The sequence below is a fragment of the Littorina saxatilis genome, linkage group LG3 (genome assembly GCF_037325665.1).
Source record: "Littorina saxatilis isolate snail1 linkage group LG3, US_GU_Lsax_2.0, whole genome shotgun sequence".
Classification (NCBI taxonomy): domain Eukaryota; kingdom Metazoa; phylum Mollusca; class Gastropoda; order Littorinimorpha; family Littorinidae; genus Littorina; species Littorina saxatilis.
The window spans coordinates 21072651-21129685 of NC_090247.1; the positions used below are offsets into that span (position 1 = coordinate 21072651).

The following is a 57035-nucleotide window of genomic DNA, read 5'->3' on the forward strand; positions in this document are numbered from 1 at the left end:
GTTAGTTTTAATCTTAAAACACTTTTATCTCTTTCTATTCTTTTATTTTTCACTCTTCGACTTTGTCTCAAATACACACTAATTCATATACACACAGATTGAGCAGACACGCACATAAATACTCAACAATAATACATATTCAATAACAATAACATTTTTATTTTATAATAGTGGTAGTGAAGTCCAACCGTTATATATACATACAACTAATTATTTTTGAACTCTTTCTGTTCGTGTTTTGTAACAGACATCACTGATTCTGAGAAGCAACTATAGTACTTTCTTCAGTGTGATCTACGTGAGAGAATGCACAGTTTGTAAAACCTAAGTACCTTTGCTGCTTCAAAAGAAAACCAGTTGCGGCAAAAAAGTTTGGTTGACTTGAAGACCATAAGCTGTTTGAAACGGAGCTCGGATCATATTTGTGCCCGTCTAGACAGACCTCGGAACAGAAAACATTGGGAAAAATGTTCTAAAGTAGATTGAACGCTGCAGTTAGTTTCCGAAGACATCTTCTGAGAAGATAGATTTACTTCAAAATAACCGAACCCAAAGTGCAAGATAACAAAGCGGATGTATCCTACACACACGTGAGACAAGATCTGTACGAAAAGACAGCAAAGAATAACAACTCCACAAGTGCGTGGATGGAGTGAAACCACATTCCATCACCAACAATTTTGGAACGCAAAACTGTTACAGAAACAGCTTCAACGACAGTTTGTGCACATCAAGAAGGTATGTGATACTATCTGTTCCCGCTCAAACAGACGTTGCACCCAGCGACTCTAGAACTGCAAGACATCCAGAGATACCATCTCAGCAACGTTTGTAAAGCATCAACTGTCTGACAGATACCATTACCTGCAGCTTTAGGATTACCAGGCATTGAGTCAACGACCCTCTCTGAGCAACTACAAGTCAACAAAAACTTTCAGAACAAACAAGAACAAGAACAAGACCAACAACAAGAGTAAAAACAACAACAACACCAACACCAATCATGAGTTCCACACCAAACGACGAAACAGGCCATGACTCCTCCACAACGACAGCGACATTTCTAGGCCTTCACATGAGCTCCGTGCTGATGCTAGCAACTATCCTGGCCATCAGGCTCTACACCTCGTGCGACAGATGCACCTCAGTCGTGAGTATCCGCCGGGTCCTCGGGGATTCCCGTTTCTCGGCTACCTCTACGTTCTGGGATCGCCGGACAAGCAGAAACTCTTCGCGGAGCTTCGTGACCAACACGGCGACATCTTTTCGTTCAACCTGGGCTGCCGCCTGGTGGTGGTGGTGAACGGCTTCGAGGCCATGAAGCAGGTGTTTGTTCAGCAAGGCAACTCCTTTCTCGACAAACCTCAGGTCTTCACCTTCACCCACGTCGGGCAAGGCAAAGGTAGGCAGTTCCCTTGAGTTTCATGTTTGTCTGTTGAAACCCGTCCATTGTACACATTGTCTATAGACCTCAGTGGCGTAATGTACATACGTCTTGACTAGAGCTCGCCAGACATGTCACCAGTCCTGTGCTTGCCCCAAGAAAGGTTGGGTAGGGGAAGGGGGTGCAGTAGGGGAGGTGAATATAATGCGTTTTCTTTTGTAGGAGTTGGTTCCATATTGTTTGGACTGTTTGCTTCCGTGAAATAAAGGATCGATCAGGTACCTCCCACACAGGGGGTGCGGTAGGGGAGGTGAATATAATGCGTTTTCTTTTGTAGGAGTTGGTTCCATACGCCACACAAACATCAAATTGCAACCAATTTACGAGCGTTGGCGATATTCTAAATCACCCAGAACCAGGCACCTTGTTGGAACTCCCGCAAAATCAGACCACTTATTTTGTTTGTTTGTTTTGCTTAACGCCCAGCCGACCACGAAGGGCCATATCAGGGCGGTGCTGCTTTGACATATAACGTGCGCCACACACAAGACAGAAGTCGCAGCACAGGCTTCATGTCTCACCCAGTCACATTATTCTGACACCGGACCAACCAGTCCTAGCACTAACCCCATAATGCCAGACGCCAGGCGGAGCAGCCACTAGATTGCCAATTTTAAAGTCTTAGGTAGGACCCGGCCGGGGTTCAAACCCACGACCTCCCGATCACGGGGCGGACGCCTTACCACTAGGCCAACCGTGCCGGTTTAGACCACTTATTAGATGATCTTCTTCTTCTGCGTTCGTGGGCTGAAACTCCCACGTACACTCGTATTTTGGCACGAGTGGATTTTTACGTGTATTCATGACTGCGAGAGTGGATCGTGGTGTGGTTAGTTAGTTAGAAGTAACTAACCGTTCATAATCACCTTAGTGTGATAGTGAAACGTGACAGACACCCTAACCACTGCACTATGTTACCCGTGTATTAAATGATATGATGAAAATATGTGTTATGAGTTGTTCAGTCGTGATAGTTTGAAAGCTCGCCACCTTCGCTGTATGACTTGAACACGTTTATTTCGGTCAGTAACTGATGGAACTGTCGGTTTTGAGCCATTCTGTTTCAAGCATTTCACCTAAATTAAACAAGAATGTCACAGTTTGTGTCTATGGTGCAAGGTAGGCGACCGTCTCATTGTAGCCAAGTTACGACAGTTGCTCGATTGACGCATTTCACGTCTTCGATATTCTGTCTGAGCTCATTTCCCAATGAGCTGCCTTAAAAACAGGAATGTCCTGCAATTGTAGTATGCGTTGGAGGTTTCTTTTGGATGGGTAAGGACCCTTAAGAAGCGATATCGTCGTATAATGATGTCAAGTGAGAGACCCTGCAAATTGACATTGAAAGTGGGAACTTCGGAAGCAAAGTTGCCAGCTACTCGGTATGCAAGAGCTAAATTGAAAGCCGAAGTAGTGGCTTCGAGAGTTCTGAGGTCAAGGTCGAGGAAATTGGGGGAATCCCAATTAGTGCGCATGCGTTTGTAAACGGTAGGCTTGGTGACCAGAGGAAACAAATCTCATCGCGAGTTCGTAAATGGGTTAACGTTGATCGCGCTGTAACTTTTACTATAGTTGTTGCTTCTGACTGGTTGAACGAACGGGTCGGTTCAAAGCTGTGATGATTGTCTTTGTTATGGAGTGGTATAGCCCGGTTTTTAGACAATCATAAATGTCTCTACACAACTCTATAAGTTTAATGTTTGTTTACAGGCTTGAATGTAACCTGAATAGTTGTCCGCTACAGTAGCTTACAAGCACAAGCGCACACGCATTCACACACGCAAAACAACCTGGTGTTAAATGGATCTTGACACTGCCAAGACTAATTATTATTATTTACAAAGCTTTATACATCACAAAATCATTTCCGGGCCTCGACCAGTACTCTAGGCCGACAACACAGCAAGAAACTCTACAGTCCAAGACGCAGACACCTTTTGGCTCAAACAAAGCAGCTTAACAGGCAAGACGAATAGGTATTCTACTGTACGTTACCCTACTGCCATCTTTCGGCCCTCAAGATGTTGGTATGGCTGTAAGTTTTTCAGACGACTGACAAGGGTGCATCCTCACGACGACCAAACGTTGCTTGACGTAGCCCTTGAATGTTATCCTTCCAGATCGTCTCGGCGGCTGACGGTAGAACTCTGCCAGCTCTCCATGGCCATGGACATGTACACCAAGCTGCAGCCACCAGTTCAGTTCAGCCTCCGCCGATGAAAACCCTCCAGTTGGAACACTCAAAAGAGTGTAAACCCAACATTTAGTACAGTCGCCGGCCTGGCATGAATATGAAAATAGAAGATATCATGTAAACTGGTAGAGAAAGTGTAGTGTTCACGCTCCCACAGACTTGCACACGCAGGTATTCCACCTTGCACAGCCTAGTCAATGCAGAGGCTTCCATTCTCTTTATTCTCCGCATTCAAGCAACCCGGATGTTCCATCATCGTGTCTTATTACCATAACGTACAGATACTACAGAAAGTTCGTCAGTCTTCATCCTTCTTCAGTCAGATACCTAAAACAGGAGTAGAAGATATCATGTAAACTGGTAGGGAAAGTTCGTCAGTCTTCATCCTTCTTCAGTCAGATACCTAAAACAGGAGCCCGTCTGCTAGAGTGTTACGAAAAACATGAGTCGAGCTTGGCTCCTTGACGGCGACTTCTTCTTCTTCTTCTTGGCGTTCGCAGAGGTTACACAATCAGTCCAGCACTGGTGATAAATGTTGTCGTTTTCTCCAACTCCTGTCGACTGCCGTATAGTTTGGTCTGCAAGGGAGTTGGTGACGGCCACACGTCTTTTCGTTCCTCATCTAGTAAGGGACATCGCTGTAAGATGTGTTCCGCTGTTTGGTCCTCTTGACCGCAGGCACAGGTTGGTGATGGCGCCAGCTTGAACTTTCGGTTCATGTGAGCATTGAGCCTGTTGTGGCCAGTACGCAGCCTGATGAGGTTGACTTGCTGCTCTCTGGACATTGTGTGGTAGTCATCTCTGTTTGTCCTTGGCCTCATCAATGCCTTGATGATTGTCTTCTGCTCACTAAAGCTGACACTGTTTTCAGGTTGGTCTTCCACGGCTCCTTCTTTTGCCAGCTCATCTGCCCTTTCATTTCCTGGTATCCCACAGTGTGCTGGTATCCACTGGAGGACAACTATTCTGGTTTGTCTGACCATCTGTAATGCTTTGGCCAGCTGTGGGAGTTTGTCGTTCTCTAGGGCCTGAAGGACTGAAAGGGCGTCCGAGAGGAAGACAACTTGGTAGCAAGGGTCTGCGGAGTCCTGAACGAAGGAGGCGGCCTGCATGAGAGCTTCTGCTTCTGCTTTATAGTTTGTGCAGTGTTTGCCGGTGGCAACGCTGGATGTAGCTGTATGTCCCCCAGGGAACTGGATGAGAATGCCTGCACCTCCATTGAGCACGGCGTTAGTTGCTGATCCATCGGTGTATACATGGATCCACGCCTCTTTTGTGTACTGTTCGTCGATCAGGGCTAAGGTGAGTGCCTGTCGAGCTGTGTCATTCTGATCTTCTCCTGACGGCGACTGATTCTACAAAGTCGTTCTTGCTATGACATTTCCAGTGAGCTGTCGTCTGCATCACTTGCACGTGAAAAACCTTGTCAATTACACAAAGGTTCAACTGCGGTCAACGTGACGGTATGCAGCCTATAGCCCTTTTCAATGTCTGACCATCGCTATAGTCTATTCTATTTACAACAATACACATTACCAAAAATACGAGTAAACCGCTTCGTAACATCCTTGAAATTAAATTACTGTCTATGATAATGATTTTGTTGACCAGAATGTTGGGGAGAATAAAACAATTTTTGTTTATGTGGTAGCGAAGTCGGTTATGTTAAACCTCTTCTTTTTTTAATGATTGTGTATCGGTAAAACTGTTTTGGACCAAATAGGTTGGTTAGAGCGAACGTTTGGGTTAGGCCTACTGGTAAATTTGAAAAGGCAGAAATCAATCAGTGTTTGGGGAATCAAGATATAAGGTGTAGTAAAAAGAAGATACGTTCAGTGACTTTCATATTAATTGGGAAAATGTGTGTCCGAATTTTTACAAAAGATAAATTGTTGTACTTGAGTATTTATAAATTATGTCTGTCCTCGTTAATTGTGAACAGGATGTATGTTCATATAAAGTTGAAAGTCAAGATTGGATTTGTTTAGCCTACGCGCGTGTGTGCATGTGTGTTAGCCATAGACATAGACATAGAAAACTGTATTATCTCAATTACGAGAAACTCGGGTGTGGTGAATCATAATAAACAACATAAAACGTAAGAACATAAATAAAATATCGAGGCACAAATACTCAGCTCACAATAGTGTGTGGTAGGGGGGATGGGGCCACACACACACACACACACACACACACACACACACACACACACACACACACACCTCCCCCCTACACACACATGTGCGCGCGTACACGCAAACAAACGAATGAATAAACAGACGCACAACTACACACGCACGCACGCACGCACACACAGATTGTTGTTGAATTAAAAAGTAATTTAATGGAAATATAACCTGAAATGTAAAAGAAAAAAGGTGTAACAGTTGATTGAAAATGAAATAAAACACCAGTTAATACACACACAAAAAAGGAGACATGATGACGGAAGGAACAATAAGAAAGTGAATGAGCCAAGTAAACATTTATATCAATAACTGAGAGAGAGAGAAAGAAATGAAGAAATAGCATGGAAAAAGTGTGTGTGTGAGTGTATAGGCCGGATGTGATTAAGTACGTGTGTTGGTTTATGTGTGAGCATGGATGTGAGTATAGCTATGAGCGTGTAGGTATGAGAGTGTCAGTAATCAAAAGAAGAAACTGTAAACGCCATACAAATGTCAATCTGCGAGTGAACGACTATTTTCCATTAACGGTGCAGTACACTTTAGACAGAGAGTGAGAGGTGAGAGGAGGGGAATAGAGAGAGGGGGCGGGGCATGGAGGGAGGGAGAGAGAGGGTGAGCAAGAGGAGACTGAGGGAGAGAGAGAGGGGGAGATATGGATGGGGTGGGGGGAGAGAGAGAGAGAGGGGGAGGGAAGGAATAGAGAGGGAGGGCGCGAAGAGGAAGAGTGAGAGAGACATAGGGGGAGAGAGAGAAAGTGTGTGAGAGAGAGAGAGAGAGAGAGAGAGAGAGAGAGAGAGAAAGAAGGAGAAGTAATTGTAAAAGGAAAAAAGAATGTCCAGTAAAAAAACAATGTCCATTTTGCGTGTAACTGAAAAAACATATTGTAGGCCTATAACAAATTCCAAACAAGCACGCAGACGGAAGAGAAAGAAAGTTATCAAGAAAGAGAGAGAGTGCGAGTGAAAGGGTTATAAGTTTACAGTAGGCGACATCACAATAAAAATAAAAACCTTTCCGAATAGTACCCGCTGATGGGACCAAAATAAAGTCTGATCTCCTTAAAAAAGAAAACGATAAAAAGAAAGAAAAACAAAAGAAAAAAAAAAGCTGGTTTGTGTGTGTCTGTCTGTGGCCGGGTATGATGACAAAACGGCTTCACTGACTGAGACGGGAATTGCAGGGTATGTTCTTTGCCACTCGAGTCGTGTCGAGACACGTTACGCCCAATATACGTACCCACTGAGACTGTTGTTAGGCCCTATTTTGTACTCAGAGGGCGAAATAGGCTCCAAGCCAGCTAGGCCTACCGTGCACCCCCCTCAGGATCCAGCTTCATTAGGCTAGAGATATTCATTTGGGTCTACTGAACACGTTTTAACAAGTTCGCCACGAAAAAACTCATTCCCACTACTAATTATGCCCCTTTGTTTAAGGGTACCCCCTCTAACGCTAAATGTATCTGTGCAATCACAACAATGCACAGCTGCAATGAATGAACAGAGAACCACTTTTTTGAAATCAAAACAGTTAAGTTGATAATTAATCTTGTAAAAAATACCAATTACAGTGTTCAATGTTTGATAAGTTGGCTGTAGTGATGCTTGATAGGCGCGAACCGTCATTTTCACAGTGCGCAAAGCTTGTCAACTTTGATAAGAAAAAGGTTTCAACAAATTTGGGTTTTCTGCTTCATTTTTTAGAAACTACAATGCCTTTGGATCATTTCAATCCCCATTTGGAATTCCTGAGAGGATTTGTTGCGACACCAGATGAGATATTTCTCCCCTACCCCCTGAACGTGAAATGTTAGGAAAATGTCAAAAAACATTTTTCATCAAATATTCATGATAACTTCTCACTGTTTTCCAATCAAATAACAAAAGTAATCACATTGACGACCAAAATAGTTCCTTTGTCCATGTTTTAACAGAACTACAACATTATTATTCTCTTCTCAAGACTGAAATAAAACAAAGTGTTCAGATATAGACATCTAATCTAACTGTCCCTTACATATAATTGCTCTTGCTTCATTGTTTCCATAGATTAACATAAGAAAGACAATCTAAGAACTAATGTTTCTTCATGTAAGTGCAGAATGTTTGTTCATAAATGCAAATGTCTTATGAATCAATTTCAGCTTTATAGAAATAACATGAAAAAGTCATTGCAAAGAACTTTTTCTTTCAAACACACACACACACACACACACACACACACACACACACACACACACACACACACACACACACACACACACACACACACATAAACAAACACCCACACCCACACACACACACACACTGACATACATACACATACACACACACAAACACACACACACACACACACACACACACACACACACACACACACACACACACACTCACTCTTAGACTGTTTTGCTGAAGTTTTCTGACCTCCTTTTGATGGTAAACTTTTTAACTTTTTAATTTTTGCAATTTTATCATTGTGTGTCTGTGCGTCCCAAGGACAGATTGTAAGAAAAGGCGTAGCCTTAAATCTTAATCCTTGAAATAAAGTTCTATTCAATTCAATTCAATTCTCTCTCTCTCTCTCTCTCTCTCTCTCTCTCTCTCTCTCTCTCTCTCTCTCTCTCTCTCTCTCTCTCTCTCTCTCTCTCTCTCTCTGCACCTGTGACATAATAATAACAATAACAGCACTTTTTTGTCCATTAAAATATTACATAAAAATGGAAAATGTTCCTGATGGACGCCACGCTGTTAGTCGAATGATAAAGCTGGCAGCTCGTAACTGACAACAATGTGCACGCAGCGAGAGACAAAACCATCTAAGTGTTTTGCGTGCTTTTGCACTTTGCTTGCTGATGTATCTGGGGACAATGGTAAACGAGAGAAGAATGGAGGTTGATGGGTAATGGTTGATAATTAGCTTTTTGGACACAGCTGGCTATATAATCACAGACCAATTAACAACAACTTAAAATGTAGTGGTGTGTGACTGAACAAACGTTTCATATTTGTTTCCATTTGCACGGATCGATGTATTTACACATGTTGTCAACAAAATGACATAAGCATCCTTTAAAAAGAAAGAAAGCGTACAGCGGGAAAGTAAATTGGTGGACGAAATTAAACATTTAGAGACAACTTTTAGTGAAAATATTTTGTTTATTTTGCAATTCAACAAAAGAAAATTGACGGAATGATTATAAGAACCCGTACAAAATGGATTTCGGACGGTGAATATTTTTGTAATTTAAAACAAATTAGACATGTAATAATAAAGCACTTGACTTACTTGACTTGACTTATTCCTGTAGACTCCCTGTGGAGCATAGGGCCGCAAATAATAAAGGAAGTACAATCATATTTTGATGATTTATATACATTCGATGAGAAAGGTGTTTTATTTGATGATCAGATGCCAGTGATCGGCAAGGAATCGGCGGAGATTCGTTGCTCTGATGTGCATATTTGCGAAAGATAAGGGTATCATAGTGAGAGCACACTGCATAACATAGACACAGAGACTGTAAAGTACAAGTCTGTGATACACATCAGACAAAGTTGATCGTCGTAATGCGGGCCGGTCAATAGCGAGCGAATTGCTAGAGAAAAAAGCTTTGGTCACTAAAAGGAGCTCTTACTATGCCACACCGCTTAAACCCCTAACAAAGTTACTGATTTTCGGACAAATTCTATGAAGCAGCAGAACCAGAACTTCAACTCTCAACACCCAATAAGAAAGATAAATTAAATTATGCTCTCATAAGAAGACAAGAGTCACCTTCTTTACATGGATACAAAGCAAGAGTTACCTCCCTTGGGTTCTGGAACATTCCGGTAGTTTCGCCGGAGTGCAGTTGTTTTCGTTCATTCATTCTTCTGATAAGGGAAATTAAGGAACTCTAATGTCATATATACAGAGGCGGATTAGGGGGGGGGGGTTTACAGGGGTTCTGGAACTTTAAAAGAAATAATGAGTGGCTGCTGACACTAGTTGATCATGTTTAAAATCAAGGACAAGCCATAAATTGTTCATAAAATAGCTGATCAAAAGACCATCAAATAAAGAGGCCCAGAGAGCGACGTGTTCTTCATTCTCTTGCATTATGCTGGCCGGATAGGAGTAATCACATTGCTCACATTTCTGCCCTGCCACAAAAGCCTCAAACAACATGCAAGAAGGGCCAACTAGACAGCCACATGGAAGCGCGCTCACCTGCCACTTCCAGAGATTCCCAACCCCGCTGATGGTCACTCATGAAAGGATGCTGAACAATGGAATCCGTGAGCCTCTTTGGACTGAAGAAAATGAAGAGTTGGTTCTCTCACCGACAATTATTGATAGCCTGAGAAGGAGGAAGAGGCACCACTGTTCTTTGAAATTCGGTGCAATGACTTGTTAATGTTATTTCTATGAAGCTGAAATTGATTCATAAGACATTTGCATTTATAAGCAAACATTCTGCACTTACATGAAGAAACAGTAGTTCTTAGATTGTCTTTCTTATGTTAATTTATCTTTAATATGGAAACTATGAAGCAAGAGCATTATATGTAGGGGACAGTTAGAATAGAATCCTTGAGCCTCTGTGGACTGAAGAAAATAAAGAGTTGGTTCTCTCACTGACAGTTATTGATAGCCTGCTCAATGAGGCCAACGAGGAAGGAGAGAAGGGGGAGAAGGCAACACTGTTCCTTAATGGACTGGACGATTCACTTGAATCTGAATCTGACTGTGAATCGGACTAACTTGTCAGGACTGTGAACTTGACTTTCTTGCTCCAAAAACAGTCTGAGATCATGATTGTGTGTGTGTGTGTGTGTGTGTGTGTGTGTGTGTGTGTGTGTGTGTGTGTGTGTGTGTGTGTGTGTGTGTGTGTGTGTGTGTGTGTGTTTGAAAGAAAAAGTTCTTTGGAATTACTTTTTCATGATCTTAGATTGTCTTTCTTATGTTAATCTACCTTGTATATATATGGAAACAATGAAGCAAGAGCAATTATATGTAAGGGACAGGTAGATTAGATGTCTATATCTGAACACTTTGTTTTATTTTAGTCTTGAGAAGAGAATAATAATGTTGTAGTTCTGTTAAAAGATGGACAAAGGAACTATTTTGGTCGTCAATGTGATTACTTTTGGTATTTGATTGGAAAACAGTAAGAAGTTATAATGGATATTTGATGAAAAATGTTTTTGACATTTTCCTAAAATTTCACGTTTAGGGGGTAGGGGAGAAATATCTCATCTGGTGTCGCAACAAATCCTCTCAGGAATTCCAAATGGGGATTGAAATGATCCAAAGGCATTGTAGTTTCTAAAAAATGAAGCAGAAAACCCAAATTTGTTGAAACCTTTTTCTTATCAAAGTTGGCAAGCTTTGCGCACTGTGAAAATGACAGTTCGCGCCTATCAAGCATCACTACAGTCAACCTATCAAACATTGAACACTGTAATTGGTATTTTTTACAAGATTAATTATCAACTTAACTGTTTTGATTTCAAAAAAGTGGTTCTCTGTTCATTCATTGCAGCTGTGCATTGTTGTGATTGCACAGATACATTTAGCGTTAGAGGGGGTACCCTTAAACAAAGGGGCATAATTAGTAGTGGGAATGAGTTTTTTCGTGGCGAACTTGTTAAAACGTGTTCAGTAGACCCCAATGAATATCTCTAGCCTAATGAAGCTGAATCCTGAGGGGGGTGCACGGTAGTCCTAGCTGGCTTGGAGCCTAAAAGCGGCGGTGTGAATGTATGCTGCCTAAAATTGTATTATAGAAAAGAATCAGAAGCGTACTAAAAAAAGATTAGTTTAGTTATGGTTGTGAATGTTTTCTGCACTAAGCAGTCGCAGTTTTTTGTTTGAATTTTAGGCGTTTTGTTTAAGCAGAATCACTCAAGAAAACTTGATTTCAACGAAAATGTGACTACGTTGGAGAGAAAAAAAATGGTAAAAACACTAAAGATACGCAGTCCATTAGTATGCTATCCACAAAAACGGATTTTTTAGACTCTCTTTAACTTTAGGGAAAACGTGCATTATAATGACTAGATGTATCGCGAAGAAGTACGAGAACAAAATAAAAGGGTACCCTTGTACTCATTGTTTACGCGCCCCAGACTTATCCATTTCTGACAGTCACGGGCCCCAGTCTTCCCTTGTACGTGCACCAGGCATTGAAACTTTTCTCTAACCTCCATTTTCATGTATTTTTTACCTAGTTTTACGTGACAGTAGTTGGAGGTTTTTGCATTTCAGTCAAGTAACGCAGGCTTGTTCTTTCATCAAGTTGTTACAGTTAAACACATAAATTTCAGATGCACACTACGGTCACTCTGATCATGAGCTCTTTGACGATGTTATTAACCACGCTGTTAATACCCATAGTGACAACGAACTTACAATACGCGTACGGGTTCTCACACTAAATTCACAAACTGGGAAAAGATCGTACGTACAGAAAGATTTTAAAGTGTTCCCATCAATTCTTCAAAAGCATGTTAAAACTTTGATTGCGAAAGAAACCACGGCAGGTTTCACGGTATTGATTTCAGCCATTTCCCATTCTCTCACACTTCCAGTCAAAAATAAAACTGTGAAATACTGTGAACATGGATGTTATTGTAATTAATTAGGATCAGTACAACACAAAACAAAGAAAAAAATTATACGCAGAGTCTTATTTTCCATAGAAAATCAAGCGAAACGAAAGTTGCCCCCAAGACGTAACAATCTATCAAACAAACTTGATGCAAGCCTGACTCCAGAAAGAAGACAGAAAACCACTAATACTAAATGATTTAAATAAAGTTTAAACATATAACAGATTTTTACAACAAAGTTCCTTGCCTGAGGCTGTCTATATGTTTGCGTGATGCTGTCCTTGATCAGAACGCCATTTTCACCTAAACCGGCCAGCGAAATGTTTTTTTTTTCTTCACATTTCAAGGTCTCCATACACTAACAAAAGTCACATGTTTTGAAAGTGTATTTATGTGTGTACAAGATAAAAACAGATAAGTACTTCTTTATCAATTTTTTAATGGCAGAAATAAACTTATACTATCAATAACCCCTAATTTAGAAAACGGCAAGTAGAGCCAAGATACCTGTTTCATTAACAAGGAACACTTTTTTTGGTCATAAAAAGACACTCACTCATTTTGATATAAAATAATAATTAATTGCATACATATATGAATACAAAATGTTAAAGACACAGTAAGCCTCCCGTAAACCATCACAGATACGGTCAGGCTTTTACACACAGTACAAACACCCTTTCATTTAAACACTCACCGATTGAGAACATCCTAGGTGCCCTCCGTAAAGAGCGAACAATTTTCAAAGAATTTATTTTTGCGTGGTTTATCTTACCCCCTCCCTCAACTCGAACCACCATCATTCACCCTTACCTCGAGCTTCTGCTGACATCTCTTATCTCGCACACACGCGTAGACCGCAGCGCCTGCGGCAAACTATTAACATTCACCCTCCCTTCGTTCTTACCACCACCATCCGCCCTACCCACTCGTCCTAAGACTAGGTAGTGAAGTGAAGCATTCCTGTTTGAGCGAAAGCAGCAAGGAAAGCCGAAGACCAACACTGCAACAGCTCATTTGTTTGACAGAACAAAAGAAAAAGGTTTGTTTGTTTGTTTGTTTGTTTGCTTAACGTCCAGCCGACCACGAAGGGCCATATCAGGGCGGAAAGAAAAAGGTAAAACTTTGTATGATGTTGTGTTGGTGTCCATGCACAGGCGGAAGGTATCGTTCACTGGACCACTACTTTCGTAGTCTTTCTATGAAAGTAGTGGTCCAGTGAACGATACCTTCCGCCTGTGGTCCATGTCTGCCGTGTTCCATATGTTGCATGTTCGAAGGTATTCTGTGCGGCGGACATTCCCATTTTTTGTTTGTCAAACTCAAAGGCCTCGCGTGACTGACAAACAAATCCAACGAACCATGCTTGTTGGAACATGGAGCAATGTTGAGTAATCACCGGTCAGCCTTCAGCTTGACAAGGTTTTGTGGCCTATTATTTTGCTTACTTCATGGACTTTCCTGACCGAAGACACCGATTCAGGAGTTATAAAACCGTCCTGCCGAGTTTGGTCTAGTTTCACAATGTTTTTGCCAATATTGGGTGTAATGTAATGATTCAGTATGGTGACATAACAGGCAATTGCAAGAAAACCTGATTTTCATTATTCTATTTTGTAACTACACTGATAGACCTGCCTTCAGTGCATGCAAATATTAGACATTGGTTACTTTTTGTATAATTATTCAGGCCCAAATGGGACACTTCTGGGGGGCAACCTTTTGACAGTCTCAAATCACAGTTTTAATAAATGCTGACGTGTGGCTGAATGAGTTCACACAGCAGTCAGTGGCTGAGGCCATAAAGTGCAGCTTTACTCATTGTCTTCCAGGTACGGTTATATCCGCTCAGACTGTAAGCTTCAGTCGCTTCCTGTAACGTCGATAACACCTACATTCCAGCGTGTTGATACAGTTACTACAATTCTGAGTGACCTGCTGCAGCACAGCTGCATGGTCTCAGCTATAAAAAAAAAACTTGGTCAAGATAGGTGGGGTACAAAGTGTTAAAAAGAGGGCTATGGCTAGGTCACTGTTTTTGTGGCTCAGTGTTTTTTTATGCCTAGACATCTTTGAAGTCTTGTGGTATGACAAACCATGTGACGGGCGCAGTGGCGTGGTGGTAAGACGTCGGCCTCCTAATCGGGAGGTCGTCGGTTCGAATCCCGGTCGCTGCCGCCTGGTGGGTTAAGAGTGGAGATTTTTCCGATCTCCTAGTCCTAGGTCAACTTATGTGCAGACCTGCTAGTGACTTAACACCCTTCATGTGTACACGCAAGCACAAGACCAAGTGCGCACGGAAAAGATCCTGTAATCCATGTCGGAGTTCGGTGGGTTATGGAAACACGAAAATACCCAGCATGCCTACTCAACGAAAGCGGGGTGAACTGACTATGCTCTGAGTATAGTGTGGGGAACCCTAAATGGGCAAACAAGCTCACACGTAACCAGAAAATTCTGGAAAGCTGAAGAAGACGAACCATGTGACAACTATGTCATACGATGATTCTTGTCTTGAGGTTTCACTGCTTACGAAAAGTTAACTTTGAAGTTTGATGTACAAAAGTAGTAATTTAGTTTTCTTCTGAAAGCAAACTTAAACCAGGTACATCGCTACTTGGGTTCAGGACTGCAGGTACATACCACACTGAAGAGCCTGATCTTTAAGTCCAAGTATGTTTGTGGCCAAAACACTGCTACGTATTTCACATTTGATTTATCCCTGAAACCGGATAGCCCTTACCGCGTTTAGCCAGTAAAGTAGCTATCGATGCTTGTACTGATTATTGATATGAGCAGCGTTTTTGTTAAAGGCACAGTCAGCATCCCGTAAACCATCACAGATACGGTCAGGCTTTTACACACAGTACAAACACCCTTTCATTTAAACACTCACCGATTGAGAACATCCTAGGTGCCCTCCGTAAAGAGCGAACAATTTTCAAAGAATTTATTTTTGCGTGGTTTATCTTACCCCTGAGCCATCGTGAACCTGTGTGATCCAGTTTCCCTTTTTCACAATGTAGTCGTCAGTTAGTCATTTGAATGCGACTCGATGTGAGCTTATCTACAATAGCACGTTTTTATGCACGAAACAAACGGCTGTGGTTCACAAGAACTCTAGCGATGGCTTTTGACTGTTGAGAGGAACGGCGATATGCATAAACCGTCGTCTGCTACGACCCTTGCGTGACCCTGCTTCCGGGCTTTTCTTTTTTCAAACTTTCACAACTTCGAATTGTACTGATCTTGTCTTGATGAAAAAAGAATTCTTTTATGATTAAAGAATGTTTGTGTAACAAGCTGTCAATTTATTATTTAGATTTTAAAAGTTAGGTCCAGCGCAAAAACGCACCACGGTCCAAAAACATTCTGATAATCATCGATCCACGGCTATGGCCAGTTTACATCGATAGAATGAGACCCGAAGGGAAGTAACTCATTTTTGACCTGAGTTCAGGATGGGCCCAAAAAGTGTTCGAGACAATCTTCAAAATTAATTCTTTAAAAATTGCTCGCTCTTTACGTAGGGCACCTAGGATGTTCCCGTTTGGTGAGCGTTCAAATGGAAGGGTGTTTGTACTGTGTGTAAAAGCCTGACAGTATCTGTGATGGTTTACGGGAGGCTTACTGTCCGGGCGTGATTTCTGGTATTGAATATTCATAACAGCCGTCCAGCACCAAAACGAGGCGCCATTGTTGTAGAGGAGCAAGTCCACGAAAATAAATTCTTTGGAAATTTCTCACGCTCGACAGAAAGCAGCCAGGATGTTTCCGTTCGGTGAGCGTTCAAATGGAAGTATGCTTGTGCTGTATGTAGACGCTCGGGGAGCTCTGTGATGGTTTACGGGAGGCTTACTGTGCCTTTAAAACATGAGTATTTCAAACGAATCTGAATTGTTGAAGTCGATTGTTCTCCATACAATAAATATACAATTTAATTGAAAGTAAAACTAAAGAAAAAGCAGTGCAGGCAAAATGTTCCCACTGAAAACCGACTGAGAGAGACTGAGAGAGAGAAGTGAGAGAGAGAGAGAGAGAGAGAGAGAGAGAGAGAGGGGGAGAGAGAGAGAGAGAGAGAGAGAGGGGAGAGAGAGAGGGGAGAGAGAGAGAGAGAGAGAGGGTGAAAGAGAGAGAGAGGAGAGAGACTGAGGAGAGAGAGAGGGAGAGAAAGAGAGAGGGAGAGAGAGAAATAGAGGGTGAGGGAGAGAGAGGGGAAGAGAAAGAGAGAGAAAAAGAGAGAGAGAGAGAGAGAGAGAGAGAGACATGTCTTACTACAAAATCAACAGGTTAGTATTTTCAATAATAATAAAATTTTAAAAAGCAAAATTAAGCAGCATACAGACACACGCATCATTATTCTACAACTTTGCTTTTTTATTAACATGATTATAAGGTTTAAACAAGGTGGTATTGAGTTTGTAGCTCTCAAAAAACAAAGACCGGACAGAGCGATAGCTATGGAAAGCCGTTTGGCTCATAACCTATACGCGCGTAATAAATAATTCATACGCGCGTAATAAATAATTCATACGCGCGTAAGAAATGATTCATACGCGCGTACTAAATAATTAATACGCGCGTAATGATTGATTCATACACGTGTAATAAATAATTCATACACGTGTAAGAAATGATTAAATACACGTGTAATAAATATTTCATGCGCGTGTAAGAAATGATTAAATACACGTGTAATAAATGAGACTGAAATGATTAAATACACGTGTAGGAAAAGATTTAAATACACGTGTATTTTAATCATTTGATACACCTGTAATAAATTAAAACTTGAATCGGAAAATATACGACTTGCAAAGCAACAACTCTCGTCTATTCTACTTCCGGTTCGCGCGCGATTGATCTCTCAAAATGGCGACGCCGCTAGAGGGGATTTTTTTGGATCAGACCCGCCGAAAGGTGAACCATTGCATCAATTTGTTGCAAACCTTCTAAAGTGACATTGACGTTTGCCGCTTCCGCCATCTTGAGCTGTAAGCGTGCAAAGCGAGGCGATGAAGACGCATAGAGTGTTTTTCATGTGGATTCCCAGTCCGAGTTTTTAAGTCGCTTAACCACGTGACTCCTGCATTTTTAACGCTTGTATGAAATATTTATTACACGCGTATTTATTCATTTCTTACACGTGTATGAAAAATGTATTACACGTGTATTTAATCATGTCTTACACGTGCAAGAAATGATTAAATACACGTGTAAAACATTGTTCATACACGTGTAAGAAATGATTAAATACGCGCGTAATAAATAATTCATACGCGCGTAAGAAATAATTCATACGCGCGTAAGAAATGATTCATACGCGCATACAAAATAATTAATACGCGCGTAATGATTGATTCATACACGTGTAATAAATAATTCATACACGTGTAAGAAATGATTAAATACACGTGTAATAAATAATTACACGTGTATTTAAACATTTCTTACACGCGCATGAAATGTTAATTACACGTGTATTTAATCATTTCTTACACGAGTATGAAATATTTATTACACGTGTATTTAATCATTATGCTATTCCATAGCATAAGAAAAAAGATAAATTACACGTGCAATAAGAAATAAATACACGTGTATTAATCATTTATTACGCGTGTGTTTATGTTTTATTACACGTGTCATGGTTATGAGCCAAACGGCTTTCCATAGATAGCAGGGTGTGCCAGCGAAAGAATGGGCACACCGCGATGGCCGGCGCGCGAGTCTCGGGCGCTTGGTGGCTCTTTTCTATATCTCTGTGGTACGCACAAGCGGAAGCAGACGACGCTGATGAATATTCATAGCTTCTTCCACGCGTCGCCGGTAGTGAAGTGAAGCATTCCTGTTTGAGCGAAAGCAGCAAGGAAAGCCGAAGACCAACAGCTCATTTGTTTGACAGAACAAAAGAAAAAGGTTTGTTTGTTTGTTTGTTTGTTTGTTCCCAGCCGACCACGAAGGGCCATATCAGGGCGGAAAGAAAAAGGTAAAACTTTGTATGATGTTGTGTTGGTGTCCATGTCTGCCGTGTTCCATGTTGCATGTTCCAAGGTATTCTGTGCGGCGGACATTCTCACTTTTTGTTTGTCAAAGGCCTCGCGTAACTGACAAACAAATCCAACGAACCATGCTTGTTGGAACATGGAGCAATGTTGAGTAATCACCGGTCGGCCTTCAGGTTGACAAGGTTTTGTGACCTATTATTTTGCTTACTTCATGGACTTTCCTGACCGAAGACACCGATTCAGGAGTTATAAAACCGTCCTGCCGAGTTTGGTCTAGTTTCACAATGTTTTTGCCAATTTTGGGTGTGGTAATTCGTCGAACGCTGAAGAAGAAGAAGAAGAAGGGTGTGGTAAATTCAGTAATTGCCATTATGACAAGAAAACTTCTGATCAATATCTCAACCCTTCGTGGTTGAAAACGACGTTAAACACCAAATAAAGAAAGAAAGATCAATATCTCGCACCCTCTTCACCTCCAGTCTCTCTCTCTAGACAGGTACGGACCTGTGCCTTAAACGCCCCAATCAACGATTCAGAATCACGCCAGTGCTTGATGCCTGGTTTTGGGTAAAGTTTTGTATACAGCACAATTACGGGCCTATGAGTGGCCTGGTGGATAAGACATCGGCCTCCTATAATCAGAAGGTCGTGAGTTCAAATCGCAGCCGCCTGGTGGGTTAAGAGGAGATTTTTCCGATCTCCCAGGTCAATTTATGTGCAGGCCTGCTGGTGCCTTATATCCCCCATCTTGTGTACACGCAAGCACAAGACCAAGTGCGCTCGAAAAAGATCCTGTTATCAATGTAAGATTTCAGTGGGTTATAGAAACACAAAAATACCCAGCATGCTTTCCCCGAAAGCGGTGTATGGCTGCCTGAATGGCGGGTTAAAAATGGCCATACACGTAAAAATCCACTCGTGCTAAAACACGAGGGAACGTGGGAGTTTTAGCCCATGAACGAAGAAGAGAATTTAAAGCATGTAGGACGGATGCTTTGTGAGATCTGTGATGCCAAGTGGAGTACACGATGTATATATTGTAACCTCTGACAAATCGAGATACCTAGCTGCATTTAGTGGAGGATATAAGGCCCCCCCCCAAAAAAAAGTGTATTGCCCATGACGAAGAAAATAAAATTAGGGTCGGTAGCTAGGTCAGTTACTTTTGTTTTTGTTGATTGACGTTAGTTAATGCTTTAATTAAAGTGTACTAGTACTGATGTGATCACACCGAAAGGCACGTATGTATCATAAGACTAGAGCAAAATATATAACTTATTATCAAATGTCCTCGCATTTCGTCTGTAAAGTGTAATGATTCAGTATGGTGACATAACAGGCAATTGCAAGAAAACCTGATCAACTATTTTCTCTATTCTATTTTGTAACTACACTGATAGACCTGCCTTCAGTGCATGCAAATAATTATTAGACATTGATTACTTTTTGTATATTCAGGCCCAAATGGGACACTTCTAGGGGGCAACCTTTTGACAGTCTCAAATCACAGTTTTAATAAATGCTGACGTGTGGCTGAATGGGTTCACACAGCAGTCAGTGGCTGAGGCCATAAAGTGCAGCTTTACTCATTGTCTTCCAGGTACGGTTATATCCGCTCAGACTGTTAACTTCAGTCGCTTCCTGTAACGTCGATAACACCTACATTCCAGCGTGTTGATACAGTTACTACAATTCTGAGTGACCTGCTGCAGCACAGCTGCATGGTCTCAGCTATAAAAAAAACTTGGTCAACATAGGTGGGGTACAAAGTGTTAAAAAGAGGGCTATGGCTGGGTCACTGCATTTGTGGCTCAGTGTGTTTTTTTATGCCTAGACATCTTTGAAGTCTTGTGATGTGACAAACCATGTGACGGGCGCAGTGGCGTGGTGGTAAGACGTCGGCCTCCTAATCGGGAGGTCGTGAGTTCGAATCCCGGTCGCTGCCGCCTGGTGGGTTAAGAGTGGAGATTTTTCCGATCTCCTAGTCCTATGTCAACTTTTGTGCAGACCTGCTAGTGACTTAATCCCCTTCATGTGTACACGCAAGCACAAGACCAAGTGCGCACGGAAAAGATCCTGTAATCCATGTCGGAGTTCGGTGGGTTATGGAAACACGAAAATACCCAGCATGCCTACTCAACGAAAGCGGAGTGAACTGACTATGCTCTGAGTATAGTGTGGGGAACCCTAAATGGGCAAACGAGCTCACACGTAACCAGAAAATTCTGGAAAGCTGAAGAAGACGAACCATGTGACAACTATGTCATACGATGATTCTTGTCTTGAGGTTTCACTGCTTACGAAAAGTTAACTTTGAAGTTTGATGTACAAAAGTTGTAATTTAGTTTTCTTCTGAAAACAAACTTAAACCAGGTACATCGCTACTTGGGTTCAGGACTGCAGGTATACCACTCTGAAGAGCCTGATCTTTAAGTCCAAGTATGTTTGTGGCCAAAACACTGCTACGTATTTCACATTTGATTTATCCCTGAAACCGGATAGCCCAAACCGCGTTTAGCCAGTGTAGTAGCTATCTATGCTTGTATTGATTATTGATATGAGCAGCGTTTTTGTTAAAGGCACAGTAAGCCTCCCGTAAACCATCACAGATACGGTCAGGCTTTTTACACACAGTACAAACACACTTTCATTTAAACACTCACTGATTGAGAACATCCTAGGTGCCCTCCGTAAAGAGCGAACAATTTTCAAAGATAAAAAACAAAGGATTACTGTACTCACCAATACAAAGACGACACAAGACGATTACGAATTTTCGCTTCTGGAAGCTTCATCAGGAAAAGAACACAAAAGACAACAAAAAGCAGACGCAACACGGAACGAACAGGGTTTGAAAGAAAATGGAGGGGAAACACGCAAAAAGGGGAAGGAACTCTAGGAACGGAAATGAATGAAAGGGGAGAGAAGTGGTTGGATGATGTCAAGGGCACAGGCATACAGACTAAAAGTAATACACACTCATAAGGGGGAGGGGGGGGAGGGGGGAGGGAAAAAGGGGAGAAAAAAAAGAAGAAAAAAAGGAGGAAAAACACAGCACGCACGCAAACATACACACACACACACACACACACACAAAACCAAACACATAAACATACACAGAAAGAAACACACACAACACACACACAGATACAAATACACACACACACGTACCGTAAATCCACAGTATGTTTGGGGAATACAAGTACATCACATTTTTGCATTCAAACCGTCAGGTGTGGATGTGCCCAGGGATAAAATGAAATTCGACTCTACTTGTTTTCTGTCTGTGGAGGTGTTGTTTAGATTTTAATTTTCAAAGAATTTATTTTTGCGTGGTTTATCTTACCCCTGAGCCTTTGTGAACCCGTGTGATCCAGTTTCCCTTTTTCACAATGTAGTCGTCAGTTAGTCATTTGAATGCGACTCGATGTAAGCTTATCTACAATAGCACGTTTTTATGCACGAAACAAACGGCTGTGGTTCACAAGAACTCCAGCGATGGCTTTTGACTGTTGAGAGGAACGGCGATATGCATAAACCGTCGTCTGCTACGACCCTTGCGTGAGCCTGCTTCTGGGCTTTTCTTTTTTCAAACTTTCACAACTTCGAATTGTACTGATCTTGTCTTGATGAAAAAAGAATTATTTTGTAAGAATGTTTGTGTAACAAGCTGTCAATTTATTATTTAGATTTTAAAAGTTAGGTCTAGCGCAAAAACGCACCACGGTCCAAAAACATTCTGATAATCATCGATCCACGGCTATGGCCAGTTTACATCGATAGAATGAGACCCGAAGGGAAGTAACTCATTTTTGACCCGAGTTCAGGATGGGTCCAAAAAAGCGTTCGAGATTAATTCTTTAAAAATTGCTCGCTCTTTACGTAGGGCACCTAGGATGTTCCCGTTTGGTGAGCCTTAAAATGGAAGGGTGTTTGTACTGTGTGTAAAAGCCTGACAGTATCTGTGATGGTTTACGGGAGGCTTACTGTCCGGGCGTGATTTCCGGTATTGAATATTCATAACAGCCGTCCAGCATCAAAACGAGGCGCCATTGTTGTAGAGGAGCAAGTCCACGAAAATAAATTCTTTGGAAATTTCTCACGCTCGACAGAAAGCAGCCAGGATGTTCCCGTTCTGTGAGCGTTCAAATGGAAGTATGCTTGTACTGTATGTAGGCTTACTGTGCCTTTAAGTTTGCACAGATGTTTTACACATTAAAATGTTGTTGTACGTGTACAGTATTATAGACATACTTTTTGTAATCCTTTTGCAGTTGCATTTGTTGTACAGTATGATAGACACACAATTTGTAATCCTTTTGCAGTTGTAACTAATATAAGTGCAAGAACTGACTGCTGATCAGGGATGTAGAAACACACTCCCCCTCAAATTGTAGCTTTCCCCTCAAGGAGGGGGTTACAACATGTGGCTGAGGTACTCGGAACACACGTTTGTAATGGGAATTAAGAACTATGGTCCGGGGCACAAAACCTGTAAAGTGGGTTTGACCGCCACATGGCTTAAAGCCTTATGTGATGACTGTTTACTGTGTGGCTTAGCCTTATGTAATGACTGTTTACTGTGCCGTAGCTTTCTAGCTGAGAAGGACAATGATTTCACATGGAAGCCTTTGTTGGCACTGAATGTTGACTTTTCTTGTAAATTTGTTCCGCTTGTTGGTACTAAAGCTGCATGTCCCCCATTCCTGTACACATGTGGAATTTCCCTTCCTATTTCTTTATTGCTGCATCGATCTGCCTATACTGGAGTTTACCCCCCGCGGGTTAGGGGGAAGAATTTACCCGATGCTCCCCAGCATGTCGTAAGAGGCGACTAACGGATTCTGTTTCTCCTTTTACCCTTGTTAAGTGTTTCTTGTATAGAATATAGTCCATTTTTGTAAAGATTTTAGTCAAGCAGTATGTAAGAAATGTTAAGTCCTTTGTACTGGAAACTTGCATTCTCCCAGTAAGGTAATACATTGTACTACGTTGCAAGCCCCTGGAGCACATTTTTTATTAGTGCTTTTGTGATCAAGAAACAATTGACAAGTGGCTCTATCCCATCTCCCCCCCTTTCCCCATCGTGATATAACCTTCGTGGTTGAAAACGACGTTAAACACCAAATAAAGAAAGTGTAGCTCTTAAAGGGGGGTTCCCCTGTATTACTGTGTGTCCAGTCTCTCCTGGGTGCTGGCTCAAGAAATAATCCTGTGACTGCATGACTTAAGTCCATGAATGTCTTAACCTTTGTGGTCAACCAATATAAATGATGGGGGTTAGTTTCTGAAAATAAAGACATCTACAAATGGACAGTCGTTCACTGATAGTCATCAGTGATACTTGGGACTTGGTCACGTTTCACTATATCACATAAGGTGATTATGAAACGGTTAGTTACTTCTAACCAACTAACCACACCACGATCCACTCTCGCAGTCATACAATTAAATAGAAACAACAAAAGTATAAGTTTCAGACGCCTGTTTATGTAATAACTCGCCACCTCCCTCGAGACTTCACTCAAAATATGTTCTTTTACGTTCAAAACGTAAAACCAATGGTCACTGACAAAATGCCAGTTAGAATATAGAAAATTATAGTAACACGCTGATCCCGTGTAAAGTTAGGAAAAATGACTGATCTGCCTAAAGTGCTGGTTAATGCAGGTGTCACACACCCCACGTTGTCACCACTCGAATATAACCATAAATATAAAAGATGACAACGGTGGTCAACGGGGTGCAAAGACATGGTGCACTTAGCTTTGTTTTGCCACTGGGTGGACGGCCTGTAATTAGTTCATAGTCTCCACAACTGCTCCGTAGAATGTAGTGCCGGCTGGCGTTGTTACGAAGCAGGGAAAAGTGGAGACATCAGGCGCCTCACCCAGTCACTGGTTAGCCGGTTAGCTGGTTATATCAGATGATCCCGGTTACAGCGTCTGCAGTTAACAGTGTCCCGCAGATAGGCAGCAAAACAGCCAGCAACGGTAGAAGATGAAGAAAGGCTGCAACAAAAAGCCTCGGTGCACTAAACATGTCAAGCTACCCAACAACCTCCACCTTTAAACATGTCATCTTTACATATCTCATCGAGCACGTGGGCCTGCACAAACGAACTTTTACAACAACAAATCAGCCATTTTCCGTCCTTCTCTCCATATCTGCAAAAACCATATACAGATTAGTATTTTAGCGTCACAAAGAGCAAATTATGCGCTAACCTGGAAAGAACAACAGAGAGTATTTCATTCCACAAACACAGACTCGTCAACAGCGTTAAATAATGATTTATTACCTCAAAAAGCCTATGAATGTAGCACTCTCATGGAAGCAAAACCCGCTTCCTCCTTTGAATGGCCTCTGTTTGTCAACAGCGACACACCATTCAACCTCTTGCTGACTCCTTTCTGCGGTGAAATTACCTTCCCGCACAGCGAAGAGAATTTGACGACCCGTCTGTCAGCCAGCATGTGTCCAAGAAGAAGGTGGTCTGTCCTATGGAGTTCCTATCAAGCCTCACTAGCAAGTAGCATAGCACGTTGATACCCAGTAAAGTATTTAAGCGTGTTGAAAAACCATCAAACTTGTAGGAGAATTCTGACACCGACCCTTCTTCCTCGCTGCTGAATTTCGAGTGTCCAGTTAACATGTCTCAGACAGACAACCTTGACAAAATCACGTGACTCACCCTGTCACATACCCCAGTTCAGTTTTCGACAATTCTGCCTCGACAGCAGAAATCACCCCCGTGAAATCCGTGCGACACAATATCCGTGTTTGTTCTGCGCTGTCAGCAAAACCCACCCGTTGTCAGAAAGCACAGGCGCTTTCTATCGCAATTGACCAAGAGAAGGCACCCCACCGAGTGACACTTGATCCATGTCACCTAATCGTGACAGACTTATACAATGGTTTGTCAAAGCATGCTGTAGACTGAGTGTTCTAGAAAACCAGCTAGGAGTGTGAAGTTGATCCACAGCCATTTAGCAACATGCATGTACCCCAGTGTTGTTCTCAGGCCCTTGTCTTCCGTCACTAGCGCATACTTTTCGGATCGGACGCATTGGTTTGACCCCTGGCCCATTGACCGTCCGATAGTTTTGACATGTAGGACTTCTGATGAATAAGGTGGGGTGTTTTTTCGTAGCCAGCACATTTGAGGCCTGAAAGTGGCAAGTATTTTACTCGCCATGGCGAGTAGTAGAAACATGTAACTGGCGAGTAGAAATGTTCATCTAGTCTCCAAATGCAAGTAAAGTTGCTGAAACAAATTGTTGAATTGGCTGGTAAACTTTGCTCTCTGGCTAGTATATTTTCAGAATCACGAGCCAAAGGCGAGTACAACATTTGTTGGACTTTCAGGGCTGCATTTGGACCTATATGTAGTTTGAATCCAGGTCCAACTAATCTATTGTCCTCCAAGCCTGGGAGCAACACTAACATCGTTTCTCTGACATGAGCTTGCCTGTTGCAGATATCACCATGACAACTGAGAAGAAAGTGATACTAGTGACAGGAGGAACAGGATTGGTGGGTCGTGCCATCGAGGCCGTTGTGCAGAAAGAGGAGAAACGTCCCGACGAGGAGTGGTACTTTGCTTCTTCCAAAGACGCTGATCTCTCGTAAGTCATGTTTGTTGCTGTTGTATTTAACATTTGCAATGTCAGTGAGTGAGCCAGGGTATATGGAAGAGGAACTATATGGAAGAGGAAAGAGCAGTAACAAGCAAGCATAGTAAATACCAATGTTCTAGCAGGGCTGGTTATGCTGTAACAGCATCAAGGGCTATTGTGGCTTGAACTGGTACGGTTTTAAATGCAAAACTGGTTATTTCGCATGGCTATATTGCGTAGCTTTTGAGAAGGAGAGCTGACTAGGTATTAGCGAGATTTAAGAAACAGCACGTTTCGTTTTGCAGCTCGTTTCGTTTGGTGAATGAGTCACCCCGCGAAACGGAACGTGTAACGAGACGGCATAGGCCGCAGACAAGATTTAGATGTATTCACGTTTCGTTTCGGAATGAAAGGCCGGGCATGGCAGGATATGATCCGCTGACTGGGCATGGCATAATTTCAACTCCACGAGTCAATAAAGGATTGACATACTCGCATTGCACGCACAAGAGCTTCACATTTTTCAATTCATGCACCTGATCACATACGAAGCCAGAATAAAAATTCGATGCGATGACCTACTTCTGCTTCGCCATTTGCTTTCTCACCATGAAGTTGGATAAATGTACCAGGATCAGCACCCTTCAAAATATTTCAGTTCACAACAGTTGTCTACCTCCAATGAACACATTCTCAGCGCTGAAAGACTGTGAAAGGGTTGATGAATCTAGCAATGCATAAAATGGCCAACAAATAAAACTGTTAGTGTGCAAAAATACTCACAAAAGTTGACGAAATATTGTTCGTTTTTTGGGGGTGGAAAACGTGACTGCGTTTTGACGTTCCACGTTCCGTTTCAGTTGACCTTCACCTTTCCAGCGAGAGACCCCCGAAATAATGACGTTTACCACAACTTCAAAACGAAACGTCCCAACGTTTCGTTTCTTAAATCTCCGTATTCAGAACCATTCGTTGTTTCTAGTTTTTCATTGTTCTTTTCTTGCCACACATTACAGAGGGCAGCCAGGGTTCATAACCCTAAATTGAGACCAATCGGTGACAGAGCTCTTTTTTGGGTGAATAAAATATTGGTTTTAGTTAACCAGTCTTTCTTATTTTGTTCTCCCACACAGCGATCGCGCTGCGACAGAGAAGCTGTTCGACAAGGTGAAGCCTACCCATGTCATCCACCTGGCTGCTCTGGTCGGGGGTCTCTACCACAACATCAAGTACAACCTTGACTTCTACGTAAGTGAAGCATTCAGTATTGGCCCCGACATTTTCTGCTAGCATTGTGTATAATAGGGTTAAAATTTACTGCGCTCAATGGAAGCTGCTGACCGGCCCATAATGCACTTTGCTCGCCTCAAGCAGTTGCCTCGCCCCCTCCGATTTTACTCTCTCCAACTTCACCCCCAATTTTCTCACGTTTTGCCATGAGTGGCATTTCGCCTGCTTATCATAATTCATCCGTCACCAGCACACTCACTCTAATATACACACACTTGCAGGCACAAGTCACAATGGGATTTGTTCAACTTGGTCTGCACAATAAACGTAAATGTTCCATCACAAATATACAGGGGCGAGTTGTCACTGCCTGCTGTGGCGATATAATGATATGATATGATATGATATGATATGTTGACAGACTGGTACTTAGGCTGTTGAGCCTTTGTCTGATCTTTTGATCAGTTACTATCCTAGCTTAACTTTGAGCTAGGTAACCTACACGATCTTTTGACCGTGGCCTATTCTATCAACTTTTTCTTGGCTGGTGGAAATTTGTAGTGAGAGGCATACTGACATTTGGGCCATACATATAGTCTTTCAGTGCATTGTCCAAGCGATTTTTGAAACTGTTCATTGTCGGCGCTTCTACCACATTCTTGTCCAAGGAGTTCCATGTGTCTATGATTCTGTTCGTGAAGAAAGATTGTCGGAGAGCTGTTCTGCATTGTTTTTTCTTGAGCTTGAACTGATGTCCACGGGTATTACACAGGCTGTTCAGCTCCAGTGGGTTCTTGCAATCGTAGTATCCATGCACGAATTTGTATGCTTCAATCATGTCTCCCCGGATACGCCTATAGCACATGCTTGGAACTTTCAAGACTCTCAAACGCTCTTCGTAACTCAAGGTCTTCAACCCTGGGATACACTTCGTGGCTCTTCTTAACACACTTTCAATCAGATTTTTATCTTTCTCGAGTCGAGGACTCCACACCACATTTGCAAATTCCAGATGAGGCCGTACAAGTGCAACAAAGAGAAGTCTTAGCGTTTCTGCGTCCAAATGCTCATAAGACCGTCTAATGAGACCCAGGATTCTATTTGCTTTGTTGACTTGTGTTTCCACGTGCTTTGAGAATTTCAATTCACTGTCTACATTGACTCCAAGGTCCTTTTCTGCACTTGAGCTTTCCAGATCAACTCTGTCCACGCTGCCAGGTTTTCTCATATTATACACAAGTTTCTGATTTTTTGTACCCAACTGTAATGTCTTACACTTATCTGCATTAAAGCGCATCTGCCACCTGTCTGCCCAGTCGACCAAACTGTCCAAATCCCTCTGGAGTTCTTTGCTATCTTCACAAGTTCTGATTTGTCGGTACACTTTCGTATCATCAGCATACATGCTGCACAGACTGTTCACAACTTCAGGGAGGTCGTTAATGTATATAACAAACAAAACCGGGCCCAGCACACTGCCCTGGGGCACTCCACTTGTCACGTCTTTCCAGTCTGACATAGACCCATTGACCTTCACCCTTTGCTTTCTATCACTTAGAAAATCACCGATCCAATTTTTGACCAGTCCATGGATACCATATGCTTCTAATTTTTTCAGTAACCGCACATGCGGAACACAATCGAATGCCTTAGCAAAATCAAGGTACACAGCGTCAACCGGTACTCCATCATTTTAGCTATTTGTCCAGTCGTCAATGACGCTAATTAAGTTTGTCACGCATGATCGTTTTGCCACAAAACCATGCTGGCAATCTGATAACAAGTTGTTGGCTGCCAAATGAGAGAAAACACTGGTTCTTATCAACTTTTCTAACAGTTTGCATGGGATGCTTGTTAAACTCACTGGGCGAACACAATGCGGAACACAATCGAATGCCCTGACAGATTGAAAACAAGCAGAGCATGAAGTCAGCTACTACAAAGCAGAGGCCAAATATGGGAGGGGGGCATTTAAGAACTGTGCTCGGGTGGGGACTTAACATCGGTCATGGTTCAGTACTGTTTCCCTAGAGACCCCTCAACCATAACTTGAGATGGGAATGCCACCAACCGGTCAGTAGCAGCCACCTCCCTCTTCCTCAATTAACCTCACCCTCACCCCTCCCCTTATCAGTGTAAGAGCTACCCACCCCCCCCCCCCCCTCACCCCTTGGCCTTTTTCTGACCCCTCCTTCCTTTTATTGTTGTTCCTCAAGAGCCTCCAATAATAACATGTTGTAACCGCCAAAGCAGTATCTTAGCAATGTAATATTGACTGAAAACATTCACAGATTTGTCTTTGTACCAATTACACCGGTTTGAAGACAGTTCGCTGTTAAATAATGCTGAGAAACAGGGACAAACAAGAAAGCAATGAAAAACTTATGTAGTAAGCTTTTATACTTTGTATTGTTGTCCACTACAAAGGCTTTTTAGTTCAAATTGTAGGTCTTTTGTGTCAGGACGGTAGCTTTTGATCCGGCCTAGTTCATTTTGTTGAGTTTAGACTAGAACATTTGTTTGATAGTTTAAGGAACACCCCTGGAATTTAACAGTTAAGGTACCCCTTGGAATTTTAACCGTTAAGGTACACCCCTGGAGTTTTAACAGTTAAGGCATTCCAGGGAATTTTAATAGTTAAGGTTCACCCCTGGAGTTTTAACAGTTAAGGTTCACCCCTGGAATTTTAACAGTTAAGGTACACACCTGGAGTTTTAACAGTTAAGGTTCACCCCTGGAATTTTAACAGTTAAGGTTCACCCCTGGAATTTTAACAGTTAAGGTTCACCCCTGGAGTTTTAACAGTTAAGGTTCACCCCTGGAATTTTAACAGTTAAGGTTCACCCCTGGAATTTTAACAGTTAAGGTACACACCTGGAGTTTTAACAGTTAAGGTTCACCCCTGGAATTTTAACAGTTAAGGTTCACCCCTGGAATTTTAACAGTTAAGGTACACACCTGGAGTTTTAACAGTTAAGGTTCACCCCTGGAATTTTAACAGTTAAGGTTTACCCCTGGAATTTTAACAGTTAAGGTTCACCCCTGGAATTTTAACAGTTAAGGTACACACCTGGAGTTTTAACCGTTAAGGTTCACCCCTGGAATTTTAATAGTTAAGGTTCACCCCTGGAGTTTTAACAGTTAAGGTTCACCCCTGGAGTTTTAACAGTTAAGGTTCACCCCTGGAGTTTTAACAGTTAAGGTTCACCCCTGGAACTTTAGTTGGGCTGCAGCCAGAGAGTTGAGAAGCAGACAAGAGCAGCAGCTTCACATGTATCTTTAGACATACGGTTAACCAGACAATTCCATGTAAAGTGCTTCGTTCCTACCCAAATATGGTCATTTGCTGTTGTTGATCTTCTTCTTCTTCGTTCATGGGCTTAGACTCCCACGTTCACTCATGTTTTTAGCACGAGTGGATTTTTACGTGTATGACCGTTTTTTTACCCCGCCATTCAGGCAGCCATACGCCGATTTCGGGGGAGGCATGCTGGGTATTTTTATGTTTCTATAACCCACCGAACTCTGACATGGATTACAGGATCTTTTCCGTGCGCACTTGGTCTTGTGCTTGCGTGTACACACGAAGGGGGTTAAGTCACAAGCAGGTCTGCACATAAATTGACCTGGGAGATCGGAAAAATCTCCACTCTTAACCCACCAGGCGGCAGCGACCGGGATTCGAACTCACGACCTCCCGATTAGGAGGCCGACGTCTTACCACCACGCCACTGCGCCCGTCGCTGTTGTTGATAATCTCTAGCTTTCATGTGTCTCCGGTTACTATGTTTCAATATTGACTCAAACATGAGATTTTTGTGTGTGCAGAGAATCAACGCGTTGATCAACGACAACGTGCTGAACCTGAGTCATGTGAAAGGTGTGAAGAAGGTGGTGTCCTGTCTCTCCACCTGTATCTTCCCCGACAAAACCACCTACCCCATCGACGAGACCATGGTGGGTACAGAAGAACCACACTTTTAAGACCTACACAAATCTGAGAAAATTGGGTCTTAAAAAGGAGGGTGTTGTAGAAAAGGGGGGTGCAGAGGTTATAAATGGAAACAGGGAAGGAAGTCTTAAATATGGTCTGGGTGGCCGAGTGGTAACGCACTTGCGCTCGGAAGCGAGAGGTTGCGAGTTCGACCCTGGGTCAGGGCGTTAGCAATTTTCTCCCCCCTTTCCTAACCTAGGTGGTGGGTTCAAGTGCTAGTCTTTCGGATGAGACGAAAAACCGAGGTCCCTTCGTGTACACTACATTGGGGTGTGCACGTTAAAGATCCCACGATTGACAAAAGGGTCTTTCCTGGCAAAATTGAATAGGCATAGATAAAAATGTCCTCCAAAATACCCGTGTGACTTAGAATAATAGGCCGTGAAAAGTAGGATATGCGCCGAAATGGCTGCGATCTGCTGGCCGATGTGAATGCGTGATGTATTGTGTAAAAAAAAAATTCCATCTCACACGGCATCAATAAATCCCTGCGCCTTAAATATGTGCGCGATATAAACTGCATAAAATAAAAAATTAAAATAAATCCCTGCGCTTAGAACTGTACCCACGGAATACGCGCGATATAAGCCTCATATTGATTGATTGATTGATTGATAAATTGGGGGGGGGGGGGGGGATTGCGGGGTGGGTGGAGTGTTCGACTGTACACTCTCTGCCTTTCAAACATGTCAGTCTGATGTATAACTGTCTTTGAAAAAAGACCCCCCAAAAAGGTGCAGTGGTACCTGTGATGTGATGTCCTTGTGATGAGAGGACACCTACTATGAAAGGACACCATTAATTTTGTTGTCCTTTTGTCAGTTCAAAATATACCTGTCATGACAGGTCACCTGCAATGTGGGGACACTTTTACTCTGTCCAAAGGGTTTCATCACAGGTACTGCTGTGCGTAAATTATGTGCAATTGCTGCAGGAAAAGAATAACTTAATTGAATTCTTATTTACCTACTTGTGTAGAAATGATGGGTCATTATCACCCAGACGTTCAGGGTTCATTCAGCCCTCAAGCAGTGATGACATTCTTTAATGTTGTGTTTTGTCTGTCTGTCTGTCTGCTGTCTTCTTGCTCACCTGAATGAGAGTGTCTCTAACTGTCTGCCAGTCTGTCTGTGTATGTCTGTACTAGTCTTTCTGAGAATGACTAAACAAAATGTTAAAATAAATAAATAATTAAAGGTTTGTCAATAATCAAACATTCTAATAACCTAGAATTCTTGTTTTTTGATTCTGAATTGGAAAATAGCAGTCTATCAGTTTTTGGATGTCAGTCATTGCGTGTGCTTTCTTTTCATGAGTCATTTTTCTCATTTTCTTCATCCTTTTATTCTCCTAATACAATTGTGCAATGTTGACGCCCAGGTGTACAACGGTCCGCCCCATTCCAGCAACTTTGGCTACTCCTTCAGCAAGCGCATTATTGATGTTCAGAACAGGTAACACATTCATTCTATTCATTTATTCTATTATCCCAATGCTGGGAAATTCGGGTCGTTTCCTCCCAGTGGAAAGCTAGGAGTAACAAGAGTAGCACTACCCAGGTGTGTGTGTGTTTAGGTGTAATCAGCCATCGGAACTTATGGCACAACTAGCAGTCAGGCCCGGCTTCGCCCGGGTGTTTCTGCTCTCCCCTCTCTCAGATACCTCTCGAATCTTATTCCAATTTGGATAAGAACAAGTCGCGTAAGGCGAAAATACAACATTTAGTCAAGTAGCTGTCGAACTCACAGAATGAAACTGAACGCAATGCAACGCAGCAAGACCGTATACTCGTAGCATCGTCAGTCCACCGCGCACGGCAAAGGCAGTGAAATTGACAAGAAGAGCGGGGTAGTACTTGCGCTGAGAAGGATAGCACGCTTTTCTGTACCTCTCTTCGTTTTAACTTTCTGAGCGTGTTTTTAATCCAAACATATCATATCTATATGTTTTTGGAATCAGGAACCGACAAGGAATAAGATGAAGGTGTTTTTAAATTGATTTGGACAATTTAATTTTGATAATAATTTTTATATTTGTAATTTTCAGAGCTTGTTTTTAATCCAAATATAACATATTTATATATTTTTGGAATCAAAAAATGATCAAGAATAAGATGTACGTAAATTTGGATCGTTTTATAGAAAAAAAATTTTTTTTACAATTTTCAGATTTTTACTGACCAAACTCACTCATTAGTTTTTAAGCCACCAAGCTGAAATGCAATACCAAACCCCGGCCTTCGTCGAAGATTACTTGACCAAAATTTCAACCAATTTGGTTGAAAAATGAGAGCGTGACAGTGCCGCCTCAACTTTCACGAAAAGCCGGATATGACGTCATTAAAGACATTTATCAAAAAAATGAAAAAAACGTGTGGGGATTTCATACCCAGGAACTGTCATGTCAAATTTCATAAAGATCGGTCCAGTAGTTTAGTCTGAATCGCTCTACACACACACACACACAGACAGACAGAGAGACACACACACACACACACACACACACACACACACACACACACAAACACACACACACACACACACACACACATACACCACGACCCTCGTCTCGATTCCCCCCTCTACGTTAAAATATTTAGTCAAAACTTGACTAAATATAACAAGTCGCGTAAGGCGAAAATACAACATTTAGTCAAGTAGCTGTCGAACTCACAGAATGAAACTGAACGCAATGCAACGCAGCAAGACCGTATACTCGTAGCATCGTCAGTCCACCGCTCATGGCAAAGGCAGTGAAATTGACAAGAAGAGCGGGGTAGTAGTTGCGCTGAGAAGGATAGCACGCTTTTCTGTACCTCTCTTTGTTTTAACTTTCTGAGCGTGTTTTTAATCCAAACATATCATATCTATATGTTTTTGGAATCAGGAACCGACAAGGAATAAGATGAAAGTGTTTTTAAATTGATTTCGAACATTTAATTTTAATCATAATTTTTATATTTTTAATTTTCAGAGCTTGTTTTTAATCCAAATATAACATATTTATATGTTTTTGGAATCAGAAAATGATGGAGAATAAGATGAACGTAAATTTGGATCGTTTTATAAAAAAAATATTTTTTTTACAATTTTCAGATTTTTGATGACCAAAGTCATTTATTAATTTTTAAGCCACCAAGCTGAAATGCAATACCGACGTCCGGGCTTCGTCGGAGATTACTTGACCAAAATTGCAACCAATTTGGTTGAAAAATGAGAGCGTGACAGTGCCGCCTCAACTTTCACGAAAAGCCGGATATGATGTCATCAAAGACATTTATCGAAAAAATGAAAAAAACGTCCGGGGATATCATACCCAGGAACTCTCATGTCAAATTTCATAAAGATCGGTCCAGTAGTTTAGTCTGAATCGCTCTACACACACACACACAGACAGACAGACACACACACACACACATACACCACGACCCTCGTCTCGATTCCCCCCTCTACGTTAAAACATTTAGTCAAAACTTGACTAAATGTAAAAATGACAGTGTGAGCTCATACATTTGGATGTATTGGCAAGGCAAGTTTCTATTTGGTTCAACGTGTTCTTCGTGATTTGTTTACCCCTTCTCACACCCACTGTAGTTACCGTCTGATCAAAGCACGCATACCTCATGAGTGAGCGCGTCATACCTTTTTGAACAGGGGAGAGAAATCTGTAAATTCTCGTGATCTTTCACTGAGGCGATCGTTTCGTAAACATTATTCGCGATGATCTGGACGGCAGGGAGGGGGAGCAGGGGGCAGGGTTAGTGTGTGTGTGGGGGGGGGGGGGGCGGCGGGATGATAGCGGGCGGGGGGTAACCCTTGAGAATGACACGGTATACTGGTTTGATGAGAGTTACCTCCCTTCCGTGGGTGACAAACCATGACTTACCTCCCTTGCACTATATAGACTGTATTGATAGATGGGGAGGGTAATTATCCGAGGAAGGAAACAATGTCTGGAGAAACTAAAACCCAGGTGCACATTTGTGGGTCCAGGGCAGTGTGCATGCAAAATATCTTGTGCTTATCTTTTGCCATCTCTGAGGTATGGCGACCACAGACAGACAGACACACACACACACACACACACACACACAGACAGACAGACACTCTCTTTTATTTATATGTATAGATGTATAGATGACCGACGCCTTTGGTGTGCCACTGTGTTTAGGTGTAATCAGCCATCGGAACGTATGGCACAATGACCGACGCCTTTGGTGTGCCACTGTGTTTAGGTGTAATCAGCCATCGGAACGTATGGCACAATGACCGACGCCTTTGGTGTGCCACTGTGTTTAGGTGTAATCAGCCATCGGAACTTATGGCACAATGACCGACGCCTTTGGTGTGCCACTGTGTTTAGGTGTAATCAGCCATCGGAACTTATGGCACAATGACCGACGCCTTTGGTGTGCCACTGTGTTTAGGTGTAATCAGCCATCAGAACTTATGGCACAATGACCGACGCCTTTGGTGTGCCACTGTGTTTAGGTGTAATCAGCCATCGGAACGTATGGCACAATGACCGACGCCTTTGGTGTGCCACTGTGTTTAGGTGTAATCAGACATCGGAACTTATGGCACAATGACCGACGCCTTTGGTGTGCCACTGTGTTTAAAATGAAAGGTCTTGAAAGCGGGGTTCCACTGTACTCATTAACTCATCTTGTTTTGTTTTATTTAGCTTTTTTAAAAAATTAAGTGTTTTTCAAAGTGTATGTTTTAATATAAAAAGTGATGTATGCATGCCGGTAATCCCTGGAGTAAAAAAGCCTGTTTTCAGGGCGTACAATGCGCAGCTTCGAAGGTTTATTATTTTGTTGTTTTTGCGTTTTTCAAAGTCCATGGAGTAAAACCGAAAGCCTTGTTTTCAGGGCATACAATGCACAGCACGGTAGCCAGTTCACATCAGTGGTACCGACCAACGTTTTCGGCCCGTACGACAACTTTAACCTGGAGGATGGCCACGTGTTGCCTGGTCTGATCCACAAGGCCTACACTGCCAAGCGTGAGTGTCGTCTGTCTCTCCTCTTACGCCCCCTCACCCCTGTGTGTGTGTGCGTGTGTGTTTGCTCTAACAGGAAACTGATAAATATTTAATTTTAAGAAGAAATAAGTAAACAAACAATACAGAAGTATGGGTGGTGAGATACCTCAGTCGGTAGTAGCGCTGGCTTGCAACCTGTTGGTTAGTGGTGTGGATTTACCTCCCAGAGTCATCTTTATGCAGACTCTTCTCAGTGTCCGAACACCCCCATGAGTATGCGTGCACATGATGAAGATCGCAAGTTCACAGCCAAAGTCTCAGGGCTTGGAAACATTAATAGAGGCATGTACCAGATACCGTATGACAGCTCGCTTTTGCCCAGTAAGAAAGAAGCCCAAATTTCCAGAACGCTATGATACAAATACCAAAAATATCCAAACCCAGTTTTCAGTTCAAATCCAGACAGAAAACAGTCCAGTTGTTACTACACAGCCTAGCAAAGTTGCATCCATTCTATATTCCCAAGATACAGGCTAAAAGTTTCATGTCTCCGATGCTGACAAAATGACCTTGATCCACAGAGGAGAACAAGCCGTTTGTGATCTGGGGCACTGGGTCGCCACGACGACAGTTCATCTACTCTCTGGATCTGGCGCGTCTCATGATCTGGGTGCTGCGCGAATACCAGGAGATCGACCCCATCATCCTGTCAGGTAAGGCCCATGTTTTTGTGAGCGCAGGGTCAGTGTGCACGAGAAAGTGCCCAACTGGGTGGGACCCAAGCACTCGTTTGTATTTGGTTGGCATTGGTTGAAATCTAACAACTTTTTAACCAATCCAAACCAGCACTGGGTTCCCACCCAGTTGGGCACGTTTTCGTGCAGACTACCACTGGTGTAAGAAAGAGGTAAGTGTTTCCTGTAGCTACTCGCTGTTTTAAGAGTGTATGGAAGAGTGCAGGGCATGGCACATGTCATTGGAGGATACTCGGAACCAGTTGAAAGTGTTTTTACCTTTCAGGTATTTTTTCAAGACAAAAATACTATGGTTATTGACCTGCTTACAGCAGAGTATGTTTCGTTCTATTGAAAAGTCTAGTTAATTTCCTTGATAAAGACCCCCCAAAAAAAGGTTGGTAGGTCGTTTTATTATCCCAGCGAAGCTGGAGGTATCACACGAATGCATTTTCATACCGATAATACATGATAAAGAAGGATTCTTTGTGCCCGGCTACGGGCTACAGTTGAAGATGGAAGTTCACCAAAAATTGGGACCATACTAACAAAAATACGGTGGGTGCAATAGTCGCCCCCAGTTTTTGAGCAAACGCCACCCAAGGCCGCTTTGGACGCCGGGTAGAAATTCTGTAGTTTCCAAGTCTATTTGTGTGTGGTTATCCAAGACTATGGATAAAGCTCGCGTATGAAGATTACGGCACGGTCAAAAGTCTTTGACGTCAATTAATGCATCATGACGTCATGCCTCCCTGTAGGCTTTTTCTCTCGCGCGGTGTGTGTGTGAGTGTGTGTGTGTGTTCATTTTGTGCACATGTGCAAACACTGTACAAAAGGAACCCATTGTAGTTTCTTTGACATGTGTGTGTGTGTGTGTGTATGTGTGTGTGTGTGTGTGTGTGTGCGCGTGCATGAGTCTGTACTTATGTGTGTGTGTGTGTGTTTGTGTGTGTGTGTGTGTGTGTGTGTGTGTGTGTACCCCCGTTTCCACAGCTTTGGTTGCCTAAATCACCATAAGGCAACCATCCACACGTGGATGGCAACCTAAACTCTGGATGGCAACCTAATTGTGTGGATGGTCGCTTCATTTAACACCGTTAAATTGACTTTTTTGACGGAAAGAATGTCATAACAATGTTCAAAATGACATTCTTTCCGTCCCCTATAGGCGACGAAATAGGTCAAATTTTGTGCATTTTTTAGTGCAAAATTCTTCGATGCCGGAGCGAGTACTGCACCCAGTGCTGTTGTAGTGCAAGTGCACTAGAAAGGCACTCCACCCAGTGCCGCCTCTTAGGTAACCATCCACACTTTAGGTATGTGTGTGTGTGTGTGTGTGTGTGTGTATGAGTGTGTATATGTGTTTGTTTGTAAAGGTGTGTGTGTCCGTCTGTCTATGTGCGTGTTTGTTTGTTTGTTTGCTTAACGCCCAGCCGACCACGAAGGGGCATAATTATCAGGGCGGTGCTGCTTTGAGATATAACGTGCGCCACACACAAGGCAGAAGTCGCAGCACAGGCTTCATGTCTCACCCAGTCACATTATTCTGACACCGGACACCAGTCCTAGCATGCACTAACCCCATAATGCCAGACGCCAGGCGGAGCAGCCACTAGATTGCCAATTTTAAAGTCTTAGGTATGACCCGGCCTGGGTTCTAACCCACGACCTCCCGATCACGGGGCGGATGCCTTACCACTAGGCCAACCGTGTATGTGCGTATGAGTGTGTGTTTTGTGTGTATGAGATTTGTGTGAGTCAATGTATGTGTGTGTGTGTGTGTGTGTGTGTCTGTGGGTGTGTGCGTGCGTACATGCGTGCGTATGTACATGTGTGTGTGTGTGGGTGTGTGGGTGTGTGTCTGTATAAGAGAGAAAGAGAGAGAGAGAGTGGGTGGGTGGGCGTGTGTTTGTGCGTGTGCGTAAGTGTATGTGTGTGTGTATGTGTGCTTGTTTGTAAAGGTGTGTATGTCCGTCTGTCTATATGTGCGTATGGGGGTGTGTTTTGTGTGTGTGAGAGAGTGAGTGAGTGCGTGTGAGTGAGTGTGTATGTGTGTACGTGTGTAACTTGGGGTATGTGTGTGTGTGTTCGTGTGCGTGTGTGTTTGAGAGAGAGAGAGAGAGATAGAGAGAGAGAGGTTTGTCTTTCGCTGGGGTAGGCCTATGCAGTGCCTTGGCGTTGCACATCTACTTAATTGACGTTTGTCTTTCAGGCATAGTTGGCTTTTTTATTGGCCGGTAATGCATTTTGATAGGTGTGAGTTTGCTAAGTTTTTTCTAATTGTTTGTGGACGAGACATGAGAATGTGAAGTTAGGTATTTAATGGTGTGCAATGTTTTCAGTGGGAGAGGAGGATGAAGTGTCCATCAAGGAAGCCGCAGAGACTGTACTGGAGGCCATGGAGTTCAAGGGAGAAGTTGTTGTATCCTTTCATTGCATTTGATTCATGGATTCGTTGATTGACTGACTTATTTACTGGTTGATTTATTGTTCATTGATAATCTGCTTGATAGCTGGTCAGAAGAGATTACTCGGATGGATTGGCAGTGTTTAATGTAGTGGCAAGAAGGGGGCCAAAGAGAATAAAATACCCTGTTAAAGGATGCAACGTAGATTTTCACTGTCAGATTCCTTGACCAACGGCCAGTTGGACACGTCCAAGTCTGACGGACAGTTCAAGAAGACTGCCAGCAACGGCAAACTCAGGAAATATCGCCCTGACTTCAAGTTCACCGACTTCAAGACAGGTTGGTGAAAACTCAACTCAGGTGTTTGATTCTGATAAAAATGCAATCTGGTGTTCAAGAGTTGTCATTTATGTGCTTGAGATTATCTGTGGCCTATTTCTCTCTCCTGTCTATCCATACATGCACACAAAATACTACAGGGGAACCCCCTTATAAGACCTCATGATTTGAGACTTCCTCGCTTGAAAGACGCTTTTTCATACTTTCTGTTCATAACCCCTGTAAATTTACCTCCATTTCAAAACGTTTACTCAAGATTTTTTGGGGGTCTTTTAAAAGGGGGTTCCACTGTATTTGTATTCTCTTGACCAGGAGAGTAAAAAGATAATGGATGATGTTCCTGGTAGTTGTGAGAAAGATTGGAGCTATCGTCTTTGTCAGCCTGTTATTCATTCATTTCTTGTTAGTCTTGATTTTTCTCTTTAAATGGGGCACAGAATACACATTTGATGAGCGTTCTCCTTTTGTTTTTTAGCCTTGATTTTTCTCTTTTAAATGGACACAGAATGCGCATTTAATACGCTTTTGCCTTCTGTTAGGTAGTCTTGATTTTTCTCTTTTAAATGGACACAGAATGCACATTTCACGAGCTTTTTCTTTGTGTTTTCAGCTGTGAAAGACACGGCCCAGTGGTTTATGGACAACTACGACACAGTCAGGAAGTGAGACGTCTTCCCCAGGCAGCAGTTTATTCACAGGGATCAAACACCTCTCTAGGCATTCTAACTTCTATTGTTGTTATTACTTTATTCTCCTTACTAACTTCATCATACACGTGTGATATACTAAAGCTGTTGAGACACAGCACAACATGATCATGTAGCTTTCAGCTTCAAATTAATTGGGCAAAGTTAACTTCACGAAATCTACTTTTTGAAGCTGGCCACAGGTCGCTTTGGCACTGAGTTTTCAGCAAAAAGACTTTGCGAGGTCGACTTCAGGCTCAATTTAGGACCTCGTTTACAGGCTGTAAAAGACAGTTAGTATTGACTCACACAAATCTCATACACACAAAACACACACTCATACGTTAATATTATACTATTCTTAATATATTATCTATATATATATACGACTTGTGTGTGTCTGTGTGTGTGTCTGTGTATCTGTGTATTTGTGTATTCGCCATGCACGGCCAAAGTTCTCGATGGATCTGCTTCAAATTTGGTGGGCATATTCAGGTAGACCCGGTACAGGACACAACCTGGTCGATATTTCAACACGTGCTCTCAGCGCGCAGCGCTGAACCGATTTTGGTTCCACCTCAGCTATTTTGGCTCCACCTCAGTTATATGACCTGCCTCTTTGTCTCTGTTAGCTGAGGAGGGGATTATTTTGGATTATCCATCACAACCATATGAATTATCCATCACAACCGAGTCTCGATCTCACCTGTCATTGGTCTTTGTCTTTGGTCTCAGAGTACAACTGAATAATTTATAGAGGTCATCTGCATATTTATCGTTAACTCGGGACTACTTTTTTTTCAGCAAAACGATTGAGATATTCTGCGGTATAAAAGTCGAACTGACGTTTGTCTAACGATCTACAAACATTATCATTGAAGAAATAAAGAAAACAACAAAGAATGTACATAATCTGTTTGGGTGAATAGAGCTGAGTGAAGATTATGAGTTGTCCGACGCGGTGAGACTGAGAGAGAGAGACAGAGAGCACGAGAGAGAGCGACAGAGACACACAGTGATTCAAGGCGCACAACTCTAGTAAAGTTGTCGTAACGAGGTACGCTTCAATCATGGGCAACCGCTTAGATCAATCCCAAGAGCATCCTGATTCAAAATCTTGAGCGACAAAATAAAACTTACACTAAAACAGTATGCTTATAGTTTTGTTCATTTGTTATCGCTTTTAGAGCATTGATTGCTAAATATGGTTCAACAGAACAAGGCTGTCTCATCAGTCGTCTGCTACAGATCTATCGTCTGAGGCCGGTGCGTCTCACTAGCGCTAGCGATACGCACCCTCTGCTGCAGGATCTGTCGTTTGCTATACATGTAGTATCTTCGGCTCAAGTTGACCGGCATGGAAATTGCCATTTTCAAAGTTGGTGATACTGTTAGAATAAAAGGTGGCGAAGAAGGTCGGATCTTGGACATACAGAGACCACTAGGCTACATGCGTTGCCGCATAAAAACAACTCGACAGTGGTGCGCCGTTTTCCCCAAGACAGATACCTCGCCTAAGACAACGACAGACATCAAAGTTAGGCTCACCTAAATCAGTAAGTGACGATTGAAGAAGTAGGTAATACAAATTTGAACACTGAAGCACAAAGGCTCAAATAAGCACAAACTCAGCAATCATCTTCATCGCTTGTAAAATCACACACGCGATCTTTCGAATCCCGCTGAACTCAGGTCCAAAATGAGTTACTTCCCTTCGGGTATCATTCTCTCCCGTCGCTAGCTGTGAAGCGAAGATGATCAAAATGCGGTCTTTCGCAGTTTTGACGAATGACAGCTCGGGTATCCGACTGAAACCAGCCGGTAACTGCACAGTATCAAATGCATTCAAATCCTGGAAACAAAAAGACAAAAGGGGACTCGTTTCGCACATGAATATCATGACACGATTTTCGGTGGCAGAAGGTTTGATGAGCAGTAAACAGGCACTCGCAAAGTTTGTGTCAAAAAGTTAGGTTTTTAAATGAAAACGTCGGAGTAATGGGATAAAAAGCTTACACACCTCGTCCTGAATATCGTGCATATTTTCCCTCGGGTCGATTTACAGGTATTACCTCGCCAGAGGCTCGGTAATACCTGAAAATCGACCCTAGGGAAAATATGCACGATATTCAGAACTCGGAGTGTGTAACCTATATATTTTTGTGTGTTAGTTATGGCATACTCGTAGCAAAGCCGCCGAATGGTACCGTAAACCAAGAATAGTGACGTAATTACTTCACGTTCGAAAGTGAAAGTAAGCATAAACCAAGACTATGGCATACTCGTAGCAAAGGCGCCGAATGGTACCGTAAACCAAAAGTAAAAGTAAAAGTAAAAGGCAGTTAGTCTGGTGTAAGCAACCATGTGCACAACCATGCATCTGTCCTGGCGAGAAGAGCATCTTTCCACTTAGACTCACATAGAAAATCAGCATCCTGGGAGTGGGATTTTGTGTTGAATTAATTTCGAAGGTTAACGTAGGTGGAACTTGCAAAATGAATTCATCAAAAAATGCCATGTGCAGAGAAGAGAGCCAGGATGTTGATGTTTAGTAAAGGGTGTTGTTATCCCATGTAAGTGTCTGGACAGATCAGGGGTGGTGTAAGCACATGATAGCTTACACAAGATGGGCTATACCTTTGGGGACAAAAATGTTTGCATTGGTTGGTTGTGGTGATTGAAAATTAGCTGTAAAAAATAGATTAATTTCCCCTGAAAGTACAAGCAATGACCATCTTGAACACAAGGCCAGTACTGTAACTGACCTTGATACGGATCGATCCAAGGGGGGGCAATCTCAGTCATCTCAAAGAGGGAAATCCAAACGCTATCCGCCTTGTTCGATTTTATGGGCTTGGACGATAGAGAAAAATAAGAAAAGCAAACACTGGAGTATACCTGGACGAAATTGCTATCAAGAACGCAGAATTGATTTTTTCTGAGGTTTTTTTTTGCCGTAAGCGCCATGTTTATCGGAGCAGGAAACTCTTCCAGAGTGAGGCCCCTTTGTTGATGCATGTCAACATCAGATGTGCGAGACGCGATAAACATGGCGCTTACGGCAAAAAAAAAACCTCAGAAAAAATCAATTCTGCGTTCTTGATAGCAATTTCGTCCAGGTATACTCCAGTGTTTGCTTTTCTTATTTTTCTCTATCGTCCAAGCCCATAAAATCGAACAAGGCGGATAGCGTTTGGATTTCCCTCTTTGAGATGACTGAGATTGCCCCCCCTTGGATCGATCCGTATCAAGGTCAGTTACAGTACTGGCCTTGTGTTCAAGATGAAGCAATGACTTGCAACAGCAGGAAAAGAAAGCTAGTACGTGGGTTTGAGGTTGTTAAATTTGTTTTCAAAGAATAAGAAAAACGCGTTTCCTTTCTTTCTTCTATGAAGGAAGTAGTGTGGTACCTGTGATGTGAGGCCCCTCTGATGAGAGGACACCTCCAAAGAAAGGACATTTCATGCTATTATTCTGAACAAAATTGCCTGCAAAGCAAGGTCACCTAAGGGTGTTCTCTCATCGGAGGTACCAGTGTAGAACAAATGTTGCTCAATAAGAACAATTGTCTTCGGACTCCTCTCTGTTATCATAATACTGTGGTTAGTGTGTTGATAGTTCTGCTAGCATCCATTTCCTTCCTGCTTGTGGGGCTTTGTTGTCATTTTTGAAAAAAAAATTCTTTTTTTTTTTAATTTTCAGAATTCTGTTAGTGTTTCGTTTGAAAAGCCTTAAAATGGAATAAGATTTGCATACTTTGTTTAAACTTTATAAAAAAAAAATTTAAAAAATACATAGACTGGTAACATTCCAAAATCATGATGAAAGAGCAAGAAGTGTGAATTTGTATATTTGATAAAATTAAAATATGAAACATTCACATGCACTTTAACCTATATCCCTTTGAATTAACGAACTAACAAATAAACCGGCACGGTTGGCCTTGTGGTAAGGCGTCCGCCCCGTGATCGGGAGGTCGTGAGTTCGAACCCCGGCCGGGTCATACCTAAGACTTTAAAATTGGCAATCTAGTGGCTGCTCCGCCTGGCGTCTGGCATTATGGGGTTAGTGCTGGGACTGGTTGGTCCGGTGTCAGAATAATGTGACTGGGTGAGACACGAAGCCTGTGCTGCGACTTCTGTCTTCTGTGTGGCGCACGTTATATGTCAAAGCAGCACCGCCCTGATATGGCCTTTCGTGGTCGGCTGGGCGTTAAGCAAACAAACAAACAAACTAACAAATAAGTATGAAGACTTGGCTTAGGCATTGCTTACTCTCAAAAGATTGCAGTCAAGTCACCAGTGTTAACGAGGTCTTAACATCGGGCATAATGGAAGAAGTTTCATGGTACTTTTACCAAAGGTTTTGACAGAAATGGCTCCTCTTTTTGAATTGAGATTACTGTGATGTGCATGTAAAATCATGTTTGATAACTCGCCTGTGTAACCAATTGCTGTTGTAACTTGTGTGTTGTAGAATGTGCATATCATCATTTAAAGATAGGAAGGGCTTGTACTGTACACAAAGTAGGTATGAACCATTGCCAGCTTTTTGTGCAGTACGTTCTGTTGGGGAAGACGATTTCACATTGTTCGGTTTCGTAGCGGCTCCAGAAAAATAGATAAAGAAGATACCAAAGGAGATTTCCTACAGGTTGATCTGCACAGCGTGTTTTCAGTGTCTGCGCGAGGAAGCGCTGTCGAAAGCGCAGTGTCGATCTGGCCATCTGGCAGTCGTGGGTATAAGTAGGCTACAGACAGACAGATCTAGATCTAGCGTCTCCCACTCTTGCACCGTGTCACCTATGCTTACTGTGTGTGTGTGTATGTGTGACGGAGTGATTGAGTTTGTGTTACTGTTTGTCGATTTCTTACGGGAGCCTTGAAGGCTTCGCCTCTTGTTCTTGCATGATATCCTGTGGTTTGCATGTGTAACTCCTTGTTTACAGGTATTTTTGTTACTGTTGAAGGATGGGTTGCAATATTGGACTCATGTCCGGCTTTGTACTTGGCTAGTTTTAATTTAGCAACAATTATGATCATTTTGTTTTGTGCTAGATCATGACTCATGATGTTTTCTGTTTTGTTTCAGTGAATGTGATTTTTGTGCTTTCTTTCTTTCACCCTTTCATTAAGAGAAAATTACACATTTTTGTTATTTTCTTTATTTCATACTTAGTGTGAATGCCAGTCTTCTTTCTTCTCTGAAAAGTGAATCTATACCACAATCCTTCACGCGATCTGACCTAACCTTATCCCTTGACCTGGTCTACATACCACACACAACACAAACCAGTCACCTGTTTTTACTCCCCCCCCCCCCCCCAAAAAAAAAAAAAAAACCCACCACCCGGTTGAAATGTTGATCATTGCTTCAATACTTTGAAGCTGTTGCTTGGATAATAACCCGGTAAAATTAGTATTTCGGTGTTCAGTCAAATGTTAAAGTTTCTATCACACACGCACGCACGCAGACAGACAAAAGTTAGCATGTAGATTTCAAGTAGTTGATCAGTTAAAGGTACTGACATCCAAAATGTATACCATGGAAATGCATGTAGAATTCAAGTAGTTGAGTAAAGGTACTGACATCCAAAATGTATACCATGGAAATGCATGTACAATTCAAGTAGTTGATTAAAGGTACTGACATCCAAAATGCATGTAGAATTCAAGTAGTTGATTAAAGGTACTGACATCCAAAATGTATACCATGGAAATTCATGTAGAATTCAAGTAGTTGATTAAAGGTACTGACATCCAAAATGTATACCATGGAAATGCATGTAGAATTCAAGTAGTTGATTAAAGGTACCGTCCTTCCGGCGTACACTATCATATTCAACACTGCAGATTTAATCCAGGCTTGCACATGAGATAAAAGCATCCTTATACTTGGACACACACCAACACTCAACAGCCTGGCTGCATTCTGTGCACAGTGGAAATGTTTAGCTGAATTAGTTTAGCTAATAAACATGGATGTTATTGGATTGATTCAACAAGAAAAATTCCCACTCTTCACAGGATCCCCCGCGGGTTAGGGGGAAGTATTTACCCGATGCTCCCCATCATGTCGTAAGAGGCGACTAACGGATTCTCTTTTTACCCTTGTTAAATGTTTCTTGTATAGAATATAGTCAATTTTTGTAAAGATTTTAGTCAAGCAGTATGTAAGAAATGTTAAGTCCTTTGTACTGGAAACTTGCATTCTCCCAGTAAGGTAATATATTGTACTACGTTGCAAGCCCCTGGAGCAAATTTTTGATTAGTGCCAGGGGTCGACACTAACTTATTTGGCCTGGGGCCACACTGGCCCCAGAGATGGAAATTGCTGGGGCGGAAAAAAAAATCTGGGGCCCACTCTCAGTATTCACGTGCGGCAATGCATTGTCTGTTTTTCTTCATCGTACTGAAGCCAGGGAAATTCTTTCAACCATTTGACATTGAAATTACGACAGCGCTTTGCGCTTTTGGCTGCATCGGTCTCCTTTTTTCGTTTCTCTCCACCCTGTTCTTCATCTTCATTTCCATGTCTTTTTACACCAGGGAAGTGTCGCCACATTTTGCGTTTGGCATTTGAAGGCGATACTTATCTCTCACGCTAAAGAGCGCAATCTGGGAGTTATTTCCCTTACGACATTGTCCTTCGACGATTTGAATGTGTTTTTTTCTTGACTGCGGCATTGATCGTAACGCAAATTTCAGTGACGACTTTGACTGGCGATTTTTAGTGATTGGCTCTGCTGGCATTAGAATTTTCGGTTTGTCATTGTTGGAATTTATCCTGGGGCGGAGTGGGCCCCAAGCTTTGGCAATGTTTGGGGCGGAACACAAAACTCTGGGGCGTTCCGCCCCCCGCCCCCGCTAGTGTCGAACCCTGAGTGCTTTTGTGAACAAGAAACAATTGACAAGTGGCTCTATCCCATCTCCCCCCTTTCCCTTTCGCGATATAACCTTCGTGGTTGAAAACGACGTTAAACATCAAATAAAGAAAGAACTCTTCACAGGATTCAGCCAGGCTTTTTGATTTGCAGCATGTGTTGAGGAATGTGCTTATCAGAGGTAGAGAAAAAGCTTGACAAGATCTGTGGCTGTATTCATGATCATGCACACAGAAAGAACAGTATCTTTAACTGCTGGGAGGAATGCAGCAGAAACATTCCTGAGATTTCTGTAAATTTTTCTCCAGGGTTTTCAACGTTGATGTGGGTCGAGTTCTCTGGCTTTTTCTTTACAAAGAGGTATAATAAAAGGGTAATATGTCTTTCTTGTGATTGCATTATTTTTATTGTCTGTATGTGCACAGTGTGAGTGTATGCATGGGTGTGTGAGTTTGTTCTGACAGTTAATACTGACCTGTTTGGCAATCATTCAAATATCTAAACAGTGGAACCCCTCTTTTTCAAGACCTCAAAAATTGGGTCTTGAAGAGGATATCGGAAAGCCTTACTTTGGGGGTACAGAGGTTATGAACAGAAAATCTGAAAAATTAAAAGGGGCAAGTCTTAAACTGCCGGGAGGGGGGAGGCGGGGTTCCACTGTATGTGATGCCTGCATGCATGGTGTGTGTGTGTGTGTGAGTGGACAGATGAGATTCCTGCAGACAAGACAAGAAGCGGAATATATTTTTCGTGTTTGTGACTTGTCTTTGACTACACATCCACACTCTTCACTGGAAAACCCACCCACATGATGTTCTTGAAAATAATCCATACAAGCCAACGCTAAATATGGCACACATTCACACACAGAGTATCAATAAAGAACAATTTTGTGAACCATGAGTAATTATCTAAAACACTATCACATTTCCCAACGGATCAATCCTTGAAAATAAAACCAATCATTTGAGATAAATGATAAACCAGAGAAAAAGGAGGCTTCAGATTCAAAGGTGCCAAACTGCATGTGACGCTACAGGTTCCTATAATATCAAAAACACCAATGTGTTCACATGATTTGACCACAGGAAAGACGTGCCACATGAAACGTAACTGCCATAATTTACAACTTCTTTAATGTATATGTGAGCTTGGGAACGACAGTTACGGTACACATGCACTCTGGTGCATCCGTGTGAACTCGTGGTACCTCTATACTATCGGGGATCCATTAAGGTTTCCGAGACTGAGTTTCATTTCTATTGAATTGGTCTCGCGGAATAGCCGATTCTAAAATTTGCATAGGTAAAACGATTGTTTTTTTGGTACAAGCCTCTGGAGTAAATTTTGTGATTAATGTTTTTGTGAACAAGAAACAATTGACAGGTGGCTTTGTTCCATCTCCCTTTTTCCCTCCGCCGCGATGTAAAGTTGAATAGTTGAAGGTGACGTTAGGCACTAACTAAAGAAAGTGGGGCTGCCTGACACCCCTCGAGTTGAATGGGTTAATCTTGTGACACCGGTGCACAGGATGTGAACGCTAAAACTGTGCTTTTGCTTGGAATCTTTGAGGGAAAAAGACGTGTATTTGGTGCGGCGTGTTTTCAATGCCGTTGTGTGACATGTCTGTCACGGCCGGAAATCTTTCCGGAATGTGAGGATTCTTTTGCTGGTAGGTTAAAACAATTTTCTTTCTGTAAATGGGTAGGCGGTGAAAAGAATAGTATGCTGCTTGGGGGGAGGATTTATTTGAATGTTTAAGTAGATTGTTTTGTGAGTTGGAATGGTGGGGAAGATTTTTGTGTGTGAATGCTTTAGAAGACCGTTGTTTGAGAGAACGGTATATGTATTGTAGGCATGTTATTTGGTAGGAATGATGTGTTTTGTTGTTTAATGAGTTAGCTTGTGGTAGTTGAAATTGTTGATTTGTTTACGTATGCTTACGGCGTGCATTCTGTGTTTACAGGATGGCCGAGTGTGCGACGGGGTTTAGTTAGGTCTTTCTTTCTAGAGGGGTTCTTTTTAGTTAGGTCTGTTCTGGTTTAGTTAGGTCTTTTCTTTTTTAGTGGGTCGTAGATTTGTTTTTATAGACTAGGTTTCGTTAGTGAAGAGTAGTTAGATTTAGTGGAGAGATTTTGGTCAGATTTTGTTAGAGTTTTTGTAGATTTGGTTTTTTTTAAATAATTGTTTTTTTAGGTTGGTTTTTTAGATTTCGTTTGTTTTAAATTAGAGTCTCATTGTGGTTTTTTTTGGATTAAAGTTGAGAGTGAGGATTTAGAGTAGAGTGTAGTTTGGGGAAAGGATTTGGTGTGTTTTAAAGGGTATCTTTAGGGGAAGAATGTAGTTTTAGAATGAAGAGAGAGAACATTGTTTTTTTTAAAGTTGTTTAGTCCTATACAGTGAAAGTTGTATTTGAAGATAAACCCCCGTTATCCCACATTTTCCCCATTTCATCGTATGGAATAAAAGAACCTTAGCGGCCCTTGTACGTTACACAAAACAGCCTCATTGTGCACTCCATGCAACAAACACCAAAATTGGCAGAGACAGGCAGTTTTATGTATTTATCAAACTCTGATACAGGGCCATCGTGAAAAATTAGTTTAAAGGTGTTTTTTAATACAATTTCAAAATGGCCGCCACATGTAATTTAGCAAAATTATTAATTTATGTTCAGTTGATGCTACAAGCACCAAATTTGGCAGGGAGGTACAGTTTTATGTACTTGTCAAGGTCTGATACAGGGCCACCAAAATAAATTTGTTTAAAAGATTATTTTAATGCAATGTTCAAAATGGCTGCCACAAAAAAAAGTCTAAAATTGTAGATTTGCGTTCATGTAGTGCAACAACCCTCAAAATTGGCAGAGATGCACAGTTTTCTGAACTTATTAAGTTCTGATACAGAGCCACTTAAAATATGAATATTTGTTGGTTATTTAAAGCATAATTTCAAAATGACAACCACGGGAATACATGCAAACGCACATGCTGGAACGTAACTGAAGGAACACAAGAAGTTTAGAGCAATGTAGCTTGATTTACCTAGTGTTGGGGGTTGTTAGCAGATGCACACACACAGTTGCAGAGGGCCTCTCTTTGCCCTTGCCAAACAAATTCAGTGGAGGCATCCTGATTTGTATGGAGAAAGCAGAATGACCATCGTTTTGGGAGGACTTCACACCGAGATGGCTTTTTTGAAGGCCCTTGGAAGTCTCCTGCGTGACAGTGGCTGGACAGACGTCCTTGTACAGGCTGGTGTGACTACAGTTGGTACTGCAGACTCCTTCTTGTCAGCTGCTCATGTCACCAAGACTCGGCATGCTCATCAGCTTACAGTATGTGCCCTCTACCAACTGATGAATGCTGCCTATGAGCAATATCGTCTCTCATGCCAAGCTCTTGGGGAGAAGATCATGCCTGTGGATGAGTGGAAAGTCGTCATGACGGAGAACAGTCCAACGTTTCACTTCTGGGCTTTGATCATGCAATTAGAAGTTCTTGTGCTTGCTTTTCTGTCTTCCGTGAGAAGTGGTGACTTCATGTTGTATCAGCAGTACATCGCGAAAATGGTGCCAGTGTTCTTTGCATTAGACCAGCATAACTATGCAAGGTGGATGTCTGTGCATGTGAATGACATAAAAAAAATCAGTGCCATTGAGTCTGTTAGCCATGAATTCCAACAAGGCCACTTTGTTCTGCAAAAGACTGGAAGGCCATTTTCAAGACTGGCACTGGATCATGCACATGAACAGAATAATGCGATTGTGAAAGGTGATGGTGGGGCCGTTGGCTTGACAGGTAATCCAGCTGCTTTGGGACGGTGGATGGTCAGTGGCCCTGAAGTTGCACGCGTCATCCAGGAATTTCAACGGACCCTTAGCCCTCCTGAGAAAGACTCGGAGAAACTTGGCCATCATGAGCAAAGCTTGGCCTTCCAAGTGGATTTTGTTGACGACCGGGATGCAGCAGTACACATCATTTGTGGAAGATAGGCTCAAGACAAAGACCAAGAAATTCTCTGACCCTATCAAGCGCAACAACATGGTCCTTATTGCTGGCACAAAGCGGAAGAAGAAAGGCACTGGAACTTGCAAACTTTCCATCCTTAAAAAGAACAACAGTCTCTTTTCCAGGCTCTATATTGCATGCCAAACCCGCCCAGGAGGACTCGACGACTTCTTCCAGCATGAAAATCACAGTACCCCTCCATCACTTTCCTCTGAAGGACAAATAAGGCCGGGATTGAAATCACGCCTGATGGAATGCCTGGAGCAATTGTCACCGCCTGAAGCAGTGCGTTCTGATGCAGATGTTCTGATTTTGGATGGCGCTGCAATCGTGCACATGATTCGGCCTGGGGCAGCAAAGACATGTCGTGCATATGCAGAGGATGTGTTTTTGCCGCACATCACCCTCTTCCTGCAAACAGTTTCCCGCCTGGATGTGATATGGGATATGTACAGGACAGACAGCCTGAAGAAGACTGCAAGGGAGGTGAGGGGCAAGGGAAAGAGAAAGCGTGTCACACCAACAGGCGCCATACCACCCAAACTGGCACACATTCCTCAGGGTAGATGACAACAAAACGGAGCTCTTTAAGTACCTGGCACAGTGTCTCCTGCGAATTCCCACTGAGAAGACCATTGTCACCACCCAGGGTTCTATTGCCATTTCCAATGTCCCTGTTGAGCTTAGTGCACTGTCTCCTTGCACCCATGAGGAAGCCGACAGTAGGATACTGACACACCTAGTGGATGCAGGGTCTGGGTGGCCGAGTGGTAACGCACTTGCGCTCGGAATCGAGAGGTTGCGTGTTCGACCCTGGGTCAGGCCGCTATTTTCTCCCCCTTTTCCTAACCTAGGTGGTGGGTTCGAGTGCTAGTCTTTCGGATGAGACGAAAAACCGAGGTAGGATACATTGGGGTGTGCACGTTAAAGATCCCACGATTGACAAGAGGGTCTTTCCTGGCAAAATTGTATAGACATATATAAAAATGTCCACCAAATACCCGTGTGACTTGGAATAATAGGTCGTGAAAGTATATACTCGCCTAACACGCTTGAGATTTACTGGCCGATGTGAATGCGTGATATATTGTGTAAAAAATTCCATCTCACACGGCATATTGTAAACGCCATGAGCCTCCCTCTGGGAGGGTATGTGCGTAGAAATACTCACTAATAAAAATAAATAAAAATGCAGCAAAGGACAGCAAACACATCTTGCTTCGCACCACCGACACAGATGTTGTTGTCCTTGTCGTCGCCTCTGCATCACGCTATCCTGACCACGAAATTTGGGTGGCGATGGGTGTTGGCAAAGACTTCCGGCACATTCCTGCTCACCTTATTGCCAGGAACCTTGGTCCCACCAGATCATCCTGCCTTTCTCTTTTCCACAGTTTTACTGGGTGCGACACTGTGTCATTTTTCAATGGCATCAGTAAGAAGAAGGCTTGGGAGGTGTGGAGTGTGTTCGATGATGTGACTGAAACTTTCCTTCGGCTGTCAACGCCTCCGTGTACCTTGACACCTGATGACAGCTAGAGCTGTGTTGGAGAGGTTTGTTGTGCTCCTCTACGACAAAGCTAGTAACTGCCTGGATGTCAACAGCGCCAGAAGACATCTCTTCATCAAGACTTGAAAACCAGGCAGATTGAAAACATTCCACCAACAAGCGATGCTCTGCTACAGCATATCAAAAGGGCAGTCTATCAAGGCAGCTACATTTGGGGCCAGACAGAAAATCCCACACCTGCATTGCCTAATCCCTCTGAATGGGGTTGGAAAAACAATGACGGAGAGTGGCAACCCCTTTGGACCATCAGCCCTGAAGCATCTACAGCATGCCGCGAGCTTCTCAAGTGTGCCTGCAAGAAGTCATGCAGAACCCAACGCTGCAAATGCTGCAAAGCCGGACTACGGTGTACTGCCATCTGCAACTGTGTGTGTGTGCATCTGCCAACAACCCCCAACACTAGGTAAATCAAGCTACATTGCTCTAAACTTCTTGTGTTCCTTCAGTTACGTTCCAGCATGTGCGTTTGCATGTATTCCCGTGGTTGTCATTTTGAAATTATGCTTTAAATAACCATCAAATATTCATATTTTAAGTGGCTCTGTATCAGAACTTAATAAGTTCAGAAAACTGTGCATCTCTGCCAATTTTGAGGGTTGTTGCACTACATGAACGCAAATCTACAATTTTAGACTTTTTTTGTGGCAGCCATTTTGAACATTGCATTAAAATAATCTTTTAAACAAATTTATTTTGGTGGCCCTGTATCAGACCTTGACAAGTACATAAAACTGTACCTCCCTGCCAAATTTGGTGCTTGTAGCATCAACTGAACATAAATTAATAATTTTGCTAAATTACATGTGGCGGCCATTTTGAAATTGTATTAAAAAACACCTTTAAACTAATTTTTCACGATGGCCCTGTATCAGAGTTTGATAAATACATAAAACTGGCTGTCTCTGCCAATTTTGGTGTTTGTTACATGAAGTGCACAATTCGAACACATATAAGGGCCGCTACCTGGGTAATATAACTTGTGTCGTCTGCTTTAGTGTTTGAGTTCAGTACGAAAGAGGAAAGTAGATTGGCGCACGGTTACATTTGTCGCTGGCGAGCAGGGCACTCGGTTACATATCAAATACTGTTTAAAATGTAAATGTTTTGGTCTTTCTGTACATGTGCATTTCCCTGGAGAACAACAATAACAACCCAGGACAGCTGAGTATTCCAACAACCTAGATGGAAAGCCACTTGGAAAATGACACTGGAATCCACTTTAGAACAGATCTACAGACATACAGTAAACAAGCTTGCTACTACCAAAACTATTTACATCACGCCCAATTTTGTTTGCATCTCTTGATTGGGGGTAAGTGTAGAGTTATCAACTGCACTCCTTACCTTGCCATTCTAAACTATTTGTGACCCTCCACCACGGAATAAGTCGCATGTCACCTTTGCATGATTTTTATATTTTCTTAAAGAGTCTTTTATGCTCTATCCAGTGGTGAAAACCATTGTAGAAAAGAGCGAAAACTGTTTGAGTTATAAGGCTGTGACTAATGTGACCCTCGCCCTGATACCTGACACCCCCCGGATGTATATTAGGCCTAGCGCAGAACCACGCGAGGTGATATCCGACTCATTCCGTGGTGGAGGGCCTCATTTGTTCTATCTCTGAAGTCAAGTCGGGGAGCTGTACTCGAGAACCAAGCATGACAGCCCAACTCGGTCTGTTTCACAGCCAAAGATATCTTTCGATAGTTGCTTACTATATACCTTGCTTTTGTGCTCTTTGAAGACAAAAGGATGCATAGAATCAAGCAGTGAAACTCATTTCCTAAAGAAGTTTTTCAAGAGAGGAGATTTTAATGGTCCCAAGCCCTTGGCTTTCTTGCTACGCCAATACAAAAACAAAATTTGAGGTCGGAATTCTGATCTCAGCTATTGAGCCTGGAATTCTGATTCTATCCAGCTAGATTTGGGATCTGGCTAGATTCCAGTCTCAGTCATGACATATACATTGTTACATAATTCCCATATGTACATTGCTAATCACTCAAGTTTTGCCAAAGTAAAAACTGTTTCACACATTTGATGCTGCAAAGCAGTAATCTCAAATAAAAAATATATACACACATGGCATTTCTCTTCCAACTCGCACCGCCCTTACCCTAGGCCCACAGCAGTCAAACTTGTCGAATTAATAATAAACAAACAGCATTAGACGATTTTGGGTTTGTATGAGTAGGGAAAGAGTGACTACTCTTGGTTTTATTGAGGCAAACTTTCACACGTGACATAATTTGCCAGTCGCTAGCTAGGGGGGTGTCTCCACAGGTGGACAAGGAGCAGGTGTGGAGGCAAACCCCTCGCCAGTGACTGGCCTATAAAGTCATGTGGGAAAGTTTGACTCAATAAAACCAAGAGTAGCCACTCTTTCGCAACTCGTACAAACTCGACAGTTATTTCCGGAATTCATCTTTTTGTCAAATGATGATCTCCATGTATAGCCAAAACTGTCTCAAAATACAAACAGTTAGACATATTCTTTTGATCTTTGATCCCTAATGCTGTCCCGACTTAGAAGTTAATAATACATGTAATAACAAGTAGGTCAATATAATCTTGATACAAGCTATCACACAAAACACATGTGTTGTTGGTTGGATGTGTTGTTCTGCTCTTGAAGGGAGGTAATATTTCAGTTCAAAGTGAATGTGTTATCTCTCCTTGAGGACATCTCGTGACACCAGCATTCGCATCATTTCATTTGTACCTGAAGAAAACAAGGAAAGAAAAATATAAAGCAGTCCCCATCTTAATTGATAATGTTTATGTAAAATAAAAAACCGTGGAGTCTGTCAGTAAAGTCTGGAACAACAGAGAACATTTTTGCACCTGTGATCACAAAATCAGAACGATGTATCTACAAATACAATTGTACTTCAAATATAAGCTCCATTTCACTAATCATGCAGGGTCACACTGTGTCTTAACCTTCCAAGCTACCTGAAAGCTAAGCAAAACAGTGGAACCCCCCTTGTAATACCTCCAATGAAGACCGCTTCCCTTCCCTGTTTTCTCAGATTGTCTGTTCATAACCTCTGTAAATATACCCCTATAGCCTTTAAAAACGAGCATATTTACTGAGCATTTTCAAACAAATCATTGCAGGTGTTTCTAAATTACAGTACAGCAAATGTTCCTTGAAATATTTAATTTTCATTAATGCTACTGACCTTCTAGTATACAGTGCACGCGGGTGTCTCTCACGTACTGCTGTACCGGGTAGTCCTTCAGGTAACCGTAGCCCCCAAACATCTGCATGGCGTCGTTACACACCTGCAAAATAGATATATATATTTTTTTTTTTTCATTTTCATTTTCATAACTTTATTGTCTCTTTGTTGGGAAATTCGGGTCGCTTCTTCCCAGTGGAAAGCTAGCATCAACAGAGTCGCGCTACTCTAGTGTGTGCGTGTTTTGGTGTAATCAGCAGAATGACCGAGGTCTTTTTCGTGCCAAAGTGGTGACACAGGGGTGGAACATGGATACCGTTTCTGAGTCTCTGCACATAAAGTTGACCCGTGTCCGTCCTGGCCCAGATTGGAACCTGTGACCCTAGGATCACCAGTCCAGTGCTCTACCAACTGAGCTACCGGGCAAACAACTCATGTTGCGCAGTCCCTCAAAAGGCCTAACATGGGCCAAACACCCTAGCAGTGTTGTTGCATCTGTGACAGATAAAATACAGTCGAACCTGCCATTGCGGCTACCTCCGGATAACAGCCACCTGCCCACAACGCCCACCAAAAGAATCCCTGACAAGCTTTTTTCTATGTGATTCTCCGTTTCATAATGACCACGTTTGGTCGGTCCCTTGGATAGTCGCTTTGCTCAGTCGGGCTTCAATGAGACGTTGGCCGGGCCTCCATCGACCGCAACAACCTCCGAGTGTCAAATGGAAGCCTATCAATGTATAATCATTCTTGCAGGGGTGACAGCAGGCTCTGCACTGTCAGCTGTTGAAGAGCGCGAGCTATTAATAGCTCGATGTTTCTTCTACATAGCTGACACCTATGAATTGCAGAATTCTATTTGTGATAGGGTCTGGCTGCTGCTGTCCCCTTGTATGTTCTTGGGAACCTTTGCGTACCCATAACAGTTTTTGTATGGCTAAGAAATTAGCTCTGAAATTCTCAACC

The 57035-nt window shown here is 42.4% G+C and overlaps 1 protein-coding gene across 2 annotated transcripts; it reads left to right on the top strand.

The window, feature by feature from the left end:
• Positions 1-13358: 13358 nt before the first annotated feature.
• Positions 13359-41573, top strand: LOC138961875 (GDP-L-fucose synthase-like). 2 transcript variants are annotated; one of them, XM_070333559.1, is made up of 10 exons: positions 13359-13459; positions 25906-26053; positions 27178-27292; positions 31103-31231; positions 32649-32722; positions 36142-36275; positions 36836-36967; positions 39331-39410; positions 39636-39735; positions 40346-41573. In XM_070333559.1, the coding sequence occupies exons 2-10, from the start codon at positions 25914-25916 to the stop codon at positions 40399-40401; spliced, it is 960 nt and encodes a 319-aa protein (XP_070189660.1). In that variant the 5' UTR covers positions 13359-13459; positions 25906-25913; the 3' UTR covers positions 40402-41573. The 2 variants fall into 2 exon arrangements, with proteins under 2 accessions (XP_070189660.1, XP_070189659.1); XM_070333558.1 differs by lacking the exon at positions 13359-13459 and adding an exon at positions 18186-18336.
• The last annotated feature ends 15462 nt before the right edge of the window (positions 41574-57035 follow it).

Coding starts and splice junctions, on each gene's coding strand:
- LOC138961875 (XM_070333559.1), top strand. CDS start 25,914: ATGACAACTGAGAAGAAAGTGATACTAGTGACAGGAGGAACAGGATTG. Junction 27,293..31,102: donor AGTACAACCTTGACTTCTAC/GTAAGTGAAGCA, acceptor TTGTGTGTGCAG/AGAATCAACGCGTTGATCAA. Junction 31,232..32,648: donor ACCCCATCGACGAGACCATG/GTGGGTACAGAA, acceptor GTTGACGCCCAG/GTGTACAACGGTCCGCCCCA.